General features: G+C 43.9%; 5 protein-coding genes and 1 long non-coding RNA gene across 6 annotated transcripts; 4 read left to right on the forward strand and 2 right to left on the reverse strand.

Moving 5' to 3' along the window:
• Positions 1 to 661: 661 nt before the first annotated feature.
• Positions 662 to 8696, reverse strand: LOC102708033 (ABC transporter B family member 9-like). Its single transcript, XM_015833088.2, has 12 exons — positions 8238 to 8696; positions 7175 to 7229; positions 6033 to 6208; positions 5423 to 5644; positions 5087 to 5325; positions 4451 to 4976; positions 4045 to 4318; positions 3291 to 3930; positions 2978 to 3206; positions 2635 to 2901; positions 2285 to 2548; positions 662 to 1499 (listed from the first exon to the last, which is right to left on the reverse strand). Exons 1-12 carry the CDS (start codon positions 8499 to 8501, stop codon positions 855 to 857), a joined length of 3801 nt encoding a protein of 1266 aa, XP_015688574.2. The 5' UTR covers positions 8502 to 8696; the 3' UTR covers positions 662 to 854.
• Positions 8697 to 14126: 5430 nt separating this feature from the next.
• LOC107303655 lies at positions 14127 to 14650 on the reverse strand. Its single transcript, XR_001549599.1, has 2 exons — positions 14579 to 14650; positions 14127 to 14451 (listed from the first exon to the last, which is right to left on the reverse strand). It is a non-coding gene; the product is annotated as an uncharacterized LOC107303655 (long non-coding RNA).
• Positions 14651 to 40398: 25748 nt separating this feature from the next.
• On the forward strand, positions 40399 to 42032 carry LOC102708311 (obtusifoliol 14-alpha demethylase-like). The gene is made up of 2 exons (XM_006648523.2): positions 40399 to 40884; positions 40966 to 42032. Exons 1-2 carry the CDS (start codon positions 40399 to 40401, stop codon positions 41956 to 41958), a joined length of 1479 nt encoding a protein of 492 aa, XP_006648586.1. The 3' UTR covers positions 41959 to 42032.
• Positions 42033 to 44560: 2528 nt separating this feature from the next.
• LOC102708591 (coiled-coil domain-containing protein 130) lies at positions 44561 to 49982 on the forward strand. Its single transcript, XM_015832903.2, has 7 exons — positions 44561 to 44791; positions 44966 to 45028; positions 45159 to 45238; positions 46758 to 46866; positions 48776 to 48935; positions 49020 to 49183; positions 49273 to 49982. The coding sequence occupies exons 1-7, from the start codon at positions 44789 to 44791 to the stop codon at positions 49624 to 49626; spliced, it is 933 nt and encodes a 310-aa protein (XP_015688389.1). The 5' UTR covers positions 44561 to 44788; the 3' UTR covers positions 49627 to 49982.
• A 6343-nt stretch (positions 49983 to 56325) lies between these two features.
• LOC102708871 (pentatricopeptide repeat-containing protein At3g18020) lies at positions 56326 to 58938 on the forward strand. Its single transcript, XM_006648525.3, has one exon. The coding sequence runs from the start codon at positions 56333 to 56335 to the stop codon at positions 58595 to 58597; it is 2265 nt and encodes a 754-aa protein (XP_006648588.2). The 5' UTR covers positions 56326 to 56332; the 3' UTR covers positions 58598 to 58938.
• Positions 58939 to 63813: 4875 nt separating this feature from the next.
• On the forward strand, positions 63814 to 64785 carry LOC121053586 (protein FON2 SPARE1-like). The gene has a single exon (XM_040521148.1). The coding sequence runs from the start codon at positions 64053 to 64055 to the stop codon at positions 64464 to 64466; it is 414 nt and encodes a 137-aa protein (XP_040377082.1). The 5' UTR covers positions 63814 to 64052; the 3' UTR covers positions 64467 to 64785.
• Positions 64786 to 71636: the final 6851 nt, after the last annotated feature.

Genomic DNA, 71636 nt, shown 5'->3' on the forward strand with positions numbered 1-71636 from the left:
CACTCATCGATGATATTTCTTAGAATTAGAATTAAGTGTTTGTCAATGATATTTGTTAGATTTTCTCTTTTTTATTTGTTGTGCTGTGTGCTCTCGGACCCTTCAAAACAACATTATTACAAAAAAAAAACCAATATCGACATGAGGATACTACGATGTGTGGATAAAGCAACGTGGATTTTAGTCTGAAAAGGATGTGTATTTTATTCTGTAAGAGATGGAGCAGTTGCTTAGTGTTAAGGTACCTGTTGGCATTGCTCGTGTTACGACAAATTTCTTTTCATGCAGTGACCATTTTCTTAAAATTGTCATAGTTTATTTAGACGATCTGCTTTTTGGTCAGAATATATCAGATTGTCTGTCCCTATTTTTTGTGGTATGGTGTTATCAAATGTGGATATCTTGGCTGTCCGAGAACTTGGATGGCAACACTCCTATTCCAGAGACTAACTTTGAAGTGGAGTAGTAATTTGCAACAGATGTAACTAGAATTCCAGAGAAGCTTTGATATGCCTCTATCGGTAGGAAGACTGCTAGTGAAAGTAGCGATCAGACTATCAACACTTATGTTCGTTTGGTATTTTTCAAGAAACCAATTAAACTATTTTATGTAATTTTTTTTCAATGAACGAAGATTCTGTAACATGGCAAAGGACCGAATAACAATATACTGGCATACTTCATATCCTCTATAAAACCTGTTGAAGATCCTCTTTTATGTTTATAACTAAAACAACAGCGTGGTCATTTTGTTTCTAGATTAAACTACCTGCGTGGAAAAAGCGTAAGTAAAGTTCTGGCAAAAGAAAGCTCGTCGTAAGAAGCAGTAAGCTAGCAGTCTTCATGTCATCACTTCACCAGCTGCTCGACTGCAAGGCAACAAGGGACGCATAAGCTCCACCGGGCAAGCACAGCAGCCGCTCGTGCCGGCCTTCCTCGGCGACGGCACCATTCTTGATGAACGCGACCTTGTCGGCGCCGGTGATGGTCGACAGCCGGTGCGCCACGATCACCGTGGTCCGCCCGACCATCACCCTGTCCAGAGCCTCCTGCACGACGCGCTCCGACTCGGAGTCCAGCGCGCTGGTCGCCTCGTCCAGGAGCAACACCCTGGGGTCCTTGAGGATCGCCCGCGCGACGGCGATCCGCTGCTTCTGCCCGCCGGAGAGCTGCACGCCGCGCTCGCCGACGCTGGTGTCGTACCCGCGCGGGAGGGAGGAGATGAAGCGGTGGGCGTTAGCGGCCTCCGCGACGGCGACGATCTCCTCCTCGGACGCCTGCTCCTGCTTGCCGTAGGCGATGTTTGCTCTGATGGTGTCGTTGAAGAGAACCGGTTCTTGGCCCACCAGCCCTATCTGCTGCCTGAGCCAGGTGAGCTTGAGGGACCTGAGGTTCATGCCGTCTAGAAAGATGGCGCCTGAGTCAGGGTCATAGAACCTCTCTATCAAGGCTATCACTGTTGATTTGCCGCTTCCGCTTTCACCGACGAGCGCAACACTCTGCAATATAAGATCAAACTTGTTATCCTCAAAAATAATCTCAGTATCCTTTCACCAAAAAGGAAAATAAATTCCAGTAATGAATAGATTTCGTTTGTTTCTTCTTTCAGAAAAAAAACGCTTTCGTTTTCACTCCAGATTCTAGTAACATTTTGACAACCTATTAAGACTCAGATTGTACTAGTACGTTCTAAATTGTAATGTGCACCGTTTTTCTTTTTTAACTTTTGCTAAGGAAGACTATATTTCAATTCTTTTTGCTAAGCTAGTAGGCAGCTATTCAGGTTTCTTGAACAATGTCTGTTCTGTGTAGCGAGATAATCTCTCCGGTTCAATAATATTTGTTATCTTGAACAAGGCTAAAGTCAAATATTTTAACTTTAACTACTAGTAATATTTTTTAACTTTAGAAGCATGGACATTTATGGATCGATCTTAAAGGAAACTCAACAAAATAATATCTTTGCTGATATTTTTCTATGTATTGTAATAGAAAATAGTGGTCCAAGTTGTCTTTTAGAGACAGTGTACTTATCGAAAACAACAAGTATTATTGAACCAGAGAGAGTACTTGTAAACTTGTTCTTGAACAATTTCTGCTAAGATACTTGTTAAGTCGTTGATTACCTTTGCCTCAGTTCTGTAGCAGTGTGTTCAACATTATAGAGGTATTAAGATGAAATTAGGAGCAAATTGATGGTAATTACGATTTACGAGAACAGAGCACTGCGAACAGATGAAAGCACTGTGAGCAAATTGAGAAAATCCATGAAAACCACATGTACCTTGCCAGATGGGATCCTCAAGCACAAATTTGTGAAGATTTGCACGTCAGTTCGCGCTGGGTACTTGAAGCTTACATGCTGAAACTCTATATTCCCCTCAATTTTTTCTGGAGCCATTCCGTCATCAGAGCTTGCATCAATCTTGGATTTCCTATCTATAATCCTAAAAATGGAGACTGCTGCATCCTGCACTTTGCTAAAATCCCGAGCAAGAGAACTTGATTGTGAAACTCCAACAGCCATCATGGTTAAAGCAAAGAAGACCTGCATTTTCAGAAACAGCAGAGGATGAAAGAGGCAAAAGAAAACGGGAGCAGAAAGGTTCATCTATAATCTTCTTGAGTTTTGACCTTAAAAACTTCCCCAACGTCTGCTGTTCCATTGTGTACAAAGCGTGCTCCGACATAAAACGATACAGCATAAAAGCAGAAGAGCAATGCAAATGAGAATCCATAACCCACACCACTTATAGCTCCCTGACGGACTCCTTTTTTCACAGGACCTTTGCATTTGTTTTGGTAGCTTTGAATTATCCTCTCTCCTACACAGAATGAAGTGACAGTTCTAATGTTACTGATCGCATCACTGGCAATTGTGCTTGCTTGCTCATACATTTCCTGCAGGAAAATATCACAGGTTTTCAGCAAAGAAACAACATAATGATTTCATTGCCATGAGAAAAAGACTCTATACCTTTGCATCAGCACCAAATCCCCTCATTAACCTTGATTGAGCATAACTCTGTGCAATTACACAAGGAACGAAGCACAAGACTATGAATGCTAGTTTCCAGTTTGTAATCATGGCAATTACAATGCCGACAAGAGCAGTGCTTATACTTTGAACAATCAATGACAAAACATCTCCAGCAATGCTTCTGATGGATGCGGCATCTGCGGATAGTCTAGCACCTATTGCACCACTGAGGAATTCCAGGAATGCACAAAAATTAGGTAATAGAAAGGAAATGGAAATTCAACAGTGGCAATGTACCAAATGATAATACCTGCTGTTCAGAGGGTCATCAAACCATCCAATATCCTGGTAAACAACCCGACTAAATGATAAAGCTCGTATACGCTCGATAAGCTTCCCGCCGGCCATGTTGAACAAAGCGTGTTGCACTGGTACAACAAAGAAGGATACAACGCCCAAGATCACAAATATTTCTGCCCAGAACACTGAATCTTTTCGCAGTCTCTGTGGTGGTTCATAGAATGTGCTGATGGCACTTGAAAGCAACAGGCCAAACACCGGAAGTATAGCCCCATTAGCAGAAGCGGCAATGCATCCTAACAGAAGGATTGCAGTTTCAGGCTTATGAAGGTGCAGTAGGCGCTGAATTACATTCTTTCCAGACTTTGTATCATCACACCCTTCGATTTCATGTTCATTCAATGCATAAGTCTGTGAATTCCTTCTGCTTCCACCCAGTGACGAGTGTCTGCTCATAGACCTCTCAAAGGATAGCTTTCTGATGCTATGTCGACTTACAGAATTTGAAGCATCAGATAGTCTGTTTGTAGCATCAGATAGCCTGTTGTAGTCAGCTTCATGAGTTCCATTCCTTCTCGCATTCACCTCTTGAAGCTGTAAAAGCTGATAGTATGCTCCATTGGAATCTTTAATCAACTCAACATGTGGTCCTGTTTAGCAAACATTATTTTTAAGCTTGGTTTTGATAACGAAATAGAAATTGAAAACTTGCTGAAATTTGCATGGCAAGAGTTGTGAGGAAAAGGAACAAAGATATCTCTTACCTTGTTCCACAAGTTGTCCACGATGTAGCACAGATATTGTATCGGCATTTCTCACTGTGCTCAGGCGATGGGCTACAATTATGGTGGTCCTGTTAACCATGATATTATTTAGTGCGTCCTGAACTACATGCTCAGATTCAGCATCAAGTGCACTTGTAGCTTCATCAAGAAGCAGTATCCTAGGGTCCTTCAAAATTGCCCTTGCAATTGCAATTCTTTGTTTCTGTCCACCAGATAGCTGTGTGCCATGTTCACCAACGGTTGTATCTAGTCCCTGAAAATAGTTACCACTCATGATCATGGGTCCCAAAATTTAGATGAAATAAATGCAGGAACAAATAAATCTCGGAATCGATAACTCAAAGGTAAAAGAACAGAAAGATAGCATATGAATGGATGAGCGTACATTTGGTAGCACATCAATGAACTTCGCAGCATTGGCAAGGACAATTGCTCTCCTGATTTCTTCCTCAGATGCATCTTTCTTTCCATACTCTATATTTTCTCTGATGGTGGTTGTGAAAAGAATAGGCTCTTGGCTGACAAGCCCTATGTTCTGTCTTATCCAGCCAAGATTTAGCAGTTTTATATTAACACTATCCAAGAGAACTTCACCTGATTGTGGGTCATAGAACCTTTCTACCAAACTAATCACAGTAGACTTCCCGCTTCCACTTTCACCAACCAATGCCATTGTCATGCCTCTTGGAATGCTAATTGAGAAGCCACTGAAGATCGGTTGCCCAGGCCTAGCAGGGTAACTGAAATGGACATCTTTGAACTCAACATCTCCAACAAAGTTCTCCAAAACAAGGCCACTCCTATCACTAGTATCAATCTCAGGTTTTCTATGGATTGTTGCAAACATTTTGTAAGCTGCAATCTGTCCAGATGCAAAAGCATTTAAGCATGGTGAACTCTGACCAAGTGCCCTACAAAAGGTTGTAAAATAAAATAGGAGCCATAGTGAGAATTAATAGTTTTCGAAGTTCAAGTTTTTGTGTATTCAAAGAATTGTTGTCCTGCAAATCAAGATACTAACATTGCACCACTCATGATGGCCATCAATACATTAATGATATATCCCCCAGTATAACCCTTTTCAATAATCAGCTTTGCACCATACCAAACAGCCAATCCATAGCTGCAGAAAACAATAAGCAAAAGTGAACCAATTCCAAGACCCATAGCCATTCCCTGGTGAACAGCTGATCTGTATGATGTTTTTAAGAATTTGTTGTATTTGTCAGTTGCTCTCCTCTCACCAGTGAAAGATACCACCTGAAAAATTCCATAACAAAAAATTAGAAGGATATGAAAAGGTTTAGGAAAAGAGAATAATTGAAAATGTTAAAATGTATTAAGAAGTAGACATTACAGTTCTAATTGATCCTATTGTCTGCTCCACTAGCTTCCCTGCTTCAGCATAGGCCAGTTGGGAACGGTTTGATAGCTTCGATATGGCAATTGACATGGCTGCAGCAGCAAGTACAACAGGAGGGATACTTGATAACATAACTAGGGACAGAAGCCAGCCTCTTGCAAATGCGATTATGAATCCACCAAGAAATGTTGCTAGCAGTTGGAGAAACTTCCCCACCTTCATAGATGTATCGAATGAGAAATTTATCAAACAGTAGATTCGCAATACAGCAGTTTTATGCATCATATACAATCAGTCAACTTCAGTCAGTCAGTTCATATAGTAAAATCAATCTAAGTAAATTAAAACCATAATTAATGGGCGTGCATTATACAGGCAGAAGAACATGATTGACCTTCAGAGATCAATCGGCCATGTGAATGATTGCCAGGACCATATACTTAGCCAAAATATGATCATGCTGCAAGATATGTTTTAAGAAGGTACAACTGAACACTCAAGGTTTTCACTTAACATCACATTAAAAGCGAGATACCAATGGGATGAGGCACTTCACAATACTGATAATTAAGGTGTAGATAGACAAGCATATGGGCTATCTCACTTTTTCTCCGATGGCATCTTGGATCAACACTGTGTCACTAGACATCCTTTCAGTAACCTCTCCCGTTGATGTCTCCAAATCAAAGAATGTAATATCTTGTCTAAGTATAGCCTCAAGGTACAGCCCACGGATGCGTGCAGCTTGCCTTTCACCGGTCACCATCCAGCATGACACCTCTGCAGGTACACAGTTAAATGCAGTCTAGTAAAAATAAACTTCAAATCTGAAAAAGGATATTGAATTACATAAGCAACCCAGCTTGTCTTTACATCATTTTCAAATATGTTACAGAATAATGACTTATGATTTTAACTGTTACACGGATTTAGTAGAACACGAAAGTTTTGGGATGCCTCCGCTGTGCCTTCTTGATTTGTGCTCTATACATTTTAGTTTCCAAGAGTATTGGCCATTATTCATCTAAAATTTTAGGGTTGAAAACTAAATACATATAAAGCAAAAAAATGCACATCCCCTAGCAATGCAAATTGGACAAACATTAATTTAAATAGAGATATTATGCCTGGTCAGCTGGTTAGACTTATGTATACCCTCAACAGCAACGGAAATTCTATCCTGAATCTTTTTTTCTAAAATTAATGTGAGAATGTCTAAAGGGTTAGTTTGTAGCATAGAGAGAAATACTGATAATCCAAGTGCATCTAAGATGCTTCCTTCCTATAATTTGGTTCTAAAATGCATAGTGTAGCTCTAAATTTCAACAGCTTCTAAGGAGCCACCTGAACAGGACTTCATGAGCCCACATTCTTTGTAGAAAAGAAAAAAGTATTCGTAAGTAAAGGTACTAAAGAACTATTGTCAATCTACTAAGGAAATATTCTAGGGTTAGGCAAATAGCTCAGGGTGATTGTTTGGCATATTTGCAAAACAAAAATAATTTGTGAATAAAAATTTTATATATGTATTCTTAACGATCTAAAAGCCAAGGCTGGAAAATAAATTTCGGTGAAAAAGCCCAAAATCAACTTCAAATTTAATGTTAAAAATTCAAATTTTAGCTTATAAGCACGGATAGAAGCAAAAGGCTAGGGGTGTATATGTCAGGAATTCTTTATTTCCTACCAAAATAGATGTTATCCAAAAATACTTTTAAGACTAATATAATATTGTGCAATACTTACGAAGAAATCCTGCTATTCCTGAACCAATTGCCACATATGCAAATCTGACAGAAATCTGCAAAAGAACAATACAGAAACTAACAAGGTTAAAAGGAGAGAGAAAGTAAAACACCAAGACAGCGCCTGGTCAAAGAAATAAAACTACTCCTGCATGTTTAACATGTTATGTAGACATCAAAAACAGAAAGGAACATTCTACGTTTATGGTGCCCCTAATTTTCTGACAGCATTAGGGAACACGTAATTATAAATAACATGCTTGGAAACAAAAATAAAAGCATATGCAAAAACACACTTGTAATGTACTGGGCACTGGCAGTTCCCTGTACATCCTTTGGACAATCATTAATAAACAATTTTTAGTCTAGAAACAAATTACCCATCCGTAATATAATACTAACATCTTAAATGCAGTTTCACCATAATGTAATACTAACATCTTAAATAAACACGTTAGAAGAAATTAATCTAACGATCTGAAGAAATCAACTCTCTTAATTAATTTTCAGTTACGTTCATTAATGACCTTGCTACGTTGCGTGTGTCTAAACTTTGTGCCGATTCCAGTGTGTTCGATTCCGTTCATCTTTGTCGACATGCGTGACAAAGGCACCTCCTAAGCTCAGTACCAGATCGGTACAAATCGTTTGCAAGCATAATGCACCTTCAGGCCTACCACGACACACTTTCATAAATACTGTGATTAAGAGCAAATATAGTAAGGCAAATCCAATCCGCGGCCCCTTGTTCAGATTGTTGATGGATCCATCAATAGAAATTTCAGTTGGTTCGTCGAGTCCTAACCAAATGCTAGCTTGATTCCTCCGCTTACCAAATCCCGAACCCAAATTCTTCAAGAAGAATGTTCTGACAATGATACTACAAAACACTTAAACCCAAAAAAAACCTGAGAAACCCAATGGAACAACAACATAGATGAAACTAGACAACGCGGAACGGAATCAAAAATCGATCACCACGCGAAGTAAAGCGATCGGACAAAAATGCGCACACAGAGAGGTCCGTAGCGGGTGGGAAGCGGAGAGGCGCGGGGCCCGCGAACCTTGGAGACGACGCGCACGACGTGGGCGCGGTCGGCGGCGCCGAACGCGTCGACGAGCTCGCCGACGAGGAGCGCGAGGAACGGCATCGCCATCCCGTTGGCCACGGCCGCGGCTCCCCCCACCGCCATCAGCGCCGCGTCCAGCCGGTCGGCGAACGCGAACAGCCGGCGCATCGGCACCCTCTTCGCGCCGCCACCGCCACCGCCACCACCCGCACCACTGCCCCCATCGCCCCCGTCTCCTCCTTCTCCTCCTCCGGCCATCTACCGATACACCGATCTACTCCTCCTCACGCCTCGCGTCGCGGCGGCACGGTTTGTCGCGGCGCAAGGGAAGCCAGGGAGCGAGGCGGTGGTGCATGGGCGTGTGGCCGCCTCTCGGTGTGGGGTTTTTTAAAATGCGGCGGAGTGAAGCCGCCGCAGCTGTCGTCTCGTCTTCCTCCGGGCCCGGGCTCCTCTGGGTGCGCGTAGCGGGACTGCTGCGAGAGGCGTTCCTCGAATGAGGCGGTGGTGGTGCTCGCTCGGACTGAGGCGGAGCTTTGCTCGACGAGGTAACGTGTCTCCGATCTTGAACGGGTGCACAACCCGTGCATGACGCATCCGTGTACGTGACAGGCTGACAGCTGGTCATTTTTTATTTTTTTCTTTCCATTTTTAGGAACGAAGGATTAATTGTAGAGATAAAATAGGACGAGATAACAAACATTGCGTTTCATTATACGATATGTTTATATGGTATCTCTCGATTATTATAGTGTATGTCTTGTGCTTATCCTCTTTCAGGTCATAAGCAGTCTTGGGCACGTTGAGACAAGCCTAGAGCAACTATTAGGCTTAAGCCCTAGATTTGTCTCCTTAATTTAATTAGTTCCCTCTAAGTTATTTAAAAACTTGTCACATCATCTTTTATTATATGTGACGGTTCATTTAATTTTATGTAAACCATCCTAGTCATTATTATATCGTGAATGCTCTAAGTCGAGAGGGAAATAGGAAAAAATTTAATAGACGTAGTGGTGTGGGAAACAGTATTATTTATTTGGACAAATTTTAAATGGTACCGGAGAATATTAACTACCACCTGGTTGTTAACATTTAATCATCTACACTCGAGTTAAAATTTGAACTTAAACCAATTTTGGTATATTAAGTTACTCCATTTGATCGTATAATGACATAACGTACGTGGCCACTATACAGAATTGTGTATATTAATTCTTGACCGGAGTGAGTGCTATTATGCTAAGTTAGTAAAAGCATCTGGTTTGTAGTGTTATAACCATCAATGGGCCTAGCTACTCGATGATGAGTAAGCAAACATGCACAAAATACCGTTATATATAGGTGATGAAGTCACCAAGACATGGGAGAAAAATTAATTGACAAGTTAAGCATGCATATATGCGATTCGTGACCATGGCAGTAGAAAATGGCGGAGTATATATATATATATATATATATATATATATATATATATATATATATATATATATATATATATATATATATATATATATATATATATATATATATATATACACACACACACAGAGATGTACAAGATCGAAAGCAATGGTCCTCCATTTTTCTTTAATTGGTTAGAGCTAACAGAACGCAAGAGAGCTAATACTAGGCTTGCCTTTTTATACTAATAATGGTAAAGTTTATCTGTTTCGTTTTGGAAGAAGAATTGCATTAACCATTTTCTTTCTTACTTTCGTTAATTAGGAGAAGTGTTAATGTAAGCTACTCCTGCTCACATCAAGTGCACCGATGGTATGTCTATTTATATGTCAGTTTAGTTAGAGCAACCGGCTGAAAATTTCGTAGGTTTCAGCTGAATTTTGGATCATCAGATCTGACATGTGTCAACCATCCAATGCACTTGCTCAGAGCGCGCGGGGAGCAGATTAGCAAAGCGCGCGTTGCATATTTCATACGACCCATTTTGATGTAATTCTGTTCCCTTGAGTCTCTTCAGCAGGGTGCAAACAACAGCAGTTCAAAGGTTGCAGTTTAGACACTCAAGCCCAACCTCAAGCTTCAGTGGCTAGCTGAAAGTTTGACAAAACTAGTCTATGACTGAACTATTCAGCACTTAAATTAACTGTGTTATTCCCAACTTTATTGTGGAATAAAAGTTTTCCATCCAGAAAGTTTATATGTTAATTGTGGAATGAAATATCTCCATTCAGAGATGTTATGTGTTAGGTTCCTAGTCATCCAGAGAACAATTAGGTCAGGTTAGTTCAGTGTGAAAATTATGGTTTAATTTAGAATGTTCAGAAAACACAGGAGCTAAGCAAAGAATTCTATGGATAAGTGCCACACTGAAATGCATGAACGGAGAATGCACTATGGATTTTCATAGTGACAGCACGAAAAGAATAAAAAACTTACAGAATAGCTATACTCACATTGCTATAAGCTGACTGAGGTAATGTAAAATTTAGCTTCACCTTTTGCTCACCCTCAGCAATTTCCACAATGTACAATGTTTGCACTCTAAATAAAACACACCAATTAATTGCAAATCCAATGACATAAAACAAAACAAAACAAAAGACAAAACTATGTTGGATGAATTTTGACATAAAACAAAACAAAACAAAACACAAAACTATGTTGGATGAATTTTTAACAAAACATCGATAAGTCATCTGACAAAACAAACAAAATTATAAGTGAATTTAAAAGAAGTACAGACAAAATTAAAAACATCAATAAGTCATCTGAAATAAGTATTATTAAAAGCTGTCACAAATGAATCATTTTTTATTTTCAAAAAGCAAGCTCACAAAACTAAGCATTTTAGAAGATGTTGGAATATTTCGTTCAAAACATAAAACAAAACCAATACAATTATCTTCTCGGATGCCCTGTGAACAACCATTCATAACCCACCAACAGAACTGACTATATTCTTTGCAACAGGCTCTGTGTTCGCCAGAGGATACGCTAGGAGCATCGTCATCGTGTCGCCGCACCGTCGTCGTTGACGAGCACCTGCTGATCTCTCTCCGTCACGTGAATGGAGGAGAAAATGAGGACCTGATATTGCACTGTAGCAACACATGTATGTGTGGTTGGAGACATGGGCACACAGCATACGAGTGCGCCTCTCTATTGGGTCCAGGTGCACAAATCTTGAGACATCAAATGAACGTAAATTCGGCTGAAACAAACAAATAAAACAGCAAGCCATATAGCAATTCCCAAAAATAAATGGTTCTTCTATTATTTTAGAAAAAAAAATATTAGGACTCAAAACAAATATAACATGTAGACTTCGACGTAAGGAGAAGTATCATGCATAACCTCCCTAATTCAGCTCACTCAGAGTATCTTATCCCGATCATGCATTTTGCATAAAACCGCTCACCTCGACGTCTCCATTCGTTTGTTTTTTGCATTTCAGTCCCTAAGTCGATCGGTAGCCCATCATATCTCGTGTCTCTCTCCCTGATGTGGGTGGTGATGCCAAAAGAAAAGACAACGGTGACAGGGCTACCAAATAGTGAGTGGCTTAGGGCATCACTAATGTTTACTATCTACTTTGTGAATAATGGTGGGTCCTGTGTCAGTGAGTATTAGTTGCTGTTGTAGCCACAATGATAAAAGAACAAAAATACGTAAGCTAGACCCCACCATCACTAGCTTGAGAGAGAAAGATGAGAGAAATTATTTGTTTATTTTTTATGACTAGGTACTAAGCATATTATCTGGTATTAACTATTTACTACTCTCATAATATATACCACGTGATAGTAGTAATATTTTATTCTTTACTACCAACTTTAGATGCACGTTGTGGATACCCTATGACCAGTCGTAGCAGGCAGGGGTTGCACTTTAAATTGTAGGACTATGTTGTTTTGTAATGATTGAATATTTGAATGATTTAGGATCGAGAAAATATAGAGGATGGGGGTACCGTTCTCCCTACGGCAAAAGTTATGTACAATTTTCCTTCAATGTGATGCCTCGACGTATTTCCCACATTGACCCCATGCTACCGTGCAGAGGGCACTCAGGGCAGTACTTCACGAGCCTGACTGAAATCTGAAAGTCTGACCATCCCTGATCGACAAGTGACGATTGTGTCCCTCCTCCCTATGGCTTAACACCTAATATGTGATGCTCCTCCGTCCATCCGAAAACCAACTTTTTAGTTTTTTATTTTTGTGTCGAGCATTTGACTATCCGTCCTATTTAAAAAAAATTTAAAAATTTTTTAAAAAAAGTTAGTCACACATAAAATATTATTCATATTTTATCATATAATAAAAATAAAATTATTAATCGTAATTTTTTTTAATAAAACAAAGAGTTAAACATTGTATCTAAAAACTGAAAAGTTGATTTTTTTTTTGGACGGAGGGAGTACAAGATACTAGCCATTGGGTACGGCTGGCACCTAGCTATACGTCTCATGTCACTCCCGGAAATTGCACCAATTTTCAAATAATGGCATGTACTAGAGTCTGTCTGCTCATTTGCAGTCTGCCACGAACCCAAGCAGAAGAAAGTTCAGTAACTGGCGAGTACTGAACACTGGCTAGCTGTTTAGAACACTCTGAGTATGTTGAGTGTGACCTTAGTAATTTCTTTCATAGGTTGTTAGATTCAGGTGTTGTTTAGTTGGCAAAAATTTTTGCTAAAGGGGTCACATCGAACGTTTGATCGGATGTTAGAAAGGGTTTTTGGACACGAATAAAAAAACGAATTTCACGGCTAGCCTAGAAACCACAAGACGAATTTTTTGAGCCTAATTAATCCGTCATTAGCACATGTTGGTTACTGTAGCACTTATGGTTAATCATGGACTAATTAAGCTCAAAAGATTTGTCTCAAGATTTCTTGCAATTAGTTTTTTGGTTCATCTATGTTTAATGCTTTATTTAGGTGTCCAAATATTCGATATGATGTTTTTAGAAAAAAAAAATTGGGAACTAAGCAAGGCCTCAGTACTGATCGACAGAAACAACAAAAGAGTATTGACCATTGCTGGCTAGAACACCAAATATATGGTTTAACACTGTAATTTCATTCGCAGATAAGTTATTTCAGTACAGATCACAAAATAAAAAAAGATGTTCAGACAGATCATGCCACTCAACAGAAGGACCATGCTGGTTGTGAATGGAAGTTAAGTAGCATGGGACAACTAGGCAATCCAATGATCAGAAATATGTGATCGCTGGATTTGTAGAGAACGGAGTGGAAGACGGTGCTCCTATTCTACGCCGGCGAGATCGATCTGTTGTCCTTGCCATCGACCACGCAGCGGTGAGCTTGGGAAGAAGCTCATGTGACGGGGGAGATGTGTTGCCCGGTCGCTCTGTTTTCTCGATCGATCTGGACTGGGGATACTAAGGGGTATGATGCGACGATAAAAAACGATAAGGTGGCTAATTATTCCCAATGCTTAACAATGTTAATGAATATCCAAAGTGTGTACCATAACACAACATGAATGAAGTATTACGAGTACATTCCGCGTGGATATGGTTGCTTAGGCTAAACAATATAACAACACTTCCACCTCTATACGGTAGCATAATACTTGCTTCGTTCTAAAAAGAATCAACTTCTAAATATATAGGTATGGATAATTGGGCATCTAGATCCATCCCTAAAAATTAGTTCATTTTAGGATTGAGGAAGTATTAATCATTTACATCACGATAAATTACATGTTGTAATTGTATACACAGGGGTGTCCCGGGGCCCGTGCGAGGTGAGCGACCGTCCAGGGCCTCCAAAAATCATGGACTCTAAGATTACAAAGTATACTAAGTATATGTAATAGTTTTAAGTTTTTTCAATTAGAAATCAGTCTAAGTTGTCTTGTATAATAAATATATATAGCAGTTTAGTTCTTCAAGATTTTATTCCACAAGAAAATAAGGTCCGATCTAAATTCTAAATTTCTTGAAGCGACACGAGTGTTTTCCCAATACAACCATTGCATAAGCGTCATTAGTTTTTTTTTGTCTTGGTACTCGATATTAGGTCTCTACTTAGTGCTCTGAACTAGGCCTCATATTTTCACGGGACGCGTTGGTGTACAGAGAATGCTTTAGGTAATGTAGCCATTCTGTTGTCACTAGCATGCAAATGGAATGATAGCATAGCGAGAGCGAGGATAGTCTTCAAACTTTTGAAGATACCACTTGTGAGTTTCTACTGCTGCGAATGACAGGTTTGTTATCTGCAAAAATGAAAAAGAAAAAGACATTTCAATCTGCTGGAACAAAACAAACAAACTAAATATATGACAATTACATATTAATTTAATTATGCATATATTTTATTCAAAAAGTCACTGTATGGCGTACCACAAATATGAACAGGAACCTCACCGGAGTGTCTTCTCCACCACTAGCAACCAACATGCCAAAATAAATAACCTACAAGCCAAAGTTACTGTAATGTTAATGCCATACTAACTTAAAACATCAGAAATCAAACAGCACTAATTCTGTTATATGGAAACAGATGTGCTGTTATGTTATGTTAAGTCATTTCGTTCACACAAGCGAGATAATATGACACTCCAGTTCAGATGATACTATCCTGTCTTATCATCTCTAATCCATGCTTTCCCTGTATGGGTGATGATAAAAGGAAATATTCACTCTTACGCTGATGAAACAGGGAACAAAACTAATTTGATGAGAAGTCTGCCATGGCATTCAGCTTGAGTGTAAGTAGTACCAATGCTTCCAAAAGTGAGAACCCATTCAAACACCCCCAAGATGATTTCTACCAACAACTCCAAGACAATATCGACAAGAGTACTCTAACTTGACATCGTTAATTTAGCAATGTAATATATGACAAGACTAACAAGACCTGTCACATGTTTCAGAACAGTATATACCACACACTGAAAATTTGCTGAATCCGCCGAAGCACTAAGCTCGAAGAACCTCGAAGCTCAGAACCCTAGTTTGAAGATATCCCCAAAATTTCCCCAAAGAAATCGAGCAGAAATTATCAATTCAAATCGGCTTAGAGTCTTACCGATTTGAAGTAGTGGTCGGTGTAGCCGCACGGCCTCATTGTCGCCGTGCGAACTCACCGGGGCAGCCGCATCATCGCCGTCTCCGTGCGGGAATCAGCACCGCTTGCGCTCACCGGCGTGCTCGCTCGCCTTCTCGCGCCACCCGTCGCCTCACGGCCGCGCCGGCTTCGCCGCACGAGCTCCGTCTCGGCGCCACCACTCCGCTCACCATCACCATCACCGCATCCCTTTCTTCGGGTGAGTGGAACGAAGAGGTGAGAAGAGGGGAGAGCTCGGCGCCGTCGCCGCCGTTGCTGTCGCCCGCCGCCACCCAAATCGCCAGGGGAAAATTGCCAAAACACCACTCTCCACGACGTCGTCAGTAAACAAAAACTCTTCGAAACATGGAAAACGCCAAAATTCACGAAGTAGGCATTAAAGTCATCATTCCAGCCTAAGCCTTATATTAGACATTTATTAGACCCTAAGCCTTATATTAGCCATATATTATTCTAGAAATTAATAAAGTTATTTATTTTTAATAAATAATCATAGAAAATATGAATAATTGTTTTTTGCGAAGAAATACCATGAAGTCTTCAAAAAGCCATATATTATTCCAAAAATTAATTTTTTTGCACTAAAAATAAGTATTCATATTTTCTATGATTATTTATTCAAAAATAAATACTTTATATATTTTTATTAATTTCTGAAATAATATATGGCTAATAGAAGGCTAACGGGTAGAATGGTCACTTTTAATGTATATTTTGTGAATTTTGGCGTTTTGGCATGACTACCTTGTTCACTAGTGGTGTTTTGGAGGTTTCTTGTTTACTATGGTGTTCTGGAGACTGCTAACTTTATGGGTGGTGTTTTGGCAATTTTCTCCTAATCATTTTCTAATTAGGCTTAAAAGATTCGTCTCATGATTTCTCTATAACTGTGTAATTAGTTTTAATGTTCATATATTTTTAATGCTTTATTTAGATGTCAAAAGATTCGATCTCGCGGTTTCCAGACGGAATCTGAAATTTGTTTTATAGTTAGACTACGTTTAATACTTTAAATATATGTAAAAAACTTGATGTGATTTTTTTTAAAAAAATTGCAAACTAAATAAGGTCTAACTATCTGCCACTTTTTTGTTTGGCAATTAGCTAAATACTCTTATTAGGATTACACTTTTTATTTTGTTATTAAGAGAATAAGCTTTTCTGTTTTTTTTACTTTCTACGCTATACACTACGTGCCAATATGAAATAGACGCACAAAATTATCGATCTATAATACTATGCACGTCCGGTTTATTAGCCCTTATTTAGTGGAGATAAAATTAGAAAATAAATTAAAATATATAAAGTAATTGGTAAGACAAATAATAATACCATCTAATTATTTAATTTTAACACTACCATATTATTTAATTTTAACACTATCGTATTATTATTTAATTTTAACACCATCGTATTATCATCTAATTATTTAATCTTAACACTATCGTATTATTATTTGTCTTACCAATTAATTTCTATATTTCAATTTATTTTCTATTTTTATCCTCACGAAACAAGTCTAATAAACCGGGCTTACGTAGCATTTCAATCAAGGGTAGATTAGTAATTTTGCACGTGCATTCTACGTTAGCATGCACATGTGGCTGTATATAGTGTAGAAAATGGCAGAAAAATAGAAAAGCTTTTCCTCTCTAATGATAAAATAATAAGTGCAATCCTAAAAAAGATATTTGGCTAATCGTCAAACTTAAAAAGTGGCAAATAGTTAAATTCCCGGGAGAAATTGGCTCGTTTGCACCCCGCATTGGGCCATCACCTCTGTGGGCCGTCGACCATCCGCTGGGCCGAGCAAGCTAGGCCTTCGTTTTCCTCCGGTTACCAGGCCGTCATTTGCCACTGGGTCGAGTCTGCCCATCCTTTCCGGACCACCGCGCGCAGCAGGCCGACTTTGTCTCTGCGTTGCTGGGTGGCTTTTAATTTTTGTCGACCAGAACCGTTTATTCCCTCTCATAACAAGAGTGATAAATATGTTATCACTTATATGTAAAAGTGACTAATAGATAATTTTTCCCATTGCTACCATACGCGACCTCATCCTTCGCCCTTCGACACCGCGGGGTCGGCTCGAAGATTTGGCTTGAAAGGCTTATTCTATCTTAATTTCTAACCAACTTAATTCACTTTAAATATCAAACTGCTTTCTATATCCTTTTTAACTATTAAATATTGTCAAAATTTTGTGTAACCACTTAATAAATTATTCTTGGTTAAATGGAACTGATGGAAAGTTTGACTAAAAAGAAATTTTTTGATATAAAATACACCGAACGCTTTCACCATCGTCAAGTGGTGAACTCACTACCGCTAGGCTCCATCGCCTCCATAATGTTCGCCTCCATCATCGTCAAGTTATGATGTCGTCCCTACAACGACCGTCTTTGTTAGCGCCGAGTGGCGATTTTGTCCCTACATCAGCCTCTTTTGTCGACGTCGATTAGTGACTGTTGATTAAATGGGCTAGACCCAATTAAATTTAATTAAAATCTCATTAGCCCACAATGAATGGTAGAGACAATAATACTACCTTGGATAATTAAAGTGTAGAATCTCAACTTAAATAGAGAGTTAGTGGAGACTCTTTGTTGACTGATTAAAATGGTAGGAAGATCGCCACACACGCGCCGAGCCGAGCCGGCCGTCTGGTCCGGGACGTGGAGAGGCATGGCGTCGGCTCGGCCGTCCGCTGCTGCCCGCCCGCCTCCTTCTTTTTGCAACGGCTGGAAGTTTAAGGAAATAAATCCGAGGACACGGGATTGGCTTTCCATATCCTTCTTCTTCCTCCCGAAGCAGAGCTGGTCTCTCCATTCTTTTGCTCCTGTGGTTTTTTTAGTTCTTGAGCTTCCTCCTCCTTCCCCGGTTCTGAGCTCTTGCGTGCACGAGAGATCAGAATGAGCATGCCCTCTAGAACCACACCTTCGCCTGAGATCTGCACCGGATAGGTGGGTGATCAGGTTTTTGGGGAGTGCTTCCGCACGACTGCTCTTCCTCTGTTCGTCCTTGTTTGTACGATCTTCCTCTGTTCGTCCTCGTTTGTTCGCCTACATCGCCATGTCTAGAGATGGCACACTAGGAGCAGGAGGTGGCGCACTTGGAGCAGGAGGTGGCGCACCAGGAGCAGGAGGTGGCGCACTAATCGACAACACCAACGGAGGTAGTTCTGCCTCATAGTCTAGTGGAGGAAGTTTCACAGGGTATAACTCTCTACCGCTATTTCGTTTTTCATTGTTTCTGTTAGTCGCAATGTTGCGTCCTATACATGTCGATGATGCATTCTATCCTAAGCTCGGTGAATAATACTTTCTTCTTGTATGAATAATATTTTCTTTTTCATCTGCCTCACTATATCAATTGTTTATCCATTGAACGGTGAATCAGGAGCTACACATACTTTTTACCAACCTTTTCTTAATGTTTGTCTTGATTGCTTGCGAATGAACCTGAATTGAAATCGTGCCAGGTCATGAAGCTCTATTTCTTACATCAACATGGAAATCCCGGTGGTGTCTTATTGACTTTGGGCCAAACCAAATGGTGGCTAGAAGAAAAAAAAACAAAAATATGCTTTTTTTTCTCCGCAATTGTTTCTCTCAGCTGTCCTTCCCTCTTAGCAAACTAGAAAACAATTACTCCCTATGTTTTATATTATAAGTTAATTTAGGTTTGTTTTAAATCAAAGGTCTTCATGTTGAATAGATGAACAGGGCAGTAGAGAAAAACACCACAACCAAACCACCCGTATTCTCTAAACAACTGGGATAACGGTCTTCTAGACTTTGGGACGAGGGGTCATAAATGAAGAGTGCAATGGAGAAAAAAGACCACCCCGTCCTTCAACAAGACTGCCGCCATTCCGAAGCATCAATCTAAAATTCCAAATATCTAAATGTGGAATAGGCAGAAATGGGATCACCTAGAAATTATAATTGGTTAAATGGGCCGCCCGGCCCATGCCGGGTGCGTCAGGCCGGCACGGCTCGATCAACATGCTAGGCCATGCTGTGCTGGCCCACGGGCGGAACCAGCGGCCCAGGCACGGCCCAACACCACTCGCGCCGTGCCAGGCTGGCCCAAAGCAAAAAAAAAATAGTCCATCGTGCTTCTTCACTAAATCACTAAACAAGTCTATATTCCATCCCTCACTTTATTGGGCTATTAAAATAAGTCTATTTCTCCCCTTCTTCTTTGGGCCATGTTACATATGGCTATAATAAATCTATTTTACATACTTTTACTTTTGGCTAGACCTTACATAAATAATTCAAGTCTATTTTAGGTCCTTAATTTTTTTAATTGAACCGGGTCGTGTCGGGCTGGCCCAGCGTGCCGAGGGTGTGGCCCAATCGTTGGGCCAGGCCGGACCGTGCTTGGGCCGAGCCATAACGTTGTGCCTTGGGCTAGGCCGTCGGGCCTCGGGCCTTATGGCCAACTATACTAGAAATTGCCTCCAAAGAGGATGCGAAACTGCAGTGGCACTGGCAACTATATAGGGAGTGTGCACTCAGCTTTAGTAGGGACGGTTCCACCAAGGGGAACATGAGGTGGATCGACAACGCCATCTAGAGTGATCATGGGACTCAAGATTGTCACTGATTGCCACGCCAAAAAAATAGCCAATTTCTATACAATTTTGTGTGTTAAATCTCCATTTAAGAATCAAGCTAGGGTACAAAAAATCACAAAATAATGCACAGATCCAAATGAAAATAAACATAAATACTTAGAGAAGAGGCACTTAGTCCCAAACAAAAGAGATTATAGCCAAAAATCAACTCTAGAATATTTTCAGCTCCACTCCAGAGGCAAATTTAACTAGGGTATAAGCCTTGGACTTCAATGCTCATCTTTATCACTTTAATATTCCAATCTTGAAATGGGGAAATTATAGCAAGGTTTCAGTACCACCCACCCACTGTACTCGGTAAGAGAAACCAATGATGAGCTCGTGCGTATTATACCAAAGGAAGCTTTATGACTCTTTGCATTTGTATAAAGGAAATTGCAAATATTGCATTTGAAAACAATAAAACATTTATATAATTATGTGAAGATTATTGTCCATTGAACACTACTAGAAATTCTTTGATCCAACCTTTTCATGTCACTGTACAACATTCATCCGAGATAAAAATTACCAAACCATCGTACTTATAGGGTTACTGAATAGAGAGCCTAAATATTTGCGATAAAAGGGTTGATTTTTATCATGGATGTGTTAGAACCAGGGTTTGCAATTTTGGATCGAAATTGCCGAAATTTCGAGAATTTTGCTTCTTTCGGTGGGGTCCGGTAGTCGGTCACTACCGGGCAAAATTTTCGGTCACAAAAGTTTTTGCTCTCTTCCTCCCACAGTCAAACAAAGTCTCCACGGGCTCCTTTCAGGCGGGGGACTAGATCTGAGACGGGCTCCTTCCAGGCGACCGATGGCGGCTCGGCGGCGGTGCACGCGGCAAGGAGGCCCCGGCGTCGGTGGCTCTGCAAGAGGAGGTCAAGGCGGCGGTGGCGCCGGCTACAGCTGATGCGGCGGCTGGGGGAGACGGCGTGGTTTGGGGAAGGATGCAGGGCGCTGACGGCTGTTGAGGGGGCTGTAGGCCGCGGCGGCGAGGGAGGCTGCGGCAACAGCGGAAGGCTGCGGCGGCGCCGGCTTTAAGAAGAAGCTGTAGGAGGCGGCGACGGCACAGGTTACTCCCCTTCCCCTCCCCTTGTCTTCCCTCCATGGCAAGAGAGGCACGAGGAGCATGCATGCTTGCCGAGGATGACGACGACGACAGCAAGCTACATTGCTAGCTAGCTATCCACGGATTTGTTTTGTGAATTAGAAAAAAAATCCAAAATTTCCGGTATTCGGAAATTTCAGTCCCCCCGGTAGAAAATTCAAAACCGAAATTGCAAACCCTAGTTAGAACTCGAGCCACCTTGTCTACATGACTGACCAATGTGACCCAAACCCTGCTTGTGAATGAACAATGCGTAGGTTAATATGGCATGTGGTTCCCATTATTTCCACATGCCAGAAATGTGTCTTGGGGCTGACTGTCCACATGGTATTGTGGTCCCACATGGCGCATCTGTCCAGCCCAACTAAGGCCCGTTCGAAAAATGTAGTAATAGATTAGTACATGATTAATTAATTATTAATTATTAAAAAATATAAAATATATTAATATGATTTTTTTAAAATAACTCTCCTATAGAAAATTTTTGAAAAAAAAAACACCGTTTAGTAGTTTGGAAAGCGTGCGCGTGAAAAACAGAAAGATAATTTAACTTATGGGGGGCTACCGAACGTGGGCCTACTTGGCAGTAACTGACATGCTTGTCCATATGTCATAGCGGACGACACATGTTCAGTCCTATGCCTTGGAGCCTACCTATCAATGAACCATACCAATTTCATTAATTCAAGTAAATTATAGAGTGGGACAATCACAATGAAACTCATTCAGTCACTTGTGACCATGGGCACAACTATTTAAATAGGTTTATTATAGCAAGAGGTATACAACTTTGCTGACAAGACATAATTCACAGACATATCTCCATATATCATTGTACCACAATGGCACCCTGATAAGAGGTTGTGGAGAAAATCTCCGCATAACTCTTTCAAAACCATCCACACTATGTCAAGGTTGCCCTCATAGATTGTCCCCAAGTATCCGACCCTATCGGGTAGTCTACCCTTGTTACACTGTGGGAAATCTACAAGTTGGTTAGCACTGTATCTCAGTCCAATCCAACTCTGTCATGCCCACTCTTACCTAGGTGCCTAGGAAAGGAGGAAGCTACACTGCAAGCCTAGTTGTTGCTGATGCTAGCTCGTGGTATGTACAGAATGCCTAGATAAATTATGGTAAGTGTCTCGAGCTCATGGCTCATCAAGTACCAAATATATAGTCAAGTAAGTCATTATCCCATTAGCGAAGTAGTTCTTCTAACCATGGCTAAGCATAGCCTATTTCTAGCTTGGTCAACATAAGGAACCCAAGCTAGTCCAAACAAGGCAAGGAAGAAGAGAATCACCAATCACATATTAAAAGGAATAATTTATTTTAAAAAACAAATCAACAGTATATAATTTGTCCTTATTTTTATAATTATTGTTTCTAAAAGATGTTATAATATGACATTAAGAAGGCCAAGATGGCCATGCATGTGCATGGTCCACCAATTAGATAAAAAACCTGTAAAATTAATTAAACAACATACAATTCATACACAATTAGGTCTTCCATCAAATTTTATTTATCTTTTCTATCAAGGGGTTCCTATTGCATTATTTGAGTTCATAGCCATTAATCTTTATGTTTTTATAAATATGTTGTTAGAAACTGTACATTCAATTATATTTAATTTGAACTATTGCATCCATTATAATTAAATCAGAAATTAAAGACTCGTCCAAGATATATTTATCTTAAGAAAATATGACATGTGGTGGCCATATGTCATACGTATACCTGTAATAAATTAGAGAAAATCATAAATGTTCTCAGAAAAAAGAAAAATATATTATCCTTATTTTTAAAGAAATTATAATAGACAAGTTGATATGTAATGCCCTTTCACCAAAATAATTTATCTCGATGAAGAAATGTTGGGAGTGATAGGCATTTATGTTGGTAATTTAATAGAGCAAAAATCATTTACTCAGTAAAACTTTTAAACCATGAATAAATATTGGGAGCGATAAACATTCCAGTGTTCAAATGCTCTAATAAATTTAGTGGTCTCATTTTGCTTTTAGGACATGTTAGTCTATTGTGGGCTATATCCTAAGCCACGTCAGCAGAAAAAATTTCACATACAAGGATGGTCTTTTAAGCTGACTCTTCATAATTACAGACTAATTAATTCACTGCATGCAAACAAGGATCCAATGTGAATGTCATCATAGCATTTTTTTTTATGTTTCATGTATGTAAAAGAAATAATACCTACAGATGCAAAACCAAACAAACAAAATAGTATACTATGACACGCATATATATTTATTGTTATTTTAGCAATATATCAACATGATTATTCTCTAATACTCAAATAGCAATATATCAACATGATTATTCTCTAATCTCCATTACTGTGCAATTAATCATACTACTCTGAAGGTAGAAAAATGCAGTATCATCTCCGATCAGCACTCGCACTCACACGTTTTGGTGGCTAAAACCTGACGAAACTGAATATTTCAGATGATGCGCCGTAAACTGAAGAACAATACTGAACAGAGCAAATTACAGAGTTTTGGTGTTGCGAACTGCTTGCAGCTTTTCTGATTTCTCATTCCTTTTATTTGCTCCACGAAGGGAGTTCAGATTTCAAATAATATGCAGCACAAAGCAACACGGGCGGGGGCGAGCTGACCGACGGCCGGCTGGAGAAAGATTGTGGTAGAGATGGCGAGCTAACCGGTGGCCGCCGCTGGAGCCGAACGAATGGGGCGTCGCCGGGAGGCCACTAGATCTGGACAAAGGGGGCACCGCCGCTGGGCACTTGAAGGAGTGCGACGCCGGGGGGCCACTCGATGTGGACAAAGGGGGCGCCGCTGGCGAGCACTGCAATGAAGGCGACGTTGGCGGGGATTGGCTGCCACCGACCGCCGGCGCCGGGTTCTGGAAGATGGGCGAGCCGCCGGGGATCCGATCCTCGATTTGGCGCTCTCCCGCTAGATGTTCCCGTGCCCACTATATTTTTCGCGTTAGCACATTTGATCCGCTGGCTGAGACTCTACGGCAGAGATGAAGCACGTACAAAGGTGAGTTTTCCCCGTCTCCTCGCTTTTTTCTCGGCAAGAATCGTCTCTCCAGCCAGCTGCATGCAAAACTAACATAACATGTATTCTCTCCTACCATCTCTCTCATCCATGTCAGCAATTTATCTATGAGAGAGACGCAAGAGAGACAGCAATTAGCAACCTTTGTACGTGCCTTATACATCATTTACTTCATCTTAGCCTCATGTCATGCCTAGAAATTCCTCACACGAATTTCTGAACTTAATTGTGTATTAAAATCCCTGTCCAGGACTAGCCAGGGTAAAAAAAGACAATGTTGATTACATAACCACCGTTCTTAGAAACAACTGAAAATAACACTTATTCTAACGAAAATGCAGCGGAAAGATAACGTAGACTAGCTCCAGCGGGTACGGCTCTAGTCCATAGGAAACGCTTCGACGGCGAATCAGCTCATTCCTGAGAGTCACCTCCATCAGACTCAACTTCTAGCTCTGGAGGGGAAAATTGAGCAAGACTAAGTACAAACCACTGTACTCAACAAGCAGCACGGAAAAGAGGGTAATAAATGATGCATAAGGATCCTCAAGGACGGGTTAGGGTTAGTTGCAATAAAGCAACATTTAAATAAATAACAGAGATTAAACTAGATAAAAGTAATTAAACAAATAAAAGATTGAATAAATAACAGTTGTAAAATACCACAACACTGTCCAACGTTACACCACATTGCGACAGGCCCAACCACTACTCAACGTTACACCACGTTGCAGTAGTCCCAAGTGAAAGCCAGTTTATCCAAGGCATTAATGGTTCTACTAATCCCAGTGAAGCTGACAGCTTGCCCTTATTTACTCTGATCAGAGATGTACTACTGTATCCAAGACATAGCCCCACTACACTTGAACGTGCGTCGACATACCACCATGGCATACCGAAAAGGGAACAATGATAGGACCCGTTGTATAACCCTGCCTATTCAATCGCATCACTCTTCAGGTTTCGCCCCCTCCTTTAAACCAAGTCGGGCAGCCCCCTCTCGTGCCTAGGTGAATCTGGAAGCAGCATAGGCCATCGTTACACCACGACTCCCATCCATACTCCATCACGCTCGCCCTTGCCTGGGTACGTCGAATAGCTCACAATTACACTCCAAATCCCACTGTTGCCTATTCTGGCTTGTGGTTAGTATGAAAATAACTTCTCGGGTTTCCTGCAAACCGGTCCTTAATTGTCATGGGTGCGACTCTCAAAACCAAGCACCCACAGCCCCACCATTATCAATATTATAGTTGACATTAACCCGAACCGGGTAATGCATTACCATTAACAGCTATTCAGAACTAGTAATGATTGAGTGTGATCCTATGAGCTACTTGTTCTAAGCATGACTAAGCATTAACCTAGGCCTAACTCTAATCATGTTACCCCTGGTCCACCATGGATAAAGTTAGATAAACAACGACATAATAATAAGGATACCCAAAAATAAATACAGTAACTACTTTAATTAAAACAATACATATTTGAATAAATAAAGTGGAGAATTTGCAATAATAGGTTCAATATGATCAAGGATGAGTGACACTTCTCTTGCTCTGGCCCCTGGGGAACTTCGGCGACGATCTCGAAATAAACTGGCGCTTCTGTCACGCCCAGAAATTCCTCACACGAATTTTTGAACTTAATTGTGTATTAAATCCCTGTCCAGGACCAGCCAGGGTACACAAAAAGACAATGTTGATTACATAACCATCGTTCTTAGAAACAACTGAAAATTACACTTATTCTAGCGGAAATGCAGCGGAAAGAAAAACAAAGGGGTAGACTAGCTCCAGCGGGTACGGCTCCAGTCCACAGGCAACGCTTCGACGGCGGAACAGCTCACTCCTGGGAGGCACCTCCATCGGACTCGACTTCTAGCTCTGGGGTGGGAAAGTTAAGCAAGGCTGAGTACAAACACCGTACTCAACAAGTAACACGGACAAGGGGAAGAATAAATGATGCAAAGGGATTTACAAGGACATGCTAGGGTTAGTTGCAGTAAAGCAGCAGTTTAAATAAATGACAGAGCTTAAAAAGAACAAAGGTAATTAAGTACAGTAAAGCATAAATAAATAAGCAGTTGTAAAATACCACAACACTGTCCAACGTTACACCACGTTGCAACAGGCCCAACCACTACTCAACGTTACACCACGTTGCAGTAGTCCCGAGTGATAACCAATTTACTCAAATTATTAAGGTTCACTAATCACAGTGAAGCTGGGAGTTCGCCCGTAACCGTGGGCACGGCTATTCGAATAGTTTATACTCTGATCAGAGTTGTACTACTGTACCCACAAGACACGACTCCACTACACTTGAACGTGCGCCGACATACCACCATGGTATACTGGAAAGGAGACCGTGATAGGACCCGTTACACAACCCTCCCTATTTAATCGCACCACACTTTAGGTTTAACCCCCTCCTTTACACCAAGTCGGGCAGTCCCCTCTTGTGCCTTGGTAGATCCGGAAGCAGGAGAAGCTTTCGTTACACCACGATTGCCCGTCCATACTCCATCACGCCTACCCTTGCCTGGGTACGTCAAATAGTTCGAAGTCATGCTTCAAATCCCACCTTACCCATTTCGGCATGTGGTTAGCACTTAATTACTTCCAGGGTTTCCCGTGAACCGGTCCTTACTCGCCATGGGTGCGACTCTCAAAACCATACACCCACAACCCACCATTATCAATATTTTAGTTGACATTAACCCGAACCGGGTAGTGAGTCATTATCTCAGCTATTCAGAACTAAGCATGATTAAATGTGATCCCATGAGCTATTGGTTCTAAGCATGGCTAAGCATTAACCTAGGCCTATCTCTGGTCAAGTTACCCCTGGTCCAGCAATGAATAAAGTTGGATAAACAACGGCATAATAATAAGGTTTACCCGAAAATAGCATAAAGTAAGTACTTTGATTAAAACAATGCATATTTGAAATAATAAAGCGGGGAATTTGCAATAATGGGTTCAATATGTTCAAGGATGAGTGTCACTTGCCTTGCTCTAGCCCTTGGGGAACTTCGGCGACGATCTCGAAGTAAACCGGCTCTTCGGCGGGGTCCGAATCTAAGAGACAAAGCACAAAAATAAATAAAACAGGCACAAACTCTACTGAAACAGCAAAAGAAACTATTTTTAATGGATTCTTGACAATTTTATGAATTTAATGAAATTTGAATGGACCTAACCGGAGGCTAGATGAATTACTTATGAATTTTAGAAGTTTTCTGGGTTTTTAGCTAAACAGAAAAGTCCTAAATCAATTATTGCGCAATTAATGAGGCTGCTGACGTCAGCGAGGAGAGAGGAAGCTGACGGCTGACAGGTGGGGACCACCTGTCGGTGAGAGAGAGGGGGAGGAAGAGACTGACACGCGGGCCCGGGGAGGAGAGAGAGGAGGCGGGCGCGGGGGAACGACTGACGGGTGGGGCCCACTCGTCAGCGAGAGGGGAACAGAGAGGAGGGGAGCGCGCGGGCTCGGGCGGACGGCGGCGACCGGCGGGAGCGGCGGACGACGCGGCGGCGGCGGCGCAGGGCGACGGCGGCGCGACGGCGACGGCGCGACGGCGACGACCGGCGAGCGGCGACGGCGACGACGGCCGAGGCGGCGACGCACGGGCGCACCCGGCAGAACAGCGGCGACGGCGACGGCGCGGCACGCGCGGGCGCAAGCGACGGCGGCCAGACATCGGCGACGCGGAGGCGACGACGACCACGGCGGCCGGCGGGAGGGGCGAGCTTCGCACTCGTTCGGCGACGACGCGCGACTCGGCGGCGGTCGGCCGGAAAGGGGGAAAAAGAGGGGAGGAGGGTGCGGGTGCTTACCGGCGGCGGCGAGAGCGCGGGCGGGTCGGCGAGGTCGGGGCGGAGGTGGCGACGCGGGTGGGAGAGGGAGATCGGCAACGGCGACGGAGATTGACGAGTGACGGCGACGGGCGAGACACGGCGGCGCACGGGCGGCGAGGGAACGCGCGGCACCAAGGAGGCTCCCTGGCGACGGCGAGGGCGGCAGCAAGTCGGCGACAGCGGGACGGAGGTGATGACGCAACAGGGCAGCGACGTCCGGCGGCTGGCGACGAGATTGCGCGGCGGCGGCGAGAGGCGGCAGCGCGGCGGCGACACGAGCGACGGCGGAAAGTGGGCGATAGCGCGCGGCGGCTCGGGATTTATAGGGTGGCGGCACCGGCTAGGGCGGGCGAAGGTTGGAGACCGAGTCGGGGACGACGCGGTCTCGGCGGCGGCGGTTGCGGCGGTGGCGTGGAGTCGGACTCGGCCGGGGCGGCGCGGGCGCGGGCTGGCGAAACGGTCACTGACAGGTGGGCCCCACCTGTCAGTGGCGCGAGAGGGGAGGGAGCGGCGACGGACTGCGCGGCGCGGGCGAGCGGGCGAGCTGGCGAGCTGGGCCGGAACAGCGGCCCAGGCGGGGCACGCGCGGAGAGGGGGAGGGCGGCTCGGCTGGGCCGGCCGGGGAGGAAGCGGTGGGCCGGCTCGGCTGGGCCGGCCCGGGAAGGAAAAGAAAAGGAAAAAGAAAAAGAAAAAGGGAGGAAAATTGGACTTCGGCCCAATTTGAGAAGTAAGGGAAAAAGAAAGGAAAAAGGAGGGAAAAAGGAAAACCTCACTTTTGCCGAGTATTAAATTAATTTGTTTGGCCAAATTTTATACTTCTGCAATTTAAATTTAAATCCTATTAGTCGATTTGCGAGCCTCGATTTAATTGAATTAATTCCTTTTAGAGAGATTTTTCCTGAGTTAATTAAGCCAATTGTTGCTTACAAATTTCTTTTACGATTTAGGCTTAGGACGAAACTCCGGGTGTGACAGCTTCGGCGGGGTCCGAATCTAAGCGAAAAAGCACAAAAATAAATAAAACAGGCACAAACTCTACTGAAACAGTAAAAAAGTATTTTTAATGGATTCTCGACAATTTTATGAATTCAATGAAATTTGAATGGACTAAAACAGAGACTAGATGAATTAGTTATGAATTTTTGGGTTTTTTTAGCTAAACAGAAAAGTCCTAAATCAATTATTCCGCAATTAATAGGGCTCGCTGATGTCAGCGGAGGGGAGGTGGCGCCGACAGGTGGGGGCCACTTGTCAGTGGGACAGAGAGGGAGGAAGGGACTAACAGAGGGGGTCCACGGGCAGTGAGAGAGAGGGGTGAGGGGAGGATGACATGCGGGCCCGAGGGAAGGGAGAGAGAGGACGGGGCGGCGGCGACTGACGGGCCGGGCCCACCGGCCAGAGAGAGAGGGGAGAGGGAGAGGAGACCCGGCCGGTGGGGACCACAGGTCGGTGACCCGGGGCAGAGAGGGAAGGGAGATGGCGCCGGCCGAGCGGAGGAAGGCGGCGGCATCCGGTGGCGGGGACAGTGACCGGCGGCGAGGGCGGCTACGTGCGGCGCAGGCCGGCAGGCGACGACCGGCGGCGAGAGCGGCGGCAAGAGACGGGCGGCGAGGAGCGGCGGCAACGGTGGAGGGAACGGGAGAGGGAGGAGGGGAAACGCTCACCAGCGGCGATGGAGACGGCGGCGCGTCGGCGAGGGCGAGTAGGAGGTGGTGACGCGGTCGAGCGGCGGCTTGCGGCGTTTGGGCGTGAGATCGGCTGATGACGGTGAGACGACGCTGCGCGGCGGTGGCTCGGGACGTGCGGAAAGGGGCGGCGGCGGCGCGCGAACGAGGGAGTTTTATGGGGAGAAGCACCGACTAGGGTGGGCGGCCGTTGGGGGAGGAGACCGAGTCGACGACGAGCCGGATTCGGCGTCGACGGTTGCGGCGGAGGAGTTGGAGTCTGCGGCGGCGCGGCGCGGGCTAGGTCCGGCCGGGCGAGGGTGGCGAGGCAGACTTGCACGGCGCGACGCGACGAGCGGCTGGGCCGAGGCAGGGAGCGGGCGAGCTGGGCTGAGTGGCGGCCCAGGAGGGAGGGAGGAGGGCGCGTGAGGTGAGGAGGGGAGACCGGCTCGGCTGGGCCGGCTTGGAGGGGGAAAGCTGGGCCGGCCCGGGAAGGAGGAGAGGAAAAAGAAAGAGAGAAAGAAAAAAAGAAAAAGAGAAAGGAGGAAAATTGAACTTCGGCCCAATTTGAGAAGGAAGGGAAAAAAGAAAGAAAAAGAGGGAAAAAGGAAAGCCCCACTTGTGCCGAATTTTAAGTTAATTTTTAGGCAAAATTTTATACTCTGTAATTTGAGTTTAAATCATGTTAATCGATTTAGAACCTCGATTTAATTAAATTAATTCTTTAGAGCGATTTTTCCTGAGTTAATTAAGTCAATTATTATTTACGAATTTCTTTTATGAATTAGGCTTAGGATTAAACTCCGGGTGTGACACCCCGTCCTTTAATTTATTAATTTTAGCCCACTATTGAATGTAGCATTATAGTCAAGCATAATGATGGTCGTTGTGAATGCGACTGGTCTCTGGTAGCAAGGGTCATGTGTGTCAAGGAATCATGGAAAAAATAGTGTATGTGCGCATCAAACTCATTGTATTAACATGAGCAAATACATGTTGTACTAACACAGATTGGCATATAAAGCAACTCTATTGTTGCGTATTGCAACAATAATTTTGTGATAACCTTAAGATTCTGAGCATCCTTAACAAGATCATAACGAACGTACAATATACATGTCTAGCAGTAGTACCTTCCTAGGTATGTGCTATTCATGGTATCTTTCCTATGATTGTGGGATATGCTTATAAATTATTTTTTGTTATTAATAAGTGGTTTCGCTTATGCTTATAAAAGTCAAAATAATGAGGCTAATTGTATCTGCTTTGTATATAAATGGCAAATCATAGGAGAGACAGTGCAGGTGACCTAGAAACATGTTGCTTGCCGGGCACCACCTGAAAGTTTAAGGTTCATCAACCAATCGATGAATATGCTTTCACGGGACCATCCACCAATCCCATCCCATCTCATTAGGAAAATCCATAGGTCTTACAAATAAGAGTATTTTTTTCATCCTTAAAAAAGTACCATGAGGTACCACTATTTTTATGTAAAATTTGATATATTCTAGTATCTAAGATACCAAGAGATACCAAATTTTACATAGAAAAAATGATACCTCCTGGTACCTTTTAAAGGATGGTAAAATTGCTCTACAGATAAACTTATACTGATCGTATTTGTAGAAGCCAAGGAGAGAGAACCATAAAGAGGAGCAGTTCCGATTTACGGTCACGCAAGCATGGACAAGAGTTGATGGTGAGTAGGGCGGATTTGGCATGGAGGACGGGGTCTTGAGCCCCCGCTACCCCGTTAAAGCCATTAGAGCCCTCACGAAGACCCTCCTAAAATTTATCAAAGATCAATAGAAAGGGGCTGAAACTCTATCTAAATTATTCAAACCCCCTAATATCGGTGGCTAGATCTGCCACGAATGGTTAGGGGATCCAAAAACAATTTCTAGGGGCATAACCCTATTTCTAAATTCAGATTTACTGTCTCTGTTTATTTTTATTTGACGTTGCTGATTTTTCGATCCATGTTTAACTATTCGTCTTATTAAAAATTTATGTAATTATTAACAATTTTATTACGATTTGATTTATTACTAAAGACACATTAATCATGACTTATAATTTTGTATATTTGCATAAAAATTTTAAATTATAGGAACAGTCGTTGATTCAAAAGTTAACAGGGTAAAATAGAAAAAACCGGAGGGGTTTTTTTTGACAGAGGGAGTACGGATACAGTACAGTACAACTAAGTTATCGTTATAATTGCCCACAGTGACATAGATAGAATCTCTACAAGTTCTTTATGTCATCTGCGATCTTTCTTTTGAAATTTATAAAGACCTCATGTTTTATATTAAAAGATCACGTGGTTTTATATTAGCCATATCTAGAACAAGATAATATACAATAATTACCAACCATGTGACATTTGAAACACCGTGGCGGTAGTAGGGGCTATTTGTAGGTGTTTCTTCGTGTGCTCATGTGTGTCTTCTGTGTGATTACAGGGAAAAAAACTTGTAACTTTAGATTGCGTGATATAAGTACTGCACGTCAGCATGTGTCTATAGGTGAAGATCTCTACTCCATAAATAATTTTTATAGACGATCAAAACTAGGTGGGAGTGACAGCCCAAAGCAATAGATCGTCTGTGAAGATGGAGCAATTTCACAGGCTACTGGGCAGCAGCTTACGAAAATACATCTTTACAGGCAGCGTACCCTATCCATTGCTTGAAATATGCATTTTTGCAGGCGGTCGTACCATCCACCGCTTGCAAAAATCAATTTCTTCAACTGGTACATAAAGAACACCGCTTGTAATAATAATTTTCTGTGACAAAAAAAATCCAAAACAGGCTAAACATTAAAAAAAATCACCTAATTGTTGCATCCCAGCGTCGCTCGTCGCCTCGCAGTAGCTGTCACGCCCGGAGTTTTATCCCAAGCCTAAATATGTAAAGGGAATCCGTAAATAACAATTGGCTTAATTAACTCAGGAAGAATCCCTCTAAAAGAACCTAATTCAATTAATCGAGGCTCACAAATCGACTAACTGGATTTAAATTTGAATTGCAGAAGTATAAAATTCGACCAAACAAATTAATTTAAAACTCGGCAAAAGTGGGGTTTTCCTTTTTCCCTCATTTTTTCCTTTATTTTTCCCTTCCTTCTCAAATTGGCCGAAGTCCAATTTTCCTCCCTCCTTTCCTTTTTCTTTTTCTCTTTTCTTTTCCTTCGTTCCAGGGCCAGCCCAGCCGAGCCGGCCCACTCCCCCGCGGCCGGCCCAGCCGCACCGGCCGTTTCCCTCCGCCCGCGCGCGCCCCCGCCTAGGCCGCCGCTCGGCCCAGCTCGCCGCGCCGCGCCCGCGCCGCGAGTTCGCGCCGCCTCCCTCCTCTCTCGCGCCACTGACAGGTGGGGCCCACCTGTCAGTGACCGTTTCGCCGCCAGCCCTCGCGCCCGCGCCGTGCCGCCTCCGCGCCGAGTCCGACTCTGCGCCGCCGCCACAACGGCCGCCGCGACGGCCGCCGCCGCGACCGCGTCGTGCCCGACACGGTCTCCAACCTCCGCCCGCCCTAGCCGGTGCCGCCGCCCTTTAAATCCTGAGCCGCCGCGTGCCGTCGCTCACTTTCCGCCTCCGCTCGAGTCGCCGCCGCGCTGTCGCCATGAGCCGCCGCCGGTTGATCTCGCCGCCAGCCGCCGGTCGTCGCCATCCCGCTGCGTCACCACCTCCGCGCCGCCGTCGCCGTCGGTTTGCCGCCCCGTCGTCGCCGGTGGACATCCCCAGCGCCGCGCGCTCCTTAGCCGCCCGGTCGCCGCCGCGTCCGGCCCCCTCGCCGTCACCCGTCGATCTTCGCCGCCGTTGCTGATCTCCCGCTCCTACCCGCGTCGCCACCTCCGCCTCCACCTCGCTAACCCGCCCGCGCGTTCGCCGCCGCCAGTGAGCGTCTCCATCCTCCTCCCCTCTCTCTCCCCCTTCCCGGCCGATCGCCGCCGAGTCGCATGCCGTCGTCGGACGGGTGCGAAGCTCGCCCTCGCCGCCGGCCGCTGCGGTCGTCGTCGCCTTCGCGTCGCCGTCGTCTAGCCGCCGTCGCCTGCGCTCGCGCGTGCCCGCACTCGCCGCTCGCCAATCGTTGCCGTGCCAACCGTCGCCGCTGCTCTGCCGGGTTGCGCCCGTGCGTCGCCGCCTCGGTCGTCGTCGCTGTCGCGCCGTCACCGTCGTCGTCGCGTCGCCGTCACCGTCGCCGTGCGCCGCCGCCGCCGCGTCGCCCGCAGCTCCCGCCGTCCGCCCGAGCCGCGCTCTGCTCCCCTCCTCTTTGTTCCCCTCTCGCTGACGAGTGGGCCCCACCCGTCAGCCGTCCCCCGCGCCCCTCCTCTCTCCTCCCGTGGGACCCGCGTGTCAGTCTCTCCCCTCCCCTCTCTCTCACCGACAGGTGGTCCCCACCTGTCAGCCGTCAGCTTCCTCTCTCCTCGCTGACGTCAGCAGCCCCATTAATTGATTTAGGACTTTTCTGTTTAGCTAAAAAACCCAGAAAACTTCTAAAATTCATAAGTAATTCATCTAGTCTCGGTTTAGGTCCATTCAAATTTCATTAAATTCATAAAATTGTCAAGAATCCATTAAAAATAGTTTTTTCTCTGTTTCAGTAGTTTTTTTAGCCTGTTTTGTTTGTTTTGCCTTGTTTGTCGTAGGTTTTGACCCCGTCGCAGCGCCATTCGTTCTCGAAGTCATCGCCGAAATTCCTCGTGGGTCTAAGCAAGGCAAGTGGCACCCTTCTTTGATCATATTGAACGTATGTTTATAAAATTCCTCGCTTTACATTCAAACATGCATTGTATTCAAAGGTATTTACTTTATTTATCTATTGGGGCATTTACCTTTATATCCGTTGATTCCCAGTTATTATTATTGTTATCCCAGGGTTAATTTGACTAGAAATAGGCTTAGGCAATGCTTAGCCATGCTTAGTTCAACTAGCTCACCAATCCTTATTTAATTTCTGCTAGACTTAGCGGACCTTTAATGGTTTTGATCATGATGAATTTCCCGATGTGGATTAATACAACTAAAATATTGCTTAGGGTGGGCTGTGGGTGCATAGTTTTGAGAGTCGTGCCCATGGCAATTAAGGACCGGTTCTCAGGAAACCCTGAAGGTCTTACACGTACTAACCACAAGCCAGAATGGGCAACGGTGAGACTCGTAATCTAGCTTGTCCCTATTCGACGTACCTAGGCAAGGGTAGGCGTGATGGAGTATGGACGGGCAATCGTGGTGTAACGAAAGCCTCTGCTGCTTCCGGATTTACCAAGGCACAAGAGGGGACTGCCCGACTTGGTGTAAAGGAGGGGGTGAAACCTGAAGTGTGGTGCGATTGTCTAGGGAGGGTTAGGTGAAAGGTCTTATCATGGTCTTCGTACTGAGGTATCGTGGTGATACGTTGGGGCATGGTAACATGCTTGGGAGCCATGTCTTGTGGGTAAAGTTGTACACCTCTGCAGAGTAAAACTATTCGAATAGTCGTGCCCGCGGTTAATGGGCGAACTGACAGACTCACTGGGATTAGTTGAACCCCTTTAATAATTTTATTAATCTTGGAACTGGTTTGACCCTGTGAACGTGGTGTAACGTTGGCAGTGGTTTGGGTCTGTCGCAACGTGGTTTAACGTTGGGCAGAGGGTTGACCCTGTCGCTACGTGGTGTAACGTTCGACAGTGGTTTGGGCCTGTTGCAACGTGGTGTAACGTTGGACAGTGGATGATTATTTTAAATGCTTACTTTACTTTTATTTCAGTCTATTTTATCTACTGTTTTGCTAAATTACTGCAGCTTTTGTGCAATTTAACCTTGGCCTATTCCTTGTACCCTATTGCATTCATTATTCTCCCTCCCTTGGGTGTTACTTGTTTAGTACGGTGGTTTGTACTCAGCCTTGCTTACTTTTTCCCCCACCAGAGCAAGTGCCAGAGCCTGAGTCAGAAGGTTGTTCCGAAGGTTGAAGTAAGGTTCAGTCCGCCGTCAAGAATGCCTGTGATGTGGAGCCGTCTTCGCCAGCTGAAGCTGAAGATTAGATGGTTTAGTTTGTTTTCCTTTTCCGCTGCATTTCGATAGATAATTGTTTTTATTTGTTTTTAAGTCGTGGAACTGTGTATTAAGTTGTCATAGTGTATACTCAGGCTGATGCCTGGACCGAGATTTAATACATGCTATTGTTCAGAAATTTGGTGTAAATTTCTGGGCGTGACAGTAGCCATCGACACCATCATCAACGTCTTCACAACCTCAGCCAGATCTAGCCTCCTCCTTATAGCCAGATCCAGCTGTTGCTGTCGTCGCCGCCGCCACCTACGTACGAGGGATCTGGCCTCCCCATGGTCCAAGCAGTCGGATCTAGGTACCATCACCTTCACTAGCTCAGTAGCACCCCATGTCTGTCGTCATTGGCACCACCACCATCCTAGCCTCCCCGAGGTCGCCATCGACGGATCCGACTTCCCCGAGATCTTCACGGCCATATCTGACCGTCATCGTCGTAGCTACCTTCATGGGTGTGTCGATCTACCAGGTGCTTCTCATCACTGCCTCTATTAGGATACCTACGCCACCATTGTCCTCTCCATCAAATCCTCTGCCACGCCCAGAAATTCCTTACACGAATTTTCAAACATTACTGTGTATTAAAATCCCTATCCAAGACCAGCCGGGGTACACCAATAGACAATGTTGATTACATCACCATTCGTTCTTAAAACAACAATAAGTAATTAAAGTCTAGCGACATGCAACTGAAAATAAATAAAGGGTTTCTGGCTCCAGCGTAGCTTGGCTCCAATCCACAGGCAACACCTCGACGGCGGACAAGCATCAAACCTCATAATCGCTTCCATCTGAACAGTACTCTATCTCTGAAGGGGAAAATGCAAGGCTGAGTACAACCACGTACTCAACAAGCAGCACGAAAAAGAGTAATAAATGAATACAAGTGAAATTCAAGGAAGGCTAGGGTTAGTTGCACGAAAGCAGTAAATTAAGTAAGAGAGAGGTTTAAATAGAATAACAGAATTTAGAACAAAAACAATAGTTAAGTAAAATACCAACACGTTGTTCAACGTTACACAATGTTGCAATAGGCCCAACCACTACTCAACGTTACAGTAGCCCCAAGTGAAAACCAGTTACTCAGGTTATTAAAGGTTTAACTAATCACAGTGAATCTGGGAGTCCGCCCGTGACCGTGGGCACGGCTATTCGAATAGATTATACTCTTATCAGAGGTGTACTACTATATCCACAAGACACGACTACACTGCACTTGAACGTGCGCCGACATGCCACCATGGCATACGGGATAGGAGACCTTGATAGGACCCGTCACATAACCCTTCCTATTTAAGTGTACCGCACTTCGGGTTTCATCCACTCCTTTACACCAAGTCGGGCAGTCCCCTCGTATGTCTTGGTGAATCTAGAAGCAGTAGAGGCTTTCGTTACACCACGATTGCCGGTCCATACTCCATCACATCCACCCTTGCCTTGGTACGTCAAATAGTTTGAAGCCATGCTTCAAATCCCACCTTACCCATTTCAGCATGTGGTTAGCACTAGATTACTCCCAGGGTTTCCCGTGAACGAGTCCTTAATTGTCATGGGTGCGACTCTCAAAACCATGCACCCATGACCCACCATTAACAGTATTTTAGTTGGAATTATCCCAGACGGGCAATGAATCATTAGCAACTAAAATCAATCTAATAGTGATTAAAGGATTACCATGTGCTACTTGTTCTAAGCAGGGCTAAGCATGGCCTAGACATAATACTACTCCAATTACCCTAGGTACAACAAGATTAATCAGGGGATAAACAACAGCATAATATAATAGGTTGAACCCAGAAAATAACATAAGTAAAAATACTAGAAATACAGTAGGTAATTAATGCATGTTTGAATTAAACGAGCGGGAATTTGACGATAAATGGGATCAATATGGTCAAGAGGAATGCTACTTGCCTTGCTCAGCTTCTGGAGGGATCTCCGCGACAATCTCGAAGTAAACAGGAGCTTCGGCGGGGTCTGAATCTATTCGAGAAAGGACAAAAATAAATAAACAGGCATAAACTCCACTAAAACAGTAAAAGAAACTATTTTTAATGGATTCTTGGTATTTTTCTAGATTTAATAAAATTTGAATGGACTAAAACGGAGACTAGATGAATTAGTTATGAATTTTAGAAGTTTTATGGGTTTTTAAACTAAACAGGAAAAATCCTAAATGAATTATTGGCAATTATGAGGCTTGCTAACGTCAACCCGGGAGGAGAGAGGTGGCGCCGACAGGTGGACCCTGGGAATGGGAGGGAAGTTGGGGGACTAACCCGTGGGCCCGGGAGGAGGGAGAGGCAGCGGGGTGGCTAGCTTGCGGGCCCGGCTGAGAGGGGAGATGGAGGCTGGCTGGTGGGTGGGTCCTGTCGGTCAGTCGGAGAGAATAGGGGAGAGGGAGAGAGGCTACCGACGGCAGTGGGCGAGCGAAGGGGATGGCTGGCGGCGTGGCGGCGACGACCGATGACGGCGCGCGACCGGCGACGTCGGCGCCACGACGGCGACGACAGCGTAGGGGACGGCGACGTCGGTGCCACGACGGCGACGACGGCACGGGGGACGGCGACGACCGGCGACGCGGGGAAAGTGGCGGCGACGGCGTGACCAAGAGGGAGGGCGGCGGGCCAACGCGACGACGACGGTGCGCGACGGAGGCAGGCGCACTCGGGCACCGGCGAGGATGGCTGAGCGGCGGCGTCGCGAAGGCGACGGCGGAGGGCGGCAGCGACATCGAGTGGCGCACACGGCCGGCGACGGCACGTGGCTCGGTGGCGATGGCTGGGAGAGAACAAAAAAGGGAAGGGAAGGGAAGGGAAAAGGGTGACTCACTGGCGATGGGAAGACGACGGCGAGGTCGGCGTGCGTGCGGCACACGGGGTGACGGGGGCCGGCACGAGGGACGGACGCCGATACGGGAGATCGGTGGTGAGATCTCGGGTGGCGGCGTGGGAAAATCCGGCGGCGGCGTTCGGGTGGCGTGGGAAAATCCGGCGACGGTGTTCGGGTGGGGGTTTAAATAGGGGGATGAACTCGTTGATAAGGAAAGGAGGGAGGGGGATGGAAAGCGGAGGCAAATTAGGAAGCCGGCGGTGCAATCGGCGGCAACGGGCGGGAAAAGCGGCAGCGACAGCGGGAGCTGCGTCGGACACGGGGGAGAACGGGCCGACGGGTGGGGTCCACCCATCAATGGGAGGCTGGCGCGGGCACGCGACCGAGGGGCGGCGGACAGGCAGGCCCCGCCTGTCGATCTCTCGCGGGCGGAGGGAGGCGTGGCGTGGACTGCACTGGCGCGAGGATGAGTTGGACCGGCGCTCGCAAGCACACGGGCGGGAGGAGGAGGCAGGCCGAGCTGGGGCGACTTGGGCCGGCCCAGAGGGTGGAAGAAGAGGGAGGGAAAAAGGAAAAAGAAAGGGAGAAAGATTTGGGCCGCGGCCCAAATTTGGAAAAAAAAATGAAAAAAAGACGAAAAGAGAAAAAGAGAGGAAACCTCACCTACCAATTTTTAAATTAAAATTTTGGGGCAAATTTCATAATTTGAATTTCAACTTTAAATCTAGTTAATGATTTAGCGGACCTCGATTTATTTCGATTAATTATTTAGAGGGTATTTTCCTGAGCTTTAATTAGGCCATTTATTAATTAACAATTTCTTTATTGAATTTGGCATAGGAAAGAAACTTGGGGTGTGACATCCTCGCACTGCCATTGCCGAGCCGTCACGCGCTACTTGTTGTCGCTGAGAGAGAGCGCATGAAGGGGATGCGAGAGTAGTGCGTGGAGAGGCCAGAGAGACAATGGACGAGAGGGGATGTATATGTAATCTTATCTCCTCCTTATAAGTGGATGGTAGACAAGCCACTTTTTTTTGCCTAGCTTGCAAAAATAATTTCTGCAGGCGACCCATAAAGACCCATGCCTGCAAAAAAAATGATATTTTATAGGCAGCCCACATGGTGTCCTACATGCAAAAATAGTGTATTTTACATGTGAGCCTCCTTATGGGCTGCCTATAAAAATTATTTTGTAGACGGCGCACGGTCTATCATTTTCTGCAAGTGGCCGATGATTCGTCTGCCTATAATTTTCACGTTCCGTCATTTGGAAAAAATATGTTTGGTTCAATGGATGGTACGGCACGTGCGGTCTTCCACATACATACATACGTACTAACTAGTATAGTATAATGTGTAGTTGCTTACTTCCCGTCTAAGATACAGAAATAACTCTACATCTTTCTGTACTCACTCAATGGAAAACATAGACATCGTTAAATCTCATGTGAATGATATTGCTATGTAGGGAGTCTGTACTTTCTGTTAGGTGAGAGCAGAAATATTTATGAAGTTATTTTTGCATCTTAGATGTGAAAGGAGTAACTATACCTGGTAGTCCGAGTTCTTCTCCCCTTTTACTAACCCAGATTCCCTTGTTTTTTGCGCACACGTTTCCTGGACTGCTAAACGGTGTATTTTTTACGAAAATGTTAATAAAAAAGTTGTTTTAAAAATCATATTAATGTATTTTTCAATTTTTTATATTAACTATAATTAATTAATCATGTATTATTTTTTTCCGTGGTAGGATATATGCTTCCCATATATTGGAGGGATTGGACTATCGGAGTGCATACCTTAATTTCGTTGCATAGCCATAGATTAATACACAGAAGCTTACTTCCCAACAATACGAGCTCTAATTTGTCGATCTAGTGTTCATGGATGGCACAGGGATCACCAATGCATTGTTCGTCGTAGCCCTAGTGTTCATCGTCACGGTAGCCGCCGCCGCCAAGGTAGCGAGGTCAAGAACCGATCTCCCTCCGAAGACGGCGGCGCCGCCTCCGCCGCCTGAGGCCAAGGGCGCTCCTCTGGTCGGGGTCTTCCCGGCGGTGCTGAGCAGGGGCCTGCAGGCCGTGATCCGCGAGCAGCACAGGGAGCTGGGCAGCGTGTTCACGCTGAGGTCGCTCGGGCTGGCGGTGACGTTCCTCGTCGGCCCGGAGTCCTCTGGCCACTTCTTCCATGCGCCGGAGTCGGAGATCGCCATCGACGACGTCTACAAGGTCACCGTCCCCATATTTGGCCGCGGCGTCGGCTACGACGTGGACCTGGACACCCGGAACGAGCAGCACCGTTTCTTCGCCAAGACGCTGAGGCCAGCCAAACTGAGGAGGCATGTTCATCCCATGGTCCATGAGGTCGAGGCAAGTATTGTTTTGGTCGACGAGCTATCACTTTCATCTATCAAATTACTGGCTTAATTAGAGCATCTATCAAATTCGCAGGATTTTTTCGGGAAATGGGGAAATTCTGGAGTGGTGGATCTGAAAGAAGAGGTCGATCATTTGCTGATGCTGATCGCAAGCCGGTGCCTGCTCGGGAAGGAGGTCCGGGAGAACATGTTCGACGAGGTGTCGTCCCTCCTCCACGAGCTCATCGGGGGCTTGCACCTGGTCAGCATGTTCTTCCCCTACCTGCCGACGCCGGCGCACCGCCGCCGTGACAGGGCGCGCGCGAGGCTTGAGGAGATATTCTCCGAGATCGCCGGGGCACGCAGGGGCTCTGGCCGCGTCGAGGACGACATGCTGCAGGAGCTGATGGACTCGAGGTACGGGGACGGCCGTGCCACGACGGGCGCGGAGGTCACCGGAATGCTCGTGGCGCTGCTCTTCGCCGGCCAGCACACGAGCTCCACCGTAACGGTCTGGACGGCGCTGCGGCTGCTCACCCACCCCACGCACTTGCACACCGCCATGGCAGAGCAGGAGGAGTGGCTCGTGGGGAAGGAGGAACAGATCGACTACGACGTGCTCCAGCAGATGGGCTTCCTGCATCGCTGCATCAAGGAGGCGATGAGGCTGCATCCGGTGACGCAGATGATCCTCCGGCGTGCGCGCAGGGGCTTCGCCGTGCGCGCCAAAGAAGGCGGTGAGTACAGCGTCCCAGCCGGAAGGTTGCTGGCGAGTCCCCTGGTGGTCAACAACCTGCTTCCCTACGTCTACAAGGACCCCCACGTTTTTGACCCGGACCGGTTCGCCGCCGGGAGAGCAGAAGACAAGGGCGGCGCCGGAGCCGGCGATCTGGCGTACGTAGCGTTCGGCGCCGGGAAGCATGCATGCATGGGCGAGGGCTATGCCTACCAGCAGATAAAAGTGATACTGAGCCATCTGCTGAGGAAATTTGAGCTCAAACTAGAGTCTCCTTTCCCTGAACCTGAGAACATGCTGTCAATGAGACCCAGAGGTGAAGTAATGGTGAGCTATAGGAGAAGTGAGTGACTGAAGGACTTGACCCAGTTATGGATGGGAACCAATAAATCCAAATGGAATTAAATGACTAAATTAAAACTTAAAATAAAACCACCGTGAGTTCTTATATAATAAATATTATATTTACACAAACACAGCTACAAACTTGATCTTAGCAAGAGCGCCCCCCCCCCCCCCCCCCCCCCCCAAAGTTCTCACCCAGTCCGTAGCAGGCGTCCAGGGGTACGGGAACTAGGCCGCATGTGAGGATGTGACATATCAAGTCGTCTGCTACTCTGCTGTGTGTTCGTTTGCGTCTTCGCGTGCGTCATGAGTTGTATTCTTAAAAAATATGGCCAAGTGCAATTGTGGGAGCATCTTCGTAGGTGGGCATATTTGTGGTAAGGCTGCATAATGTACTTCTTTGTTAAGATTTCAAATTTACTTTGTGTAAGTACTCATATGTATTTATAAGTACTCTGGTAATTTGTACCCGTGATTTATAATTATAATTTATTTGAATTTAAATAAATTATTAGTTATATAAATGAATTATTATGGGACAAAAAAATAGTTATGTCCTATAATATGTGATGGACGGAGTAGCACAAGTAGATCATTCTAAAGATGTTTAGCTCTCAAATAGTTTGAGTGAATTACATATCAAGCAAAGAAAATTACATTTTAATTTTGCGATTTTCCATGGCTTAAAGCTACAAATGACCTCATGATTTGTAACTTGCACAGAAAGATCACGTGCCAGAAAGCTAAAAATTACATTCAAATATTTTGTTTTCCATTCAATTTCGTAGCTTATTACTCACATCATATAACTCATGACAGAAAACACTCTCAAACGCTGGCAGTTGCCACCGTAAGTGATGTGCCCCAGCACCCATCACATGAACATTCAAGACAATCATCTGACTTAGTCACTGATGAGAGTCAATCCATTACACCATTTCAAAGACCGATCACATGTAGCCGTGCAAAGAAACTACAACAAGAGGTGAACTCGCTACTAGCTGAAACATATTTCAATGTTAACGAGAATTATATACTACCTAAATCAAGTACTTTGCTATTACTTAGGCTTACACATGCATAGTATTTGATGGGCATCGACGATGAGCTAGAAGATTATAGTGACTATGTGTTGCGTGAAGACGACGACCGTTTACGACATGGTGTTTTTGGACTGCACTGTCTCCAAACATTTGCTCCAACTTTCAAGGAATGTGCGACCCAACCACTCAACTTTCTCCATGCTTAATATATATGGTTGGAAAGATAATTAAGTCTAGTTTCACCTCCAACAAACGGCTTGTCATTTTGACTTCCCAATAAGGAGTCATGGATAAATCATTGAGGACTGCTCAAAAGGCAAACAGACACGCGAGTCTTCTCGGGAAATCACTCCTTGTGACCTTTGAGCTAACCTATGTCCAGCAAACTTCCAAGACCTTTATTCCTATCTAGGAGGGTTGTTCCTGGTATAAATATTTCCTATGTTTTATCATTTAAAAGACTTTTGACATTAAGAATATTGAATCTTTTGTGCAGCTGTGTGCTAACAAATTTAGAGAGAGATCTCTACCCCTTTGCTCTTGTGATTTTCTTGTGAGATTACGGAAGCGGCGTTTGACGCCTCCCAATTGGTGCTCTTGGTCCCTTTGAGGACTTTTTCCTCGAGTGATTCCAGGTTACGTTAGGTGGTAACTTAGAGTGTGGTTGGACGAACCCTCGATTCAGGTTGCCATGACAGAGACGGTTTGAGTACGATCGTTAGGTTGCACTGTTATCTTGGTTGCTTGCAGCTAGTTATCTTGGTCTCTTGAGGCTAGCTATCGGTTCTTGATCCTACGACGCGAAGATGGAGACATCACCCCTACTTGGGTCATATCAGTAAGAATCAGCACCAAATCAAAAATCCTGTAAACATATTTCAACAAGCATCACATAAAAGCTCAATATTTTTCACTTTTCAAAAAAATAAAACATCACATATTTGATTGCTTGCTTGTCAATTTGGACTCTACATATTACTTTTACTAGCACATTGTCCGTGCGTTGCAACGAGATTTAGTTTTAAAATATCATAACATGTTATTAACATTTTTTTGCATGTGTCGTATTTTAATTGTTATATATATTTGCTATTGACATATGGGTCTATTAATTTCACGATTATTTTTTTCTCATAATAAGTAGAGTTAGTGGGAACAATTAACATATGTAATCCGCCATTATTTTTCTTTGAAAAATAGAGTATAAATAAAAAACAAGGAGTGGGTTGCCACCATGACTAACCATGTTTATAGTAGTATAGATATACTTGTCCACAATAATATAAGTGAAAAAAACTACAAATCAACTTTAAAATTTAAATTTTGGTTATAAACCGTTGCAAAAGTGAAACAATAGCGGTGGTAAAAGGAAGCGGCAGACAGAGCTGACGAGGAGGCTGCAGGTGGGCTTGCAATCGACAAGATTGACCATTTTGGGGGCCCAAAGACAAGGATGCGGGTGCAGGTGTCGGAGTCGGACCGACCCACCGAGCCGGTTCGGGTCAATCAGTAGACGTACACACATCCCAAATTCCCAACTCCTATTAAACCGTTTCCAGAAGAAGAAGAAAAAAAAAACGTCCTGAACAGCGCACCGCCTCGCTTCCTCTCGCCGCCATCGCCATCGCCATCGCCATCGCCATCGCCGTCGCCGTCGCCGTCGCCGCCGACCGGACGAAGCTCCCCCATCGGCGCGGCCACCCCTCGAAGCCTTCACCACATCAGCGCCGCGACCAGTCGGTCGCCGCCGCGCTGATACCGTCGTCCTCCCTCTCCTCCTCCCAGGCGGCAAGATGGTACGTGGGAGATCTAACCCTAGTAGCCGCTCTCGATTCGACCTCTCCCCGCCCCCGTCCTCAAAATTATAGGGCTCAGGATTTTCCTTGGGGATCGGGTCGCGGGGCAGGATGCTTTGCTTTCGCTCCCTACGATTCGATTGATTGACGGATTTGTGATGTCTCTCCGTGCAGTCGTCCCTCGCCGCGGCAAGGGCGGATAACTTCTACTACCCTCCGGAATGGAGCCCAAAGAAGGTAACGATGTAACCCTTGGTGAATCACAGCGTACAACGTTATGGTTTGGTACTTGATGCTTTGTGGTTGTGGATGCGGATGCTGATGTATGTGGGTGTTTTCGTTCTTCTCTTTTCTATTGATCAATTAGGGTGGGCTCAACAAGTTCCATGGACAACATGCTCTCAGGGAGCGGGCGAGGAAGCTGGACCAGGGCATACTGATTATAAGGTTTGGTTCTCGAAAAATACGTTTCTTTGCTCTACACAATGAAAACCAGTTAGTAGAGAGAACATTGCTGTCTTAGCTCTTTCATATGGCCATCTGTTTCAGTGTTTTGTGCAAGTTTAGGGATTTTGGGTTGTAACATATTACAGCTTACAACAAACCAATGATATGGATTAAAAAAATTGTAAAATTTTGGGTACTGTCTAAGGCATTGTTCTTTCCTCATTATCGATTATGGATTATCATGGCGCTCTTCCCAAGCTCATCTGACCTTTCTAAAGCAATTTTTCAACCTTGTACTAGTTAACTCAGTCGTTTGTACTTTGTAACCTTCAACATCACAAAATCAAGTAATCCAGAAAATCTAAAAATCTCATGAAAAAAGAACACCACCTAAGTAAACTGGTGGACACTACGAGGAAATTGTTATTGGTCCTAGTAAGGGGGATTTTACACATAGTCTATGTTAGGTTCTTACGGATGATGGGAACCTATGATTCCTAGCAGTTAACTGTACCTAATGGATATTTTAGCCTTCCTCTTTGCTGTGAATAGCTATTTTATTTATTTCCTTTTGCTTTAGTGTTTCTGAATTATGGATTGCAATTACAAATTAGTTAATTGATTGAAGATTTTAACAGATGAATATTTGCATCTCACTTGCTTGAACAGTTGGACAGTGTTACTGATGTGTTGTGTCTCCTACACACTACAACCTGTTTAAAAATTTGCCTTCTAAAAAACAGGGCACTACTGAATGGATGATCAATGATTTTGTTGTGGTAGATTAATCATAAACTTAGAGACAGTATTTCGCTGTCATATATGCATATATCTGCTACTTCTAACAATTACTTATCCAGAAACAGTTGTTTGCAAGGTTTCTTATTCTAAGAACCAATAAATTGTCATCAATATTTCTTGTTTTTTCGTGATTTGTTTGCTAAACTTAATGTGTGGTAAATGGGGAAGGTTCATTGCTTATATTAATTTGCAAAGTGTCGATGAAGTATGATAGGCCTAAGATGAATTAAATGCTAGTCGATTTGAGTTTAGAATCTTTGACGTAGAAAATATACTATGGTGCTGATGTGATTAGTCCATGTGTCCATACTTACATTCATAGCTTATCTGTTACTGCCTCTGTCTCCATTATGTAAACAAGTACTGTGATGATAGATGCATCTGCAGATACCATTCTTCTGTACTCCAGTTACCTTATTTTCACCATAGTTCATATTAGGAAATCAACTACCTTCTTAATATAAATTATCTGATAGTTTGCAATTTCACTACTTGTCTAACACATTGATGGAGAAGGACTTATCTGTACATCAGTGACTTGACACTAGCTAGATCATGTATGTAAGTCAAGAACATTATGTTTAGTTTGAACCGATCTAGCAGATAAAAGATGCATATCAATATTGCGGGTCCCTTAATTTTTTATGTACATATAACTTATCTTCACTAATGTATGTTCTAGTTTTGACACTGTTGATTTGTTTATCCTTTTATGCAGATTCGAGATGCCATTCAATATTTGGTGTGGTGGATGCAACTCCATGATAGCGAAGGGAGTGAGGTTTAATGCTGAGAAGAAACAAGTTGGGAATTATTACTCTACCAAGGTATGTGCTGGATTTTGGAACACTTGTTAGTTTGCAATTTTGTTTTCGGGGTATTGTACTGTAGTCATCCTTGTTAGTTTCAGATTTAGTTTTGGTCTCATGCATAGCACAGCAAACTGTAGGTGCATAAACTGGTTTACTTTTATCAATTTAACCATCTATATCTTTCATCAATTCGTCTCCTGCTGTCGTGCATGACATAGGAGGACATAAGCTACTATGATATTTAACATTGATAAGGCAGCATTGTGTTGTATTTACTCAATTGAAGTTTTTTTTTCTAAAAATATCTAATTGGTCATCTACTAAGGCTCTGCTTGACGATATGTTGGCCTTTTAGAAGCATTTATATTTCCGTACTTGTGAATGTGACCAATGGTTGAAGTTTCAGCCACAATAGCAAAATCTTGCTAGAGCAGATGAGCTAACTAAATTTCACAGCAAATCATGTCAGTTACAAACTGGCTCTAACTTTTGTTGTCAATTATGGGCCGTGCAGCATAAGTCGAGTGTTTCTTGTTTCTATAAGAAACTAGCATAGGCTCAATCGTACTCTAAAGCTCAAACACTAATTTTATGCTGTCTTGCTGGCCCAGCTTAATCTTTGGATCCAGATTTGTGTAAAAAGTTCAGAGTGGCTAACAAGAGAAATTTGAAAGGTGGTTTAGTAGTTACTTTTGTAGGACTAGTCTAATAGTCCATCCTCGCCTATTACTACAGTAGATACTAGATACTTAAGTGCTACCTAGTCCAGCTTAAATGTCGTGAGTTATAGATGTAAGAATCTAACCAAAATGCTTACCGTAAGTTGGTGTGCACAACTGAGTAAACATTTTTCTCAAGAGAACTCAAATGGTGATTATTTTCAACAGAACTGTGCCACCTAAATGAAAACATCATTTGTGTGTGTGTGTGTGTGTGTGTTTTTTTTTTTGGGGGGGGGGGGGGGGGGGGGTCTATAGTACCTAACAAAAGAAATACTACAGATTATATGCTTAGTTTGAGATTAAATGCCTTTCAATAATGGTGAAATTTAGCAAACTAATTACTTGACATTTTCATGCTTGTTAACGTACTAAATCCTACTAACTTATTCTTTTACATGACTTATCCAAAATCATATCATAATAGCCAAGTTCCATGCTTTTACATAACTTGGCCAAAATTCTGCCATGTCTTTTAAGCCATGACGTTGCTGCTGGCAAGTTGCTGCCTGCTTATGCTTTGGTGCCAATGTTATACATGCTGTTGGGGACCACAGTCATAATATCTGGGATAGGATAAAATGTACATGTGAGAACTGTGGTTAGGACTGTTCAGAACCATTCAGCCTCATGCTTTCAACTATCCTGTCCAGACTGCAGGGCAGCTGCTTATCTTCCCAGGAATTTCTTTTGGCTACTTTAATCTGTAAAATATTAGAATAGAATAAATCTGACTATGATTAGTCATCTTTTGGTGCTTTTGGCAACCTTAAGAACGGAACATTTTGTTTTAGTCATGTTGTTGCTTTGTTGTTTATATGAAACTCTGTGGAACCTACATAGTGATGCACTCTTGGTTTATCCTGAGCCTTGGTATTCTTTCTTTAGTTTATTTTATCAACTTAATTTGCTCATAACAAGTCATGTATTATTGACAGTACATGTTGAATGTATCCCATAACAAGCTTCTTTTTAAATTGCTCCATGCATTGAATGTGTTTTGCATTGCTATCCCAGCCAAATTACTAGAAATGCATGCAACTTGTGTGGCATTCACCATACTGTGTCAGTTGTGCTTCTCAATTCCAAAATACTTAATGGCATTATTTTCTTCTTCCTTTCAAGGAGATGACCTATTGTTGCATAATAGTATCAGCTGACATTATTCAGTACTAAATTTATCTGGCCCTTGATTCTCCTGTCAGATATGGAGCTTCACCATGAAATCACCATGCTGCAAACAAGAAATTGTTATACAAACAGACCCAAAAAATACCGAGTATGTTATAATCAGTGGAGCTCAGCGAAAGACTGAAGATTATGATGTGGAAGATGCAGAGACACTGCTGCTACCTGCAGATGAAGGTTGTAATACTTGTACTAATTAATCTTGTATTTATTAAACCTTGTTTTAAAATGCTTACTTGTCTGTTGTGGGTTTTTCTTCAGAAAGAGACAAGCTTGCAGATCCCATGTATAAACTTGAACACCAGGAAGAGGATCTTAGAAAGAAGAAAGAAGCTGAACCAGTTTTAGTTCGCCTTCAACGACTTTCTGATAGCAGGCATTCTGACGACTATGCTCTTAACAGAGCCCTTCGTGATCGTCTTAGGGTCATCCAATGAAATCCTTATCATATGTTTTCCAAATTAGCTTTTGACAGTGTCATGATTCTTATCCACTTGTTGTCCTTTTTATGTAGAGCCAAAAGAAGAGAGTTGCTGAAGAGAGAAAATCAGCTAGAAAGATGGGTCTAGGGGTACGGCTTTTACCACCCTCTGCAGAAGATGCCACGGCAGCGGCTTATGTGAAGTTTGCGTCAAAATTTGAGAAGAGCAGAAGGGACAAAAGAGCAGCCATTAAGGCTGCTTCCATCTTCCCGGAGTCATCAAGCTCAACTTCAAAGAACAAGCTGGACCTTGCACTGAAGAGGCGGAATATAAAAGCTGGTGCTGCCTCAGCGCTGATGGCGGGGAGGGTGAAGCCTTCGTCATGGCAGAGCACATCTTCTGGAAGCTCAAGAACTGCAATGCCGATCATGGCAACACGCAAGTAGCCACACCACCGAGGAAAAGCGGGGAATACAAAGCCACAATCTTCCGGATTGTTCTGCATGTAGAAATACCTAATCTGCTAAGTTGGGTAGTCAAAAGTTCAAACCAGCTTGTTATGTTTAAATGCTCAGCAGTTGCTCTGTATGAGTATGTCTAACCTGAAATGTTTTTTTGCCGTATGCATTCCTGTGTGACTATCCAGCTCGTGCTAATCGGTTTCTAACAGTATATTGTACACTAAGAATTTACTCCAGTAATCTTTGTATATATGATGACATAATCACCTTGTATGCTTTTGCAAACAGCGATGAACAACTTCTTATATATTCTTCCACCGAAGCGTGGAGGGTTTTGTTTCTACCGCGAGAATTACTTGTGATCTTGTGTGCCTGGAACGTGCATCACCTGTGGCCTGTACATGTACTTAGGGTTGGCAATTTTCTTCGTGGTGGTGGAGCCCTACTGAGGCCCAGCCCCTACGGGGATGGGATGGGGATATTTTGTCCTGGGGGATTCAGGGCGGAGACCTGGTTTTGATTAGGGGTGGGGGACGGTTTATAACCGAGTGGAACCCGTGGGAATCTAGGGAGATCTATTAGACTTTTAAATGCAGTTAAATGAAGGCCTAAAAGACAAAAGTCTAACCAAACATTAGCTACACACTCTCACACGCTCACTCTCTCAATCCCTCGCCCATTCTCAGGCGGCTGTAGAGCTGGGAATTAGGCCGTGCTTTTATGGGCCGGCTTAAGGACGGTGGTCTGACACGACAGAAAGCACAATACGACTACGGACCGGGCTTGGGCATGGAACATAAACACGTTGGGCGGCACGACACGACACGATTATTGGGCCGTGCTTGGGCCGGCACGGCCCAAAAGAGGCACGAAACATTCACGCCAGGCCGATTTTTTTCCTGGACCATGCTTCCACAATAAGTTGATTTTATTTCTAGGCCATTAGTCATGTTAATGCCATATCCATGTGTAACTCATCATGTTTGTGTTAACACCAAAATTTGGTAAGTTTTCATATTAGATTCGGATAAGGAAGGTGCAATCGCCGATAGAAATTTTATCCGGGAGAGTTTGAATTCGACAGGGAATCGTGAAGATGTTAACACCAAAATTTGGTAAATTTCCGTATTGGATTCAGATAAGGAAATGTGCAATTGCCAATAGATTTATCCGGAAGAGACCGAATTCAACAAGGAATCGTGAAGACCAAGGCTTGGCGACGCAAATTTATCTGTTAATTAGAGTTAGTTAGGATTTTATTTTATCTCTAAGAGATTAGAGTCCGATCGAGACTTGTGTGTGTTTTATCTAGTAGGAGTTAGAGATAGAATCCGCATAAGACTAGTTTGTTATTTCTTTTTATCTATTAGGAGTCATATGTTGTGTCCAACACGGCCTAGCCTCAACCCGAGGGTATAAATATGTATGCCCAGGGTTATTGTTTTTCATCTATCAATCAATTAGATCAACTTCTTTCGGCGCATTGCCACCCTCTTGTCCGAGGGTTTCAACTTCGGCGAAACTTGGCACCTGACGTGGGGCTGCATCGTCTCGATCTCCGACGGAGGGGAAAGTCTACGTTCTGTCGGGCCACGGTAATCGTTCGACTAGATTAGAACTGTCCCGGTTCGATCTGATCTTCTAATCTAGTTGCGCGATTGCTAGTTATCGTATCAGTTTCAACTTAGATCACTTTCGTGTTTTGAGTTGATCTAGTCGACTACTTTGGGTGATCTACATTGGTTTGATATTTACTGTTTGACATATTCAATCTAGTACTGTCTCGGTTAGGTCCGATCTAGTAGATTGCGTTTGTCAGATGGTTTATATCAGATTGATGTAATTTACTCATTGTTTTATCAGAGTACCAACCGATAGTTACCAGTCATCGGCTCATTGGCTTGATAGCAATCTAGATCTGTTTAGTATCTATCCCGACATGGCTAGGTTTAATCTTGAACTGTCTTGGTTGGGTCCGATCTTCTACGATTATTCTTAGCAATCTGGGCTAGGTATTTTATAGATCTTGGTTGTTTGTCCGCCGTCTATAGCCGATGATTTTTGCCGATCTACATGCTTATCAAATTTACATCAATAGAGTAGCCGATTGTTTTACTGCATTATTTCTATACCAATCGGCTTAATTTAGTTAGATCGGCAGTTGTTTATGTTGCATCGGCTTATGAGAATTACATGCAAATTAGTTGTAGCCGATCGTAACATATGATTCATTGTTTATTCCAAGTAATTCGTTGATTTATTTATTAGCCTTATCGATCTTCATGTTTTCTATAATCATATCGCGCTCGACTGCATACTGTCTTGGTTAAGTCCAATCTCTGCACGTCTAGTTCAATCTGGTTATAGGGGCTCGTCCGATCGATTAAGATTAATAAGTAACTTGCTGGATTATATTGGTCTAATATAATTTAACTTTATTTCTATCAAGTTTCTAGCCGATCTAAGCTTTTTACAGTCGATTGCTCTGCCTATTGGCTAACCATCGCGACACCAACATCTGATCGGCTGGATCATTAGTTACCTATCGGCTTGATAGCCGATCGGCTTGTTTTACTGCTTATCTTGTCAGTTGCAGGATCAAACTGACTGACACGTCCGCGCATCATTCTAAGAATTTAGGTCCTGCACTGGAGCTGTCTAAGATTGACTCCCAGGCCTTCGTGTGTGACACGTCAATGTTCACATTTTGACGTCAATAGAAGATCAAGGCTTGGCGGCCTAAATTTATCTATTAATTAGAGTTAGTTAGGATTTTTATTTTATCTCTAAGAGAGTTAGAGTCTGATCAGGACTTGTTAGTTTTCTTTTATCTATTAGAGACCGTGTCATGTTAGAGATAGAGTTTGTTATTTCTTTTTATCTATTAGGAGTTGTGTCCGACATGGACTACTATCAATCCGAGGGTATAAATATGTGTGCTCCGGGTCATTGTAAATCATCTACAATCAGATCAATCAAATTTCGGCGCATTGTCACCCTCTTGTCCGAGGTTTTCAACTCTAGCGGAACTTGGCACCTAACGTGGGGCTGCATCGCTTTGATCTCCGGTGGAGGGGTAAGTCCTACGTTCCGCCAGGCCACGGTAATCACATCGACTAGATTAGGACTGTCTTGGTTAAGTCCGATCTTCTAATCTAGTTGTGCGATTGCCAGCTATAGTATCAGTTTCAGCTTAGATCACTTTCGTGCTTTGAGTTGATCTGGTCGACCACTTTGGGCGATCTATGTTGGCTTGATATTTGCTATTTGACATACTCAATCTAGTACTGTCTCGATTCGGTCCGATCTAGTAGATTGCGTTTATCAGATAGTTTATCTCAGATCAATGTATTTTTCTCATTGTTTTATCGGAGTACCAGCCCTCAATCATCGTCTCATTCGCTTGATAGCAATCTAGATCTGTTTAGTATCTAGCCTGGCATTGCTACGTGTAATCTTGAACTGTCTCGGTTGGGTCCGATCTTCTATGCTTATTCTTAGCAATCTGGGCTAGATATTTTATAGATCTTAGTTGTTTATCTGTCATCTATAGCCGATGATTTTGCTGATCTACATGCTTATCATATTTACATCAATAGAGTAGTCGATTGTCTTATTGTGTTATTTTTATACCAATCGGCTTGATTTAATTTAGATCGGCAGTTATTTATGTTGCATCAACTTGTGATAATCATACGCAAATTGGGTTTAGCCGATCGTAACATATGATTCATTGTTTATTCCAAGTAATTTATCGGTTTATTTATTAGTTTTATCGATCTTCATGTTTCCTATAATCATATCGTGCTCGATTGCATAATGTCTTGGTTAAGTCCAATCTCTGTACGTCTAGTTCGATCTGGTTATATGGGCTCGTCCGATCAACTAAGATTAATAAGTAACTTGGCGGATTATGTTGGTCTAATATTTAATTTAACTCTATTTCTATGAAGTTTCTAGCCGATCCAAGCTTTTTATAGCCGATTGTTTATCCTATCAGCTAACCGTTGCAGCATTAACATCCGATCGGCTGGACTTTTAGTTACCTATCGGCTCGATAGCCGATCGTCTTGTTTTATTGTTCATCTTGTCAGTTGCAGGATCAAACAGACTAACACGCCCGCGTAATCTAAGAATTTAGATCCTGCACTAGAGCTGTTGAAGATTGACTCTCAGGCCTATGTGTGTGACCATTGTTATTATTTTCAGCGTACATAGCCTGTCTCTCAAGCACTCACATGGACGCAACCACTTTGTCGATCGGGCGATTCCTCTAGTTCGGTGCTTTGACACAACACGACATTGGTGGATTAATGCTTTTGATGTATGTGCCACCGTAATATGACATGACAATACGACAGCAGAGTAGACATGCAACCTGCACTGGGCCGTGCTTGGGCCGGCACGGTCCAAATAGACACAAAATGCTTTTGGGTCATGCTTGGGCCGTGGCATCACCCTCGCGTGCTGGCACGGTACGGCACGCTGAGCAAGTCGGACCGGGTCAGCACAACTAATTTGGGCACGAAGCACGATGGGTTGAGCCGTTCCTAGCACGGCACGGCCCAAGTCCCAGCTCCGCCTGCCACGTGCGGCTCGACGGGGCAGCAGGTCGGCTGTGCGGTGGCCCCCATCTTCACGCCCTCTCGGGGCTAGCGTCGTTTTTGCCAAGCCCGGCCCTGACATGTCCTGTTGTCCATCCTACCTGTGTTGGCACTCGCTTTAAAAGCAATGTCAATAGAAGAACCAAATAGTAGCTTTATTTTTTGTTAGGGCGGCGGCGGCTTGTGGCTTGCGGCAGGACCGCGCACAGTGGCCAGGCGGCGAGCTGCGAGCGGCAGCGGGCCTGCGCGCTACGCCGAGCCACCGAGCCAGGGACAAGGGAGGCGAGGCGGGAGCCGGGAGCGGCCGAGAGGCGAGCGGGGACCTTAGAACATTGGAAACATGGAACGCGGACGTGAGATGTGGAACATCATTTTTATGAAACCATGGTACAAATGGGGTATACCTATTCCATATGTTCCTAACGGAACGCGTTTCAAATGTGACCGGAATGATGTTCCTGAATGTTGTTTCGAAACTATCTTCCCTTGTGGTATTGCGGTGTCATCTTTAGACTATGGTACTGTTTGGTTGTGTGTTTGAATCTCGCTCGAGCTTTTTTTGTTGCTGTTTTTTAAGCCATATAAATTTTATTTGGTCCCTTAGATGCAAATCACTAAAATCCGTCCGATGTCCACGAACTGATCTTAAATCTTCTTCGAATCCCTGGCAACGTCGGATCACGTTTCATAGGTTTTGAGGATATCGTTCTCGACCATCCCCGTTCCTCGTTCCGGAAACGGAATTCCCGGAACGCAGAACATGGTTACGTTCCACGTTTCAGGCTTCTAAGGCGGGGCACGCCGGGGACATGGAGCCGCCGGGCCGGGCGCCGACTCACCGTCGTGCGGCCGCCGAGCCGAGAGAGTTAGCGGGAGGGCCGGAGGGGCCGACGGGCGACTGCCGACCGGCCGGCGCCTGAGCAAGCAAGAGACGGCGACGCTGGCGAGGCGAGCTGCAGGCTGCAGCAGTGCAGCGGGCCGGCGGCCGTCTACTGTCCAGGCGGCACCGAGGCAGGGCCTCCAGGCATAGACCGGCGAGGCGAGCAGCGAACCAGCGACAAGCTGAATAACTTGATTGATTTCATTTTGTTGTTCGAGTATGATTATACGAACTATATTAATAATCAAAGTATGATAGATTGATCGATCGTTTTATTTTTACTTTAGATCTCGAAATGAAAAGGAGGAGGGGGCCTGCAGTTGAACAATGTTATGGAGCGTCGTAAAATTGTCCTCTAAATTATAAGAATTCTCCTTATTTCATTGTATTTCATCCTTTATATGTTTCACATGCTTTCGCTCTCTATAAGTTATGCTTTTATTAATTCAATGATATATGACTTTATGCTTAATTTAGCATATTGTGTTATACGACCCCTTAGCGTCCATGTTATTTAGGTTTAATTTGGCATATTGTGTTATACATGCTATATATACAATCACTTAGTGTTCGATGTTATACAGTGATGTCAGATATAACTTTTTTTACACCGTTACATTTCGAATACCTAACTTTGAAATCCCGTGCCCGCCAGAAATAAAAAAAATGGTATTATAGCTCGCGATATTTTAGGGGTTGTTTAGATGGGGCTAAACTTTAGCCTCATGTCACATCGGATGTTTGGACACTAATTTAAAGTATTAAACATAGACTAATAAAAAACTAATTTCATAAATGAGTGGTAATCTACGATGAATTTTTTAAACCTAATTAATCCATAATTAGAGCATGTTTACTATAGCATCACATAGGCTAATCATGAATTAATTAGGCTCATTAGATTCGTCTCACGAATTAGTCCAAGATTATGAATGAGTTTTATTAATAGTCTATGTTTACTATTTATAATAACCGTCAAACATTCAATAGGACAAAGGACTATAAATAAGTTTCTTGTCCCAAACACCACCTTATTATCGTTGGTATTTATTGAACTTTATATTATCGATGCTATTGCAGTGAAATGAGTTAACATACCAAATATGCAACTTGCTCTGTTCAGTGAGGTTGCTCTGAGCCGTAAACTGCCTATGAAGACACTGGATCGAGTGTGCCACAGCGACTCGGGTTGGAACTGGCTCTGTCGATGATGGCCACTGCGGCTTCTTCCACCACGACGGCGGCGGCGGCGGCGTTACAGTGCGACCAATCGGACTTGGGCAGCCTGGTCGACGCGCTCTGCACCTCGGGCCGCTCCGCTGAGGCCCATCGCCGCGTCTCCCTGCTTTTCTTCTCCTCCTCCGCGCCGTCCCGCCACCTCGATGGCCGCGCCGCCAACAGCCTGCTCCGCCGCCTCCTCCGTGCCCGTACGCCGCTGCTCACGCTCCGCCTCCTCCAGGCCGCGCCACCCGGCGCGTTCGTCCCTTCCCTCCCCAACTACAACCGCCTCCTCGTCGCCCTCTGCAGCAGCTCCTCGGCCCCGCTCGTCCTAGTCCTCCTCGCCCACCGCCTCCTCCTCCGCATGCGCGCGACCCCGGATGCGGCATCCTACGCCGCGCTCCTCGGCGGCTACGGACGCGTCCCCGACCCATGCGCCGTCCAGAAGCTGCTCGATGAAATGCCGCACCGCGGGGTTGCTCCCAGCTCACTCGCGCGCACTTACCTCGTCAAGGCCTTGCTCCGCAGTCGTGACGTCGACGGGGCCATGGACCTTGTCGACAACCATCTCTGGCCTAGCGTGGTGCGCAGCAACGGAGAAGACCAGGAACTGAAGAATGCCGCGTTCGCCAACCTCGTGCAATGCCTATGCAGCGAGGGGTTCTTCCACATCGTCTTCCGAATAGCAGAAGAGATGCCGCAGCAACGTTGTGGCGTCGCTGACGAGTTTGCCTACGCCCAAATGATTGATTCGCTTTGCCGGTCTGGGCAGCACCATGGTGCATCCAGGATAGTGTACATCATGGGAAAGAGGGGTATGCACCCAAGCACTGTCTCCTACAATTGCATTGTTCATGGTCTGTGCACTAGTCAGAAGCCCGGGGGACGCTTGAGGGCGCACCAGCTGGTGCTAGAAGGTGTGCGCTTCGGGTATCGCCCGAGGGAGGTGACATACAAGGTACTAGTCAATGAGCTCTGCCGGGAGAATGAACTCACAAAGGCCAAGGATGTCATGGAACTGATGCTGCAACCCCAGTATGGCCATGACAAGGCTGCTGGTCCTGATGATGAGACCAGGACTAGGATATACAATATGTTCCTTGGAGCACTCCGTGCTGTGGACAACCCAAGTGAGCAGCTTGATGTCCTAGTGTCCATGCTGCAGGAGGGATGCAAGCCAGATCTGATCACCATGAACACTGTTATCCATGGATTCTGCAAAGTTGGAAGGGCCCAGGAAGCCCGGAAGATTTTTGACGACATGCAGAATGGGAAATTCTGCGCTCCAGATGTTGTCACATTCACAACCCTCATATCCGGATACCTAGGTGTAGGTGAGTTTGCAGAAGCCCTTCATGTGCTGCAAGCTCTGATGCCTAAGTGGCAGTGCTTTCCTAATGTTGTCACTTACAATTGTGTCCTGAAGGGACTGCTCGCCCTTGGGCAGGTTGACAGAGCAATCCAGGTCTTTGAGGAAATGAAGTCCAGTAGTGTCGTTCCTGACTCCGTGACTCACGCAGTAGTGATCAAAGGGTTGTGTGATGCAGGAGAGCTTGAAAAGGCCAAGTCATTTTGGGACAATGTTATTTGGCCATCTGGAATGCATGATGATTATGTGTACACTGCAATCTTCAGAGGCCTCAGTAAACTGGGGAAACTCGAACAGGCATGTGATTTCTTGTATGAATTGGTAGACTGTGGGGTTGAACCCAGTGTCGTGTGCTACAACATACTTGTTGATGCTGCCTGCAAGCAGGGACTGAAGAAGCTGGCATATCAGTTAGTGAAGGAGATGAGAAGGAATGACCTGTCACCCGATGCTGTTACCTGGAGAATTATTGACAGATTGCATCTCTGTAGCAATGAGAAACAGGATGGTGAGCTCCAGATGTATACTAATGATGTAGATCCCAATTCTGTGGATGACATCGTAGATACTCCAATTTCAAATGGAGATGAGGAGCACGCGCTATCATCACCATCTGAAGCATCTAAAACTGGGCAGGTAATGCACAAGAATAGCAACCAAGGTAAGATTGAAGTGGTTGACTACTCACCATGTGTTAGTGAGGATCCAACAAATCTTATCAAACCAGCCAAAGAAGAAGCATGTCTGGTGAATAATTCAACGAGTGGAACCACAATGAACAATAGTGGTATGACTAGGAAGGAAGGCCTTATGAAGGCAGATAAGCAACCTTTGAAAAGAGAATCACTGTCTAGAGTGGCCAGAAAGGTGTTTGGGCTGGCATAAAAACAATTGCTATTGATTTGCTTGCTTTTGCTGTGGGTATTAGTTAGGAGACAGCATCATATGAAAACTGAAGTGCTTCATAGTTAGATTGTGAATTGATACTTGTTCTGTAAATTATTTAGTGCTTCTTATAGCAAATGTAACTGCTCAAATACTAGTAAGGTCGCCAGCTGATCCATTGCTTACATTTAGTTTGCAAAGTGTCAATGAAGTATGATAGGCCTAAGATGAATTAAATGTTAGTCGATTTGAGTTTAGAATCTTTGACGTAGAAAATATACTATGGTGCTGATGCGATTAGTCCATGTGTCCATGCCTTACATTTCATAGCTTATCTGTTACTGCATCTGCCTCCATTATGTAAACATGTACTGTGGAGATAGATGCATCTGTAGAAACCATTCTTCTGTACTCCAGTTACCACTTAGTTTCACCACAGTTGGCTAATCTGTAGTTTCTCCATAGTTTATATTAGGAAATCAACTACCATTTTAATATAAATTATCTGATAGTTTGCCGTTTCACTACTTGTCTAGCACATTGATGGACAAGGACTTCTCTGTACATCAGTGACTTGACGCTAGCTAGATCATATATGTAAGTCAAGAACATTATGTTTAGTTTGAACATATCTAGCAGGTATAAGGTTCATATCAATATTGCTGGTCCCTTAATTTTTTATCTACATATAACTTATCTTCTCTAATGTATGTTCTAATTTTGACACTGGGTTTGTTTATACTTCTATGCAAATTTGAGATGCCATTCAATATTTGGTATGGTGGATGCAACTCCATGATAGCGAAGAGAGTCAAGTTTAATGCTGAGAAGAAACAAGTTGGGAATTATTACTCTACCAAGGTATGTGCTGGATTTTGGAACACTTGTTAGTTTGCAATTTTGTTTTTGGGGTATTGTACTGTAGTCATCCTTGTTAGTTTCAGATTTAGTTTTGGTCTCATGCATAGCAGAGAAAAGTGTAGGTGCATAAACTGGTTTACTTTTGTGAACTTAACCATCTATATCTTTCATCAATTTGTCTCCTGCTGTCTTTCATGGCATAGGAGGACATAAGCTACTATGATATTTACCATTGATAAGGCAGCATTGTGTTGTAGTTACTCAATTGTAGTTTTCTTTTTTAAAAAAAAAATCTAATGGGTCATCTGCTAAGGCTCTGCTTGACGATATGTTGGCCTTTTATATTTCTGTAGCTGTGAATGTGACCAACGGTTGAAATTTCAGCCTAGCAAAATCTTGCTAGAGCAGATGAGCTAACTTAATTTCACAGCACATCACGTCAATTACAAACTGGCTCTAACTTTTGTTGTTAATTATGGGCCGTGGAGCTTAAATAGAGTGTTTCTTGTTGCTATAAGAAACTAGCATAGCCTCAATCGTACTCTAAAGCTCGAACACTAATTTTATGCTGTCTTGCTAGCCCCAGCTTGATATTTGGATCCAGATTTGTGTAAAAAGTTCAGAGTGACTAACAAGAGAAATTGGAAAGGTGGTTTAGTAATTACTTTTGCAGGACTAATCTAATAGTCCATCCTCGCCTATGACTACAGTAGATACTAGATACAAGTACAAATCTTTCTCTTACTTAGGACTTCGTTGGTTCATAATCTGAGAGAGGGTAGGTGATCAGTGAGCACCCACTCTTTGACCAATAGATGTATATTACCACTTGGACTGGTTTTCTTTTGCTCCAGATTACTCCTCGGCTTTTGCTCATGTGTTTACCGAACTGCTAAATGGTGTATTTTTTACAAAAAGTGTCTATATAGAAGTTTATCATCTCCTCATCTTTGTAGAGTAGATTTTTAATTTTATAGGAGTTAATTTCATCGTTTATACTATTAAATAGCTACCAAAAAATCAGATAATCTTTCATCTTTGATCAGCAAAAGAAACAGCTTTTGTTCAATATATTGTGTATTGAGTACTGGATTGTAGTCAGTGACTCAGTGTACTGGGGGTACTCTCTTACCGCCGGCATTGCCTTATATGAATGGAACATTTTATTTTAGTCATGTTGTTGCTTTGTTGGTTATATGAAATACTCTGTGGAACCTACATAGTGATGCACTCTTGGTTTATCCTGAGCCTTGGTATTCTTTCTTTAGTTTATTTTATCAACTTAATTTGCTCCGTGCATTGAATGTGTTTTGCATTGCTATCTCAGCCAAATTACTAGAAATGCATGCAACTTGTGTGGCATTTGCCATACTGTGTCAGTCGTGATTCTCAATTCCAAAATACTTAATTTGCATTATTTTCCGCTTCCTTTCAAGGAGATGACCTATTGTTGCGTAATTGTGTCAGCTGACATTATTCAGTACTAAATTAATGCAAGCTTCAAAATGCTTACTTGTCTGTTGTGGGTTTTTCTTCAGAAAGAGACAAGCTTGCAGATCCCATGTATAAACCTGAACACCAGGAAGAGGATCTTAAAAAGAAGAAAAAGCCAAACCAGTTTTAGTTCGCCTTCGACGACTTTCTGATAGCTGGCATTCTGATGACTATGCTCTTAATACAGCCCTTTGTGATATTATCATATGTTTTCCAAATTAGCTTTTGAAAGTGTCATGATTCTTATCCACTTGCTGTCCTTTTTATGTAGAGCCAAAAGAAGAGTTGCTGAAGAGAGAAAATCAGCTAGAAAGATGGGTCTAGGGGTATGGCTTGTACCACCCTCTGCAGAAGATGCCACGGCAGCGGCTTCTGTGAAGTTTGCATCAAAATTTGAGAGGAGCAGACGGGACAGAAGAGCAGCAATTAAGGCTGCTTCCATCTTCCCGGTGTCATCAAGCTCAACTTCAAAGAACAAGCTGGACCTTGCACTGAAGAGGCGAAATATAAAAGCTGGTGGTGCCGCAGCGCTGATGGCGGGGAGGGTGAAGCCGTCGTCATGGTAGAACATCTTCTGGAAGCTCAGGAACTGCGATGCCGATCATGGTAACACGCAAGTAGCCACACCACCGAGGGAAAGCGGGGAATACAAAGCCATAATCTTCCGGATTGTTCTGCATGTAGAAAAAATACCCAATCTGCCAAGCTGGGCGTCAAAAGTTCAAACCAGCGTGTTAATGTTTAAATTAATGCTCAGCAGCTGCTCTGTATGTGTATGTGTAACCTGACATATTTTTGGCCATATGCATTCCTGTGTGACTCCAGCTCGTGCTAGTCGGTTTCTAACATTATGTTGTATACTAAGAATTTAGTAATCTTTGTATATATGATGACGTGTCACGCCGTAGGCTTTTGCAAACAGCAATTAACAACTTAATATTTATATTGCTCCATCAACGCGTGGAGAATTTTGTTTCTACCGTGCGAAATATTGCTTCTTGTGTGCCTGGATTGTGCATCACCTGTAGGCTGTACATGTACTGGCACTCGCTTTAGGAGCAACCAAATCCAAGACGTGACAAGCCTCCTACAGCTGCCGGTCTGCCGCTGATGGAGACAGAGAGCTAGTTTTGCAACGCCAATATTCTGGACGTGTGTGCTAGCTACGAACGGTGAGCTGTGCATCGGTTGTCCATCTAATTCTCCCTTGTGCATCACTCGAAGACCTCCGTTTCTGCAAACCGTATACTTCGTAGCAAGTACATGTTGCCAAACCTAACCCTTTGACTTGCATTAATCAAGTCACAACTCTCTGGCCATAGCTATGCTTATCAACCCTGACACTCTACACGGCGATGAGAAGAAAAGGAGATTTTATTTTATACAAGCCCCGGCCCCGGCCGACTCTCTGAGTCTGACCGTTTCCAATGGCTCAACAGCAAACGGGGGCGAGTGATGAGATTCAGAGAAGTGAACGCATGTGAATGCCTTGACACCTGTGGTGCCCGACTCTGACCTTAACATGGCACCTCACTTTGCGCCTCTCCTAATTAATCCTCCATTTGTGTGTAGTGTACTGCAGCTTCCTCCCTAGCTGCTTGCCACTTTTTTTGCCTACACACGCGCCAAAGTCAAAACCGAACGTTCCTTCAAGACTGAGGAAGATAATTAAAATGGCAAACGAGAAAGAAAAGGAAAAATATCGACATATATGCGGTTCATTCGATCGACCTCATGACCTTAATTGTACCTCCAATATAATTTAGCAGAATTGCTCGTACCTCCAACCCCAGAAAAGGTACCCTCCAGCAACCCCTGCAGTCCGTTCCATTCGCCCACAAATGTACACCGAAACCGATCCGTCCCAAGTTTCCAAAGAAGAGGAACGACATACGTCCAAATCCAAACAATAATGCTCGCGCGCGCAGCACGTACATCACACGCCGTTGTTAATGCGATGTGCCATGTAAAGACTAGCCGGATTGCCCGGCCGATGCGTTTGCTCTGTGGACGAGATAGGTTGGGTTGGCTCCCTCCCTGGATTGTAGGATGGGTTGGTTCTATTTTTCTGTTTAGTTGGGTGGATAGACTGAACCCTTTTTTTCGGTGGAAGCGATGAGATGGGATGGGTTGAAGCGATGAGATGGGATGGGTTGGATCTGTTTTTTGTTTGGTTGAAGGGATGAGATGGGATAAAGGTTACCCCTCGTATCCAAAATAAAATATTAAATACTAGGATTAATATATGAATAACCTAAAATAATTGAATGTATATTTATACAAGTAATATATTTTAAATAAATTTAATAAATAAAATAGACAACCTTTTATGTGTCGTGGTCGTCCTAGGACAGATCTATCCCACCGTTTTGGTGGGATGGGTTGGACCTAGATCTGAAAGGAATATTCTTCTTCTAGATTCAATCCATCCCAGCCATCCACCACCAAACAGGATCAGAGATAGATTTACTGTATCCCAACTCATTTCATCCCTAAAACCAAATACCTCCTAAACGAGCGAGCCAGCCAGCCATCGGTCGGTCGGTCGGTCGAGCCACGTACGTACCCGTGAGAGAAAAATCTTCCGTCACCGCGAAGGAAGCTAGCCCATGCACCATGCTGCGACCGACTGGGCGCGCGCGCGTTGACGAGACGCATATGCATATATGGTGCGTGCGCTTGCATCCGTCCGCACACGCGCGCGCGCCCGGGAAAGCCGGGTGATCCCGCGTCGCGTCTCGGCTCGGCGCTCGCGCGCGGCGCGGGTGGTTTACGCAAGCTTGCGTCAAATCGGTTCGAGCCCTGCAACAGGAGTCCCACGCAAGCAACTCCTCCTCCTCTTAACCACGCGCGCTCTCTCGCTCGCTCGCTCCGTCGTCTTCCTCCCCGGACGCACGCACGCGCGCGCAGCCTAGCTTTCCTCTCCGGCCTGCTTGCTGAGTTTCTGCTTCTGTGCTAGCTCGTTCTCTGCTGCTGGTAGCTTAGGGAGGCTATAGGTTAGAAGAGATCGCGGTGGTCGATCGTGCGCCGGCGGCCGGCCGGCGGGTGGTCCATCCATGACTAACGGCGCCGCCGGCTGCCAGCCTGCAGCGCGGTGGCAATGAGTCGGCGAGGCGGAGTCGCGGCGGCGGTGCTCCTCCTGTGGCTCGCCGTTCTCACCGTCGCCTTCCACGGCTACGGCGGCCGCCTCGGCGTCGTCTCCGCAAGGCGGCGGATCCTCCAACGCTCGGCGTTCCATCTCCCGACGGCTACCAGGAAGATGCTTCTCGCCGTGGCCAGCCTCGACGCCTCCTCCTCTCCATCGTCGTCGGCAACCACCGATCACCATCATCACGATCGCCATCATCACCATCACAAGCATCACGGCTACGGCCACGGCCACCACCGCGGCGGCCATGATCGGTGGAACAGACAGGGAATCCCACCGACGGCCGGCCAGGGCGAGGAGGTCGACCCACGGTTCGGCGTGCAGAAGAGGTTGGTCCCGACAGGCCCCAACCCCCTGCACCATTGATGCCATGCCGGCCATTGATGCTGCATGAGTTTTCTGCGGTGAGTCACGCGCACATATACACTACTACACCGTCTTGTTGTGTTCATCGATCAAGCCTAGCTAGCTAGCACAGTAACATTAATTCCAAATTCCAATATGTGGATGAATTGAAGAAAGCATATATTGCCGCTGTGTGTGTGCTCTCTTGCATGTATGTACCATGATCATCATATCAGAAAGCTTGGAGACAAGAGGAAGAAAAAGAAGAAAAAAATGTCACTAGCTATAGTACATAGAAGTTATGTTGAGAGAATTAAATGGATATGCCTGGTTTAATTTATTTTTTTTTTTGTCCACTCAATTTTTCACTTCACATTTATTTGCTACTACAGCCAAAGGCATCATTTCGAACTTGGGATTTTTCTCCTATTCCTACAGAAATCGACCTGACTTATGTGCATTTCTTGTGTTTGAAACAAGATCAGATTAATGATATGTGCACAGTCGCTGTAACTTGCAGTAAACTGTAACTACCTGAGCTGTCTGATAGCTCAAGTGGCGTTTTTGCTTCACTTCTTGGGAAACGGTTTAATTCATGGTCGTTAAGTGAGTTGTACGTCGCAGAGAGTAGGGGTGAGTGAGGTAGAGGATAGATCAGATTGGCTGTAAAAATCCGTGCAAGAGAAAAAAAAAAAGGATGGAAATCGATCGAGTAGCCGTGACGGCACGGCATCGCATGGAGATGAGGCACACACATACCAGTACTAGTATATGGGGTACATGGCACAGATCACCACATGTACTACCCTTTTCCCAGGTCTTGATACCCATGATAGTTTTGGCACTAAGCGCATATCCATGGAGCCAATACAATAAGCCCGTTTGACTTGGAGCTAGCTAAGAACAAGTACAATAACAGATTATAAGTTAATTCTAAGCATATTTTAAGGTGACAAGAGAGTAGAGAGAAAAGCAGCCGGCTACAAATTTATAACCCACTGCACCACGGACTCTAAGACACATGTGTATATGATAGGTAGGGCTAGATATTAATTGTATAGTATATGACTATTGTATTAATTGACTATTGAGTTGGCTATAGATAATTTATAGCTGACGGTTATTTATACTATTAAACTTGCTCTAATTAGCCAGCCCATCGATCGATCGATCTCCCTTTAATTTTAGGGCACATGATATATGCAGCAAGCACACGCACCTGGCACATGCAACAGCTAATCTCGTTGCACAGCAAGAGGCTACTAGCAAAAAGGAAGCAGTGGTATAATTGAAAGGCCTTTTTTTTTTCTTTTTGTCATTCATGCACGCATACTTTGTTTGTGTGAGCTGAGTTGGTGTGTGTATAATAATGTGGTATCATGTCAAATAAGGTGGCATGGACTAATTAAGTAGAGGGGGTCAATTGGGGATGATGTGACACTGGACCAAACTGGGTGAAGGCGGGCTAGCCACGGCGTAATGTTGTTGTTGCAAGGACGGGTGCTCTCTCCTCTCTACATGTGCTATTGCTAACAAAAAGGGTATATATATAGATGCATATTCATATATGGTCAACGGTATATGTAGCTTGGATGTCGTGTAATAATGGAAAATGTTTTATTTATGTATGGATTTGTTTGACATCTTCATCTTTTTTTTCTGCTTCTGTTTTATCCTTTTGTTTTATAAGTCAAAATTTAAATTTTTAACCTTAAATCTATAGTTAATTTTAATTTTTTTTACCAAAATTTGTTTCCACTTTAGAAATATGTTTAGAAATATGCGGCAATGTCAGATTAAATTATAATTCTGTTATATGCCGCCGGCTGATTTTTTTTTTCTTTTATGCTACCATGTACGATATGTCAAATCCAATGACTTAGGCAACCATAAAAGACTGTTTGACAATAGCTAGGTCCGGTGATTTGTTGGCTCATGAACCAGAAACTATGGCCTTGTTTAATTTGCAATTTTTTTAAAAAAACATCACATTAAATGTTTAGACACATATTCAGAGTAGTAAACGTAATCTAATTACAAAATAAATTTCAGATTCCGACTAGAAACCACGAGACGAATCTTTTAAGCCTAATTAATCCATCATTAGCACATATTGATTACTGTAGCACTTATGGCTAATCACGTCCTAATTAGGCTCAAAAGATTCATCTCACGTTTTTTTCCATAACTGTGTAATTAGTTTTAGTGTTCATGTATATTTAATGCTTTATTTAGATGTCCAAAGATTCGATGTGATATTTTTGAAAAAAGTTTCTGTGAACTAAACATGGCCTATGTTGGTGTGACTTTACAGGATTTTATATATCTGCTTAAATGCATCTAGAAAAGACACACTTTCAGGTGAGGTGGGGCTTGCAGCTACCCGTATAGAATACTACAAATGTTTCTGAACCCTGGACATAATGTTGGTTGATTTATCTGGTAGCCAATATTTAGAAAAGGATATAACCACCGTAATCCTATCCATAATCTATCTCTAACTCTAAATTCGTAACCCGCATGGGCCGTAACTGCGATCGGTGGTTACGGGTCAGAATCGAATTAGGAACAGCCCCCAAGGCCCACCAGTGCGATATAAAAGAAGAGGAGCACACAGGGTCACTCGTGTCGCTTATTCTCGCAACCAGAAATTCGAAATCAATCTCTCCCGATCAGAGACACGCTGGAAGGGTTTCGTGCGGCGATTCCAGGGCAGCGCCGTTGGAGACCCGGAGGTCGGAAATTCAGAACAGATCATTGGCGATCTAATCTCGCCGGAGTTGAAGGAAAGAAGACAGAATTGAAGGAAAGAAAAGAAGGGAATCAGATGGCTTCATCTGCAAGTTTATTTAGTTTTCCGCATTTGAATTGACTGGTGATCATGTATTGATTAGGGCTTAAATTTGTAATCTATTGTTTATGATTGAATTGAATTATCTAACATTGTGGTATCAGAGCTTTCCTACTCATACTTGGTCCCATTTAATTGATTTCGGCCTCTTCTGTTAGATTGAATTAGGGTTCATCTATACGGATCTATGCAATAGTTTTGTTTTTTAATCTATTCGCATACCTCAGGAAGCCCTAGAAATTAGTTAGAATCCGATTCAATCTAGTAGATGAAATTTTCCAAATTCAATCAATCAAAAATCCTAAATTTGATTCGGTTTACTGAGTCGAAGAAACTCACCGGAGTGGGATTAGTCGTCGTCATCGCCATCGTGTACGCTTCGGCCACCGCATGACGCCGCCGCCGCCGTCACCACGCCGGGGATCGGTCGCCATCCGCGCGCCGATGCCACCGTGCGGGCTTCGGCCCGTGTGTGTGTGCGCCGCCGTCTCCACTCTCCTCCGGCCGTGTCGGCTCCGCCGCACGCGTGCCGCCACCGTCGCCTGGCCATCGCGCCTGTGGCTTAGGCGCCACCGCCTCCGGGTGTGCGTGCCCCCCCAACCGGTGGGTGACGGGCCACGTCCTTGGCGCGCGTCCTCCCCACCGGACCGCCGTGCCGTGCCATCCAGCACCCAGGCGCTCGTCATCCGCCACCGGAGAAGAGGAGAGGAGGAGAGGGGGGAGACCGACTTTTGGGGGCTAGGTTAGGGTTTCGGCCGGCTGGGTCACATGATCCATGCCGCGCCGGATCTCAGTTATCGATTTCGATCGGATGGCCACGATCAAGCCCCTTATTTCCTAGGCCGCCACCACTATTTGGGCCATCGGCGGTCATAGGCCGACTCGGCCGCATGGGTCGGCATCCTCCACGCGCGTGCCCTATTAACGGGCCGACCCTGTTATGGGCCGGCTTGGCAAGAAATAGGCCGATAATTTAAGTTATTTTTTTAATTATTTTTCAATTCCAGAAATCAATTTATACCTTGTTTGGACTGTTTAAAATTGTTGAAAATTGATAAAAATATTTTTTATTGTTCAGAAAATTATTTCTAATCAAATGGAACCAACGGGAAGTTTGCTAGAAAGAATTTATGATGTGAAGTTATTTATTGACCAACGTTATTCATGATTTCACGTCAATTTAAATTTGATTATTTCTCCCTTGATTATTTTTGCCCAACGGTGATATAATTAAGGATTTATTTTATTATTTTCTAAGTCTTTTCTGCCCAATGGTGACTAGATTTAGAGAAGTATTATATAATATTTTATTTTTAATCAAATGTTTGTCATTTGTAGCTTTGTCATAGCTTAAAAGGATTGAGCCACTTGATGAGGCTAATTATGCCGAATGGAAAAACAACATGCTCCTGAATTTAGGGCTGTTGAAAAATGATCTCGCACTTAGAGAGGATCCACTCGTGGAACCGAAATTAGCTGATTACATGGATGAGAATGATGAGGAATACATCAATCTCAAGTGGGCTTACGATGAAAAGTGGCCCGCTTGGAAGAAATCAAACAGAGTGTCCCTAATGTACATCAAGAGCAACATCTCTCCGTCCATTATAGGGGGGTTGCTGACTCTGAGAATGTTAAGACGTACCTGGCAAACATTGAATCGAACTACAAGGCGTGTACCAAAACTTATGTCAGTACTCTTATCATGAAAATGGACTCTTCTGTGTATGATGGAAAGAAAGGCATCCGATGACACATCATGGAAATGTCACACATGGCTCATCAACTAAAGACGATGGACATGGAAATTTCGGAAGCCTATCTTGTCCATTTCATCCTGAACTCACTGAACTCTGATTATGATCCATTCAAAATTCACTACAATAATCAAAGAGAAAAATGGACCATTTCAAAGCTCATTTCCCATACAGTGGAAGAGGAAGAGCGTCAAAAGGCCAAAAGGCAGAAACATATTGACCAGCTCAGCCTCGTCAACTCTAAAGGCAAGAGGAAGTTCCATCAAGGAGAAACCTCTGGATCAAAGAAAAAGGGCAAGCCATCTCACCCTCCGAAACAAGGAGGGAGTAAGGCTGCTCAATCAACTGCTCAACCTTCAGCTGGACCAAAATTCAAGAATCCTCAGTGCACTTTCTGTGACAGTGATGGACATTGGCACAGAGACTACCCCCACTTCAAGGAGTGGTTGGCCCATAAAGGTATAAATGAAATTAATGAAATTTCCAACGTTAATGAATCCCTATATGTTGAGTTTTCCCGTAATTCTTGGTGGGTTGACTCAGGTGCCACTGTGCACGTTACTAATTCATTACAGGGATTGAAAAGGGGAGCACATCCTAAGAGCACATCCTAAGAGTAGCTGATGGAGCAGAGATTGAAGCGGAGGCTGTTGGAGACCTCGCACTCAAGCTTCCTAGTGGCTACAATTTAATACTTAATAATGTCTTAGTTGCTCTTCCGTTAAAAGAAATCTTATTTCAGTTAGAGTCCTAGAAGAGTCAGGATATGACTGTTATTTTTTCAAGAGAACTTGTTATATTAAGCATCTAAATAAAGTAGTTGGTCTTGCCTTCGTGCGAGACAAACTCTACTTGCTCTCTTTGGATCATACTGTGATGAATGTCATAAATGTCTACAATGATAAAAATGAGACTTTATTGAAATTGTGGCACTGTCGCTTAGGCCACATTTCTAGGGGGAGAATCGAACGTCTCATTAAAGAAGAATTATTACTCCCCTTAGATTTTTCTGACGCTGATCATTGCATAGATTGCGTTAAAGGAAAATTTGCTAAATCAATTAAGAAAGGAGCCACTAGGAGCACGAGTCCACTAGAAATAATTCACACTGATATTTGTGGACCGTTCCCAGTGACATATGTAGATGGTTTTGATTCATTCATCACATTTACGGATGATTACTCCCGTTATGGATATATTTACCCCATAAGCGAGCATTACGAATCTCTCGAAAAATTCAAAATATTCAAAGCAGAGGTTGAAAACCAGCACAACACGAAAATTAAAATAGTGAGATCATACCGTGGTGGTGAATACTATGGGAAACATGCTCCATTTGGGCAAAGTCCTAGTCCATTTGCTCAATATCTTCAGATTCATGGGATTATTTCTCAATATTCCATGCCTGGGGAGCCTCAACAAAATGGAGTGGCAGAAAGACGCAACCGCACACTCATGGAGATGGTGCGGAGCATTCTTAGTCACTCCAACTTATCAAATAAATTATGGATTGAGGCGTTAAAAATGGCTGCACACATACTAAACAGAGTTCCAAGCAAGTCGGTGCCGAAAACTTCGTACGAATTATGGACCGGAAGAAAACCGACGTTAAATTATTTGAAAATGTGGGGCTGCCGTGCAGAAGCTAAATTATTCGACCCCCAATTAAAGAAATTAGACCCCAAGACTGTGAGCTGTCATTTTATCGGTTATCCGTCGCATTCTAAGGGATATCGATTTTACTGTCCAGACCGTGTCACTAAATTTGTAGAAACCAGACACGCTGTCTTCTTAGAAAATTATGAAACGGGGAGTTCATATGAAAGGGAAATTACTCTTAAGAAAATTCGGGTGAGTGTTTATTCTCCTCCAGAAATCCAAGAGAATAATGTCCCTAACTTTCATAATGTACCACAAACTGTAGTTCCCACGGTTGGTGCTACAGCTACTGCTGAGGAAAATATCAAAACCCATGAAAATAATGAGCCTCAACAGAGTCCTGTGATACATAATGAAGAAGAAATTCTACAACCTGATCCTGAACCGTCTGTGGTCAATAATGAAAATCAAGAATTAAGACGATCACAACGGAACAGGAGATTTGCCATCCCTGATTATTATAAAATTTACATGGGTGAAGATATTGGGAAGGTAGATGACCCCACCTCATTTAAAGAAGCCATAGCAGTCAAAATTCATCCAAGTGGATTCAAGCCATGGAAGATGAACTCAAATTAATGAGCCAAAATAAAGTGTGGTATCTAGTAGAAATTTCTAAAGGAGTAAAAACAGTAGGCTGCAAATGGGTCTACAAGACTAAATTGGACTCCAAAGGAAATATCAAATGATTCAAAGCAAGACTTTTGGCGAAGGGTTTTTCGCAGAGAGAAGGAATTGATTACAATGAAACGTTTTCTCCTGTCTCTAAGAAAGACTCATTCAGAATTATCATGGCGCTAGTGGCACATTATGATTTAGAACTCCATTAAATGGATGTGAAAACAGCATTTCTAAATGGCGACTTAAATGAAAATGTTTACATGGCTCAACCGAAAGGTTTTGTTGTGGAAGGAAAGAGTCATA

The sequence above is a fragment of the Oryza brachyantha genome, chromosome 2 (assembly GCF_000231095.2).
Source record: "Oryza brachyantha chromosome 2, ObraRS2, whole genome shotgun sequence".
In the NCBI taxonomy this organism is placed as follows: domain Eukaryota; kingdom Viridiplantae; phylum Streptophyta; class Magnoliopsida; order Poales; family Poaceae; genus Oryza; species Oryza brachyantha.

Coding starts and splice junctions, on each gene's coding strand:
- LOC102708033 (XM_015833088.2), bottom strand. CDS start 8,501: ATGGCCGGAGGAGGAGAAGGAGGAGACGGGGGCGATGGGGGCAGTGGT. Junction 3,207..3,290: donor GATGACCCTCTGAACAGCAG/GTATTATCATTT, acceptor GGAATTCCTCAG/TGGTGCAATAGGTGCTAGAC. Junction 2,902..2,977: donor GATTTGGTGCTGATGCAAAG/GTATAGAGTCTT, acceptor ATTTTCCTGCAG/GAAATGTATGAGCAAGCAAG.
- LOC102708311 (XM_006648523.2), top strand. CDS start 40,399: ATGGATGGCACAGGGATCACCAATGCATTGTTCGTCGTAGCCCTAGTG. Junction 40,885..40,965: donor CCATGGTCCATGAGGTCGAG/GCAAGTATTGTT, acceptor TCAAATTCGCAG/GATTTTTTCGGGAAATGGGG.
- LOC102708591 (XM_015832903.2), top strand. Junction 46,867..48,775: donor GGAATTATTACTCTACCAAG/GTATGTGCTGGA, acceptor TTCTCCTGTCAG/ATATGGAGCTTCACCATGAA. Junction 49,184..49,272: donor CCCTTCGTGATCGTCTTAGG/GTCATCCAATGA, acceptor CTTTTTATGTAG/AGCCAAAAGAAGAGAGTTGC.
- LOC102708871 (XM_006648525.3), top strand. CDS start 56,333: ATGATGGCCACTGCGGCTTCTTCCACCACGACGGCGGCGGCGGCGGCG.
- LOC121053586 (XM_040521148.1), top strand. CDS start 64,053: ATGAGTCGGCGAGGCGGAGTCGCGGCGGCGGTGCTCCTCCTGTGGCTC.